Source organism: Aegilops tauschii, chromosome 6, assembly GCF_002575655.3.
Source record: "Aegilops tauschii subsp. strangulata cultivar AL8/78 chromosome 6, Aet v6.0, whole genome shotgun sequence".
In the NCBI taxonomy this organism is placed as follows: domain Eukaryota; kingdom Viridiplantae; phylum Streptophyta; class Magnoliopsida; order Poales; family Poaceae; genus Aegilops; species Aegilops tauschii.
Genome location: NC_053040.3, coordinates 42,739,229 through 42,801,781, shown reverse-complemented (window position 1 = coordinate 42,801,781; position 62,553 = coordinate 42,739,229). Strand labels below are relative to the sequence as shown.

The window sequence follows — 62,553 nt, the reverse complement described above, 5'->3', positions numbered from 1 at the left end:
CAATCGGTACGTTACTTGCCCGAGATTCGATCGTCGGTATCCCAATACCTCGTTCAATCTCGTTACCGGCAAGTCACTTTACTCGTACCGTAATGCATGATCCCGTGACCATACACTTGGTCACATTGAGCTCATTATGATGATGCATTACCGAGTGGGCCCAGAGATACCTCTCCGTCATACGGAGTGACAAATCCCAGTCTTGATCCGTGCCAACCCAACAGACACTTTCGGAGATACTCGTAGTTCACCTTTATAGTCACCCAGTTACGTTGTGACGTTTGGTACACCCAAAGCACTCCTACGGCATCCGTGGGTTGCACGATCTCATGGTCTAAGGAAATGATACTTGACATTGGAAAAGCTCTAGCAAACGAACTACACGATCTTTGTGCTATGCTTAGGATTGGGTCTTTTCCATCACATCATTCTCCTAATGATGTGATCTCGTTATCAATGACATCCAATGTCCATAGTCAGGAAACCATGACTATCTGTTGATCAACGAGCTAGTCAACTAGAGGCTCACTAGGGACATGTTGTGGTCTATGTATTCACACATGTATTACGATTTCCGGATAACACAATTATAGCATGAACAATAGACAATTATCATGAACAAGGAAATATAATAATAACCATTTTATTATTGCCTCTAGGGCATATTTCCAACAATCCTCGCCTGCGTACATGCAATCAAAGCATGAAAAGTTGTCTCCTCCTCTACACCACAGAGAGGGCATAGAGAACGTGTCGCCAAGTGCCTCTGATTTTTGCACTGTTGAGTTGCCAATGTACCGGTTGCCACTCTCCAGGCATTGATTTTCATCTTCTGAGGTACATTAGACAACCAAATACGGTTCCAAACTGAGTGAACCCTCCGGATGTGTACTAGATGATCCATTCGCGAACGTGACGTTATGATCGCATGTGGCCAACTTGTACGCGCTCCTTATCGTGAAAACTCCAGTCTTCTCCGGGAACCATGAGACAAAATCATCGCGGTTGCGGGGAGAAGGCCTAATTTTTAGTATATAATCCACGTCCATAGACCAAAAGAACTCCCGCAGGCGATCAACACGCCAAGCACCGTTGTCATTGATAAAATCCGCCACCCGGTTCAGCCGACAATTCCCCTTAGGTGTGATATGGCGAAACGTCGACGGCCGAGGGATCCAGGGGTCCCTCCATGTGCGAATATCAGCTCCATTGCCAACCCTCCAGATGACACCTCTCTTCAGCAGCTCGAGACCATGTAAGATACCCTTCCACACTGAGGAACCGTTGCCTGAGAACGACGTGTCCAACAGTTGTCCCGAAGGGAAGTATCTGGCTTTCATAAGACGAGCACAGAGGCTGTCCGACGTGTTCAACAGCTCGTCTTGCCTGGCCTTAAGTGTACAACCATATCGAGAAACAATGCAACGAAAAACCGATGTGGTCGTGTGTCTCAGTCTTCCCCGCATCATATACATTTTCCCGTCTCAAGGTAATATTTCCCATAAACATGCATATGTTTCCGTAGGAAAAGGATAAATTATGTGACATGTATGAAATCGACAATTTTAGTGCTTTGGAAATTGTCTTCTTATAGCATTGTTTTCCTCAAGAGCACGTTATGTCATTTCTTCGTGAAACTTTGCACCTAGATGGAAGACACGAGCATGTATGTTGTAAAATAAATAAATGAGATCTTTTAAAAACATATATTCCTTTGATGGTTTTTTCTCATATTAGATGATGTCAGGTATCCTCACTCCCCGAGGCTATGGCTCGCTTTCTATTTGTTTTTACTATTTTCTCTTGGTGATCCAAAAAATAAAAGAAAACATTTTAGATTATGACAATTATATTCTAGCTATTCAAAAAAAAAAAACTCTAGAGATCTCTATCCGCGTCGATTCTGACATCTAGAGAGAACATAGCGATGACGAGACACAATGGGTTGAGGCAAGGAGGGTTTGACGACTACTTCACTTTCCTCTCTTATAGGGGATGAGTCATGACAGAACCACACCGCCTTGCATATACTATGATAAGTCAGGTGCACCAAACCAGAATAAGTTATGAAAGCCATACAAAAAAAATTAACACAAACATAACCGCATCCATTTATTGGATAACATGAAACTTTTTCAAGTAAAGGACTAACTGATACATCCATTCTGCATCACTATTTTTTTATTATAATTTTCTAGTTATTATCGACATGTCCACATTATTTCTCAATTCTAATACTTTTTTCCTTCAATTTGCGTGAAACACATAAAGAGGGGAATTACCTAACAACAGAGAAATAGGGCAAAAATGTTCCAGAAAAACAATTTTCCAGAGCTCCAAAACTACCAAGAAAATTCTAGAAATTCTTTTGAACGAAAAGCCAGGAGCCAGAAGATAGGCCGGAGAGGGGCTACAACGCCTCCACGCGACCTGTCCATGTGGCGCGGGGCCGCTTGAAGCCCCTGGCCACCGCCTCTCGATGCCCTTCGGCCTATATTTTTTCCTTGACCTAAAAACTGCTCAGGGTGTTTATGGGATTTTTTTTCCGCCGCCGCATGCATTTTGCCCTCTAGCTGGTTGATTATGTTAGAGATCCACCCCTCCAGGAGGGGGAATTCGAAGCCATCGTCATCACCAACACTCTGATCATCATTGGGATCATCACCTCCATCAAAATCTTCATCAGCATCGTCATCTCCATCAACTCCCTTAGCCCCTAACTTTCCAATCTATGAACTTTTACCTGATATCCTTTGTTGAATATAGTTTCTAGTGTTGATTACTCCTTGTAGTTCATGATTAGAAGTTTTATTGGTGAAAGATTCGTATGTTCATCTATTCGTATGATGTGTTCTGAGTAGTCTGTTACGTTCTTGAGGACATGTGATAAACCTTGTTGTTATTTGATCTTGTGAAGTTGAATCTAGTTCAATGTTTCGATATTGTGTTTGCGGTGTAATTCCTGATGTGCGAACGTCCATTGCATATACTTCACCTTTATGAGCCTAGAGGAGAGCATTATGTGATTAGTTTGTTCATGACATGTGGTAGGAGTGACATAAATTACCAACCCTTAAGTTTATGAACTATTGCATGAGGGGCTTTGGAACCCAAAGTTTATAGCTATGGTCAGATGTTATCTTAATTATTCTCTTGTATTTGCAGACGCTTGCATAGATAATATAATTATAAGCATGTTCTTTGTTCAAGTAAGAACAACACATTATTATAGGTTCCACTGCACAATAAATTATCAAAACAGTGATTAGTAACTTATTGAAACGTGATGAAAGCAATGTGGTGATGGTCCCGTGTGTCCTCAAGAACGATTCGATCCCTATAAGTAAGACCATTGACTTGCCCTTAGCATAATTAAGGATTGGGCCACTTGCTGCACCGTTGCACTTTTGTTACTTACTTTTTGGTTTTTGCAATTACTCTTGCTTTGAAACAAACCACCAAACGCTCTTTGCAGCTTTATAGTGATGTCTTACTAGTTTCCATCAATAAATTTCTTCCACTCCTTATTAGATTCGACACGCTTATACTTATCAAACAATGATATGATAAATCTCCTACACTTGTGGGTTGTCACTAGCCAAATATATTTTTGTGGCGAAGGCCATATCAAACCCTACCTTTGGATAGCAAAGCACAAGGGTTTCATTAATTGATGGAGCATTGCTATAGTCAAATAAACGTACTTCCACATTAAATATTGGATCCACCTAGACCACGAAGATCGTATCATCTATATGCCAGAAACCCGGCAGGGCCAGACGGACAGGAGGTAGTGGCAAAGAAAATGGGAAAGAATGGATGGAACTCCCGTTTACTTTTTCGAAACTTGTGGTTGTTGACAGCTAGAACTCAGAAACCGGATCTATGCAAATTAGCTCTCAAGAGCAAATGCTCCTAGAGTGAAACGAATGATGTATTGATGTCAAAAGAATACCGGGAAGAAAAAAGTACGCATTCACATCTCCATTTATGTATGCACATGTAAATTTTAAACACCTCCCTGGTGAAATTTTGGATCCACCTACACAACGAAGATGATTTTACCTATGTGTCGAAAATCGGCACAAAGACGAGCTATCAAATGAACTAGTACCTTGGATTTTCTCTCAACGGACAATGCTACTCTTCCCCCGCAAAAAAGAAACAATGTCACTCTTAGTTGAGGTTCAAAGCTCTACACATCGATGAGGTCGATCGGCAATCCGCATCGCATCCTTGCTGCCAACGGTCAACAATTGAGAGATCTTATTTTACGCGCAGTGTACTTCCTCCATCCTATAATATAAAAGCATTTTTAACATTAGTCAGAAATAAAAGAGGGTGTGTAAATGTCCACGGAATGCTTTTTTGTCTTGTGAATACGGTTCCAAAGGGAAACCATGGGCGCTTCCCCGGAAAAGTTCAGGGAAACGGGAAGGGGGGTAAAAGAGGAAAAACGCAGCGCCCCGAGCTCGGTCGCGTCGTTTTTGCTGTGACTGGCGCACGGTCGGGTACGCCGCCCATGGAGGAGGGGGCGGCCGCGGGCGTCGCCGGCAGAGGCGCCCACGAGGGGGAGAGCCTCACCTCCGGGAGGCGGCCCCCGGGCTTCGACGGGGTCCGCATCAAGGCCATGCGGGGCGCCATCCAGGGACATCCTCTCGCCCACGAGTCCCACGTGCAGGTACCCTGCTGCGCTCTCCCTCGCGCGCGCCGCCGTGCTCCTCGTCTCGCCGCTGACTGAGTAGGGCTTTGATCGGGCTGATGCGTGCTTCCCGGCGGCGCCTGCCTGCCTGCCCGCCTGCACAATTGGCTCTCGATTTAGGGGGTGATCCCACGCATTTGGACATTTTACTGCGCCAATTCCGCAGTTAGGGTGACGAATTGTCAGAATGAGTTGCTGAAATAGGAGAATTGGGAAAGAACAAATGTTTTTTAAAAGGGAATAAAGAACAAATAATTTTTGGTTCCCCTGGTTAATTTGGATGTGCATTGATGCTATCACCTACTGTAAATGCCATGTGTATCTCTTTCTCTCACTGGATACAGAAAAACAGAGGTCACACTTGAACTATTCCAGCATACATCCATGGTGCCCTCTGTGTTGTGCAGACACAGTTTTATTGGAAGAGAAGACTAATTTGTTATTTCGCAATGCAGGGTGCCCAAATGGATGGTTACAGGAGCTCGCTGAATCAGGGAAACAACGGCACATTTTGGGACGAGCGTCAAGTCTGTATCCCAGCTGAGGAGCAGCAGTCGCCAGCTGGACGGTCTACTCGGTCCGTGAGATCAAGGGGCAGGAGAACAAAAAATTTCAGCGATAAGGAAGACAACATGCTGGTGTTGGCATGGCTGAATATCGGCATGGAAGTAGCACCAGGGAACGAGCAAGTTCGTTCTTATTGGCAGAGGATATATTGTTACTTCCACCGGAACAGGAACTTTGAGTCGGATCGCAATCAAAATTCCCTCACTCACCGTTGGTCTACCATTCAGGAACACGTTCAGAAATTCTGCTGGTGTTATGACCGGATTGGGTGTAAAAACGGGATCACAGAGGAAGAAAGGGTATGCATCTATCGCTTTAATCTACTTGTAACTTCGCATGTTACATACAATTTTGTTAAGGCATACACATACTTGCGCAGATAGTTCAGGCGTTGGGAGTGTACAAATCAGAAGAGAAGAAAGCGTTTGGTTTCTTGCATTGTTGGAATACCTTACACGCCCATCAAAAGTGGACTGATAGGTTGTCTCAGAAAAAACAGAAGACAACCTCCAATTCAAGCCCGGGTACATTTGCTCTTGGAACCAACTCAATTCGGCTTGACGATGAAGCAGATGCTCGTAGTCCAAAAAACGAGGACTCGGGCTCGGACGATGGAGGGGACTGTGGGCATGAGCAGGTTCAGGCCCTGGAGTGCGCCCTCCAGGAGCAGCCTCTCGACCACAAGTCCCATCTTCAGGTATCCCATCCCCGGTCTCACCATCTCTTGGGCACACTGCCATGCCCTCATCTCACTGAACAGCTAGGGCTTTGACCAGGTTTTCTGATGCACAAGTTGATGTGAGCTTTATGGCGGTGCCTACCTTCACACTGCATTTTTTACTAGGGCGTGCTCTTACACATTTGGACCTTTTCGGTGGTAGTTTTGCCATTAGGGTGATGAATTTCTCTTACTGGTTCATATGGCTTCCTGGAAGGCCTGGAGTAGAGCTCACAGAGAAATAGGAGAATGCAAAATTTGCTTAGTTTTAATTAATTTGGATAAGAGTTAACACTATCACACCAAAACTACGTCTCTCACCCTAACTGGACACAGACAGAGATTATAATTGAACTATTCCAGCAAATATTCATGGTGCCCTCTGTTATGTGGCAGCAAGAGAAGACTAATTTATTATTTTGCAATGCAGGTTGCCACAATGGATGGTTATACCTACAGGAGCTTGTTGAATCAGGGAAACAAGGAACCATTTTGGGATGACCGTCAACTTGGTAGTAGCTCAGCTGAGGAGCAACAATCGCCAATTGAACAAGCTATTCCGTCCATGCCAACAAACATCAAGAGAACAGAAAATTTCAGCGATATGGAAGACTATATGTTGGTGTTGGCATGGCTAAATATCAGTATGGATGCAGCACAAGGGAATGAGCAGACTTGTTCCACTTATTGGCAGAGAATGCATTGTTACTTCCACGAGAACAGGAACTTCGAGTCAGATCGTAGTCAAAATTCTCTCTTGCACCGTTGGTCGACCATTCAAGAACACGTACAGAAGTTCTGTAGATGTTATGACCGTGTTGGGCGTAGAAGCGTGATGACAGAGAAAGATAAGGTATACACCTACTCTTTAATCTGTAGTTACATTTGTTTTATGTATTTTTAACAAGACATACTTGCACAGATTGTTCAGGCATTGGAAGTGTACAAGGCAGAAGAAAAGAAAGCGTTTGGTTTCTTGCATTGTTGGAATACCTTACAGCTCCATAAAAAATGGACTGATATGTTATCTCAGAAAAAACAGAAGACGACACCCAATTCAAGTCCAGACACGTCCAACTCACGTTGGCCTGATGGTGAAGCGGAGGTTCCTACTCCAGAAAATGAGCCTTTGGAAAGACCAATAGGTAGTATGGCGGAGAAAGAACAATTACAACCTTGTAAAAGTTCTGTCTCTCCAAATGATAATATTTACATGGAAGCGGCAGATCATCTGTGGTCAAATAAGAGAGTGGCGGAGAGTGTGAAAGAGCTCAAGGAAGACGAGCACTTTGAACAAGCATGTGCACTAGAAGAAGAGAGGATAGCAAATGGAAAAGACATGATAGCACACAAGAGAAAAAAGCTTGAAGTAAAAGAAAGAGAGTTAGAATTCAAGAGAAAGAAGCTGGAAGTAAGGGAAAGAGAGTTGGAACTTCAGAGAAGGTTGGAAGATGGGAGAATAATGGATATGGATATTAGTGCTATGACTGGGCGACAACAACAGTTCTACATGAGCTTGCAGAGTGAGATCATCGCTCGACGATGCAATAGCTCGAAATGAGCTGCTTCATTGTCTTGACTTCAATGTTATCTCGTTGTACGTAGTATTATCTTGTATGAACTTTTAGGTGGGTAGATGCTTTTGGTTGATAAAATTATTGCCTGACTAGCTTAATGTTGATTGGTCTGATTGGTTGATAAATCTCTTGTATGCTTTTGGTTTTCTGTTGTTCTGTTTTGTGACAGACTGATTGGTCTGAGCTTTGTGGTTGTTATCTGTTAGGAATAAGCAACTTGTATTCCCATGAGGCCATAGGCCGATATATATACATGTACAGGTGTGGAACATATGCAGGAAACCCCTTATACAACGGGATAAATACAAAGGGGTACATGACCTATATTATAACTCTAACACCCCCCCTCAAACTCATGGTGGAGGAACAACACTGAGTTTGGAGAGATAAAAGCCATGTTGTGCTCTAGTCTGGGCCTTCGCCAGGAAATCCGCCAATTGTAACTCGGAAGGCACATACTGAAGAGCAATAACCTGATCCTGCACAGCAGCGCGCACATAGAAAGCATCAACACCAATATGCTTGGTGAGCTCATGCTTCACAGGATCGCGCGCAATGCTAATAGCACCTGTACTGTCAGATAAGAGCAGAGTCGGTGTAGTGACAGAAACACCAAAATCCTGAAGTAACCACCGTAACCAAGTCACCTCTGCCGTCAAAAGAGCCATGGCTCGCAACTCAGCCTCAGCACTCGAACGGGAAACTGCAATCTGTTTCTTCGTCTTCCAGGCAATGAGAGAACCGCCAAGAAAAACACAGTAAGCAGAAAGTGAACGGCGATCAGAAGGATCACTAGCCCACGTAGCATCCGCATAGGCCTGAAGCTGTAAAGAACTGGAGCTAGGAAAGAATAGACGGTGAGAGATCGTGCCCCGAAGATATCGGAGAACACGAAGGAGATGACTATAGTGAACCGATGTGGGAGCAGAGACAAACTGACTCAGAATATGAACCGGATAAGAGATGTCCGGACGAGTGACAGCTAGATAGACAAGACTGCCAACGAGATGACGATAACGCGTCGGGTCAGGGAGAGGATCACCATCAGTAGCACGGAGGTGAACATTGAGCTCCATAGGAGTCTCAACAATGCGCTCGTCAGTAAGAGCAGCACGAGCAAGAAGATCCTGGATATACTTTTCCTGGGATATAAAAAAGCCATCAGAGGTAGAAGAGACTTCAATCCCAAGAAAGTAGCGAAGAGGTCCAAGATCAGACATAAGAAACTGCTCACTAAGACGGGCCTTTACAAAGGCAATATACTCGGGGTCATCCCCAGTGATGACCATATCATCAACATAGAGAAGAAGAAGAGTCCGGCCACGAGGAGAAAGGTGAATAAACAATGCTGGATCATGAGCACTTGCTGAAAAGCCAGCAGTAGTGACCACAGAGGCAAAACGCTCAAACCAGGCGCGAGGGGCTTGCTTAAGGCCATAGAGAGAGCGACGAAGACGATACACCATGCCCTCAGGAACCGAATACCCAGGTGGTGGCTGCATGTACACCTCCTCACGTAGCTCACCATTAAGAAAGGCATTCTTAACATCAAGCTGAGATATAGACCAGTGGCGTGCAGAGGCAACAACAAGAAGTGTACGAATAGTGGTCATATGGGCCACAGGAGCAAAAGTCTCGTCATAATCACGACCATGCTCCTGCTGAAAACCACGAGCCACGAGACGAGCTTTGTGACGCTCAAGAGAACCATCGGAGCGAGTCTTAACCTTGTAGACCCACTTACAAGTGATGGGACGGACTCCGGGAGGAAGAGAAACAAGATCCCAGGTACCAGTGTACCATGTTAGGAATAAGCAACTTGTATTCCCATGAGGCCATAGGCCGATATATATACATGTACAGGTGTGGAACATATGCAGGAAACCCCTTATACAACGGGATAAATACAAAGGGGTACATGGCCTATATTATAACTCTAACATTATCTACGCACTAGTGTTTTCCTTTTCAGTTAGTACAATGTTTGAAAAAAAAATCGGGGGATATCGACAAGGATGAGATATCACTGAGCTTTGGGTTTGTGATTCTTTTCTCTTGAAGCGCTTTCCTGAAATATTTATGTTATCTGCACTAAAACCTTTCTCCTGTCTCTGTTGTTAAAGTCCTGAAAAGCTCCATGAACGTGGAGTGCAAGATTATCTGGTATGCCATACTGTTTTTGTGGAGTTGAGTTTAGATTGTTGAGCATCTGGAGTGAACTTATCTTGTTGATCGCAGCATTGCGGAGCATTAATCTATTTTGCGGGACTACCTTGGTTCTGTTGAGGAGCATGATCAGTCAGTGTCATGATGGTCAAAATCTGGTCTTTCAAAAATGAGGGATTTGTAAGAGTCTGCAGTCGCTGCAGAGGGTCTACATTTGACTAAAAGGCGGCTAACTCTGGGAAGCCTACAGAGAATATGAGACGGCTATTCTGACCATTAGTGATGGTGATGGTGATGATGAGGAGAAAGCAATACAGACGATCCAGATTCCCAAATATTCATTGTGTTCCCCCAAATGTCTGTTTAAAGAATGGCCAGTGACCAAGATGTGCAATGCATGGAAGCGGTACGACTCTATGAGGATCAACTGGGCGACATGGCTGGATCCAATGCTAACAAACTGCAAGGGTTTCTGGTATGTCGAAGTTACTTTATTATCTTCCTAAGCTTAACCTCGGACCTGTTGTATAGTTTCTTTGCCATCCATCAGAGCCCAACTTAATTACTCTCTGAAGCCAGTAGCGTAATAATATAATCACCAGTTCAGAGGGGAAATGACAGCGGGACTACATTTAATAATATAATCACCATAGTCAACAAAACCAAAGTCTTTTCATGCTCCCCTTTGAGCTTTCAAAGTCCAACAAGGTCAAACAGTCATGGTATAAGTGAATGGAGGGAATGTGAGTCTGGTTTTTAGGTTTTCTGGTGATCATTAGAGGGGTGAGTGATTTGAATTCTGAAGTTAATCAATGGATAGCAGGACTAACTCAATGCCCAATCTATTAAATTCAATTAATCGGTTTGTTAAAAACTGTGGGTAACACGGTGGAGCAGAGGTAGGAAAGACTGAAGAACCAGCTCATGCTTTTTGTACCAGTAAAGATGGTAGGTCCTCCGACAATGTGTGTAATCAACCACCCCTAGCTTTGACTGTCAGTATGTCGATGACGAAGGAAACACTAATAAGTAATGAATAAATTGTTTCTTGGTCATCTGTCCCCTTCATTGGACCGAGAATTTTCCGCATTATATGACAGTTTGGTGTGACACATGCAGGCAAATGGTGACAAACTGCTACCAACAGAAAGAAAAGAACAGTCATGCGGGAGCTACTACGTTTGAAGAGTATGAAATGCATGACTTGACTCGAAGCCGGAAAGCAGTCCAGAGAACAGTTCAACCTTTGAAAAGTTCTCTCTGTCCGTTCCAGATGTCTTGCTTGAGGTTCTTCCTAGGTCGTTCGGTAATACCCAGAAGTAAGAAAAGAATGGGATGTGTGCATTTTCGTAGTGACACAAGAAGCATCTTGTGATCACTTGGACAAGGCCTCCAGCAGCAAAGCATGGCGTTCCTGTTCCAGCTACCAGCAAAGAAACCACAATGCTCTGCTTTGGAAACCATCATGCTCTGCTTTGAAGTTCACGAAAATGGGTTGAAAAACAAAACAAAATGATCGGAGCATTTCTGCCGGCTGGTCGAAGTCTAGCACATGTTTCTATATATTGTTGGGCTTAGGTTTGCCATCCGAGAAAAAGCAGCTGAAAATGCCTACAGAAATGCAAGCATAAGCCAAAGACTTCAGGAACCATGCATCTTGACTGCCTGCTGAGTCTATTCACCACAGCCACCGTAATATTTTTCTCACCAAATAGCCTGTCAACCACGGCATGCATGACCCAGACCATGCAAAATGATTCCCACCATCTGCACTTTATAAAGGGAACATACTCCTACTGTCCTACACCATTGGAAGCCGCAAAGCCAGCAGCAAAATGGTGGCTACTCCCATTCTGCACCACCTCCACATCCTCACGCTCCTCCTCATATGCTCCTGTTCCATGCACGCTTCAGCCAACACCACCACCACCGTCACCGTCCCCTGCCTCCCAGACCAAGCCTCAGCCCTCCTCCACCTCAAACATTCCTTCACCCATGCAAACCTACCGTCATGGCGAGACGGAGAGGACTGCTGCCGCTGGGAGGGCGTCGCCTGCGACGCAGCCTCCGGAAGGGTCATCTCCCTGAACCTCAGCAGCATCGACGCGGCGATCCGCCGTGTCGACCCCGCACTCCTCAACCTCACCTCCCTCAAGATCCTGAGCCTCAGCACCACACGCATTTCCGTGGGGCTATCTTCACTGAGCAAGCTCCCATCACTGAGCAGTCTGGAGCTTCACGGGTCGAGCTCCTGGAACCCAGCAGGTCCGGAGCTATCTTCGGTTGGCGATATCAGGCAGCTGACATCTTTGCGCCTCGAGGGCTATGATTTATCTTGGTCACAGACCTCTTGGATCGGCAATCTGACGGGCTTGGTGTACCTGCGCATGAATAGTTGCAGTTTCACCGGGCCCATGCCTGATCAGATTGGAACTCTTGCAAAGCTGACACTGCTGGATTTAGAAAATTGCAACTACACCGGGCAACCGGTTCCTTCATGGATCGGAAATCTTACCAGGTTGACAAAGTTGGGGATCCAAGGTTGCCGGCATCCTGGGTCAATCCCCTCGGCAATCGCAAACTTGACCCGGCTTGAAGTTATACGGCTAGGGAACAACAGCCTTGTCGGTGAGATCCTAACTACAATCTGAGATAATGCTTCTTTTTGTTCCTAGCTAAATGCATATCATGGTTGACACAACTTTCATCTATTTAAATATACAGTACTGCTAAGAAAAGGAAATTACTCATTTTTTCAACCTGAAACAATGAGGTCACCCCATGTATGTACAGAAAGAGTAAAACATTTTTGCAGAAAAAATATATTTTTTTGTACTTGATACTTTCTACTCCCTCCGTTCCTAAATATTTGTCTTTCTAGAGATTTCAACAAGTGACTACATACGGAGCAAAATGAGTGAATCTACACTCTAAAATATGTCTTATATACATCCGTATGTGGTAGTCCATTTGAAATCTCTAAAAAGACAAATATTTAGGAACGGAGGGAGTAGTTGTGTAGTGCTTGCCTAACCACACCTCTAGCGAGTTCACACTTAACATTAAGCTACACTCAAATTGAGACACCTCGTGGTGCTATGACATCGAAATATAGTTTGGTTAGGAAGTTATTTTGTGGACCTTTTTATGACCATAACTCTTTTTCTACTCACAGTGAAACTTTATTTGCAGCTACTATAACCATAGTCTTCAGTAATTTACTTAGCTGAAAACTACCTTTTTTTCGAAAAGGAGGGTTTACCCCCGGCCTCTGCATCAGACGATGCACACAGCCATAGCGGAAAACCACATATTCTATTAAACTATTAATTGTACTATTTATCTGTAAATGTTGGTTAATTAATTTTTTTTGGGGCATTAGTAGTGTTATTTAAGTTTGTTAGAAATATAGGTTGAATTAGCTATAAGAGTATATGAACACAGTATCACACCTAGAAATCATGGATTGTTTCAGAAATTAATGGATAATTTACTTCTTTCTTCAAAAATTCGATTGATATTTTGTCATAGATACATCAAGATATGTGTGTTAATTTTCTTTTAGAAGCACTGGAACATATTTTGACTAGTACTCGCCCTTTTCATGCAGGGAAAATTCCACAATCGTTGTTCGCTTTTCCAGCATTGAAAGTTCTTTCCCTAAAGAACAATCAACTCTCTGGTCATCTTGAAGACATTCCTTTCCCTCTATATTCATCCTTGTCTACTGTTGAGATAAACGACAACCAGTTAACTGGCCATATACCCAAATCAATCCTTCAGCTTAAACATCTTGAATACCTCAACCTTGAATCAAATAGATTGTCAGGCACAATCAAACTAAGCCCTTTCTGGAGGTTGGAGAAACTCTTTTTTCTTAGTCTATCCAATAACAAGATATCAATCGCCGACGAAGAAGGAGGTGATTTTTTAAACTCTCTTCCTAACATCTACCAGATACACCTTGCATCCTGCAATCTCACAAAATTTCCGGGTTCCCTGAGATATCTAGATAAAGTTTCCGTTCTTGACCTTTCAAGTAATCAAATAAATGATGTTATACCAAGTTGGGTATGGGAGAATTGGAAGAACCAGCTTGAGAGTTTGAATCTCTCGCGCAACATGTTCACTGCTTTGGAGAAGTTTCCTTCTCTTGTTCATATGCCAAATCTAACTGTTCTTGATCTCAGTTTTAATAGGCTTCAAGGCAGTATACCAATACCCGTAACTGCAATGCCTGGGAAAGTATTGGATTATTCAAACAATAACTTCTCTTCCATTCTTCCTGACTTTGGAAGATATATTAGAAGCTTCTACCTCAATTTGTCCAAGAATAAATTAAATGGTCATGTACCATCTTCCATCTGCAGTGCAAGCAATCTCAATATCTTGGACCTGTCTTACAACAATTTTAGTGGATCACTCCCATCATGCCTTATAGGAAGTGGGAAACTAGCCGTGTTGAAGTTGAGAGAAAATCAATTCAATGGGACGTTGCCTGAAAATATTAGAGAGGAATGCAAGTTTCGAACAATAGATTTGAACAGAAATCAAATTGAAGGCGAACTACCAAGATCATTGTCAAACTGTCAACAGTTAGAGCTTCTTGATGTTGGTAACAATCAGGTCCGCGGTTCCTTTCCATCTTGGTTGGGAATTCTTCCAAAGCTTAGGGTCCTTGTCTTACGGTCCAACCAGCTCAATGGAACAATAAGGGATCTCGATGGTGACCGTGGAACCATCAACCAGTTCCCAACTTTGCAAATACTCTGTTTGGCTTCCAACAGATTCTATGGACACCTGCCAAAAGGATGGTTCAATAAATTCAAAGCAATGATGGAAAATGTCAATGAGGAGGGACGAGTTTTAGGGTATTACACAAACACGACACATGGATTTTATCAAGACACTGTTACCATCACACTTAAGGGATCCGACCTTATTTTCACCAAGATTCTAACTACTTTCAAAGCAATCGATTTCTCAAATTACTCATTTGATGGTCCTATTCCAGAGTCAATTGGGAATCTTGTTTCGCTCCACGGGGTTAATATGTCATCCAACAATTTCACGGGACAAATGCCATCTAGCCTCAGTAACTTGTCTCAGCTGGAATCGTTGGACCTCTCCTGGAACCGGATTTCAGGGGAAATCCCGCAAGTGCTGACCTCTCTAACCTCTCTTGCTTGGTTGAATCTTTCATACAACAACTTGGTTGGAAGAATACCGCAGGGCAACCAGTTCTTGTCATTTCCCAATAGTTCATTTGAAGGCAACGTGGGGCTATGTGGAGGTCCACTCTCTAAACAATGTGAGACTACAGATTCAACTGCCTCAAGTGCATTGGCCCCTCCTGAACCTTATAATTTGTGGCAGGATAGACTTGATGCCATCCTTCTCTTCGCATTTGTTGGCCTGGGGTTTGGAGTGGGCTTTGCATCGGCAATTACGTTCCGAATGTTTTGCCACATCAAAGGATTGGACTGCAAGCAATGGTAAATCCATGTGCTATGCTGCTAAGCAACAATATGTATTTTATAGTTACATTTCTTGAAAAAGAATATATTGTATGTTCATAGTTTGTACTTGTTAGACGAGGCAACTTATTTAATTCTCTTTGTCTGGTAGAAAGTATTCTTTTTAGATAAACAGTACAAAGTACTTGTATGCTTCATTTCACTGTATGGATTGCAAAATTGATGAATCAAATATGTGATGGCATTACGAATAATATGCATTGCATTTTTATTTCATATGGTAACATATTGTTTTATCATGCTGGAAGGCACTAGTGGTATCGACTAAATATGAGACGAAAAGGGGAGGTGGTGGTGGTGTGGGGTTTGTGTGTGTGTGTGTGTGTGGGGGGGGGGGGGGGGGGTCATCTTAGAAAGCATGAAGGGGTGCACAACGTTGAAGCTGGACGATCAAACTTTATTACATGGCACTAAGGGCACAGAACATAGTACTAGGGTCAGAAACACATATTCCTATTGTGCACTCCAGTAGAATATTTTTTTTAATGAAGTAGCTCTTTGTATGGAGACCAAGAGTGAAATTCAGATCGAACTTCTCAGTTTGTTTACTTCTCAGGAAAAGAAGAAATGATCGAATTATAAATCGTTAGTTTAATATTTTTCTTCATGGCCACCAGGTTAATTTCTTGCATTCTCACTTACCTCCATCTCCAATATATAGCAACAAGGAAGTATGAATAGAAGAAGGTACAAGCTCAGGAATTATTAGAGAACAGTATATGAGTACAACTGGAGTTTATCATCCCCTGATCATCCTACAAGCAGAGTGAAAATAAAGTGAGTATTTTTCTTCTTTTCTCGAAACAAAATATTCCAAGATACATCTACTTGGAGTGATCAACAGTGTAGGTTGCATACAAGATGAGAAATAGGTCAACTCAAACATCATATAAATGTTGAGCACCAGTGCTTGAGCATAAGACTTATGTGCAGTTTTGACAATAAAACAAGTACAGTGTTTGTTTTACGAATCACCAGTACTTCACATCATTTTTTAAGACATGCTTCATGCAATGCACACAACCATATTTTTGCACCATAACAATATGACTAGTAACTACTACATCCATTTCTGCGACAAGTAATTCGGGACAGAGGGAGTAGTAAGTAATCTACGTTCCACAACAGTATGGACTAGAGGTCAGTCAAGTAACAATTTTGCACCACTGTCAATATCCTTTGCTCTGTTGGGTAAGTACTTCATCCCTTCTTCACATTCACCTGTGCCCTCTTCATGCTCCATGCCTTGAGCTGTGACACCATTACCGCGGTCGTGCCATTGTTAAAAGCATACATATGAGCGCCTCTGTCATCGACCAGCGCGACCGGGTAGACCCTAGCCATGATGCAGACCCTGCCACCACCACCAAAGCTCTCCACCGCAGAACGATCGATCTGCACGGGAGATCCATGGCTGTTAGAGCATCTCTGTCTAATTATCACACATGAGTGATACGAGTGCGTGAGAAGAAAAAAGACCCAAGGCCTAACCAATGTTCTCAAAGATATCTTCTTTTCCTTTTCAAGGTCAAATTCGAAGAAGCCTCCATAGGCCGGTGTGTACAGCCCTGATCTCAGGGACGACCTGTATACAAGGAAAAAGGTAACTCTCTTGCTTATCTTGCTTATATTGATGCAGTGTAGAACAGAGAGTGAAAATTTTCTGATATAGTATCAATTTCTGTGAGTATTGTAGAGAACATACAAGAAAGACAAAAAAGTAAATCCATAGGAATTAAATTAACCTTCTTAGGTCAGAGCACATAAGAATCATGTGCTTGTGCTTTGATTTGTAGACTCTGAAGTGCACGGCAGTGTGCTCCTCCATGTCATCAGAGGCTAGAACCACAAGCCCAAATGGCCCCAGGCCACCAGGAGCTGATGCATCTGCTTCCCTGCAATGCTTCTCCGTGTTCAATAGCCAGGAAGGATCAAAAGCATCAGCTTCATCCATGGTTCCCGGCTCAAACTCTATCTCCACATCCGCCTACTCCAACAAAATTATGTCTGGTTAATTATCATAAGACGCAACTGATTTTTAACTGTCATTGCACTTTATTGTTGAAGTAAAACAATATCAAGTAACAAGACTTTGTGTAAAGGAGAAAGGAACTAGCCTGCAAAGTATCAGTCCCCTTGATCTCAAACATGTCACCCTTTTTCAGCTCTATTCCTTGATGATTAGTTTCATTTCTTCGAAGGGACTCGACCTCTTCAACGGGCCATTGCAGCAACTGACTGCCATCACTGTCTAACCATATTGTCCTGGGGAGCGCCTAACAAACGAGGATACACATGTCACGGTGGTATATGTACTCTAAACCACTCAAAATCATTAGTTCCTGAAACTAAACAGTGGCGGTGAACCAGGGGCAGATTTTATTAGTTACCTGGATCCCAGCCCAACCTTTTGCGGCATCATCCGACGAACTATCTGACTCATTAGCCCAGCCCCATATGATCCTCCTTCCCTTTTTTGCGTCGAAGAATGACTTTGACGCATAGTAATTGCCATAGTCGATCCTCAGCCACAGACGCCTATCATCCACGACATTATCCGGCACAAACTTATCGGCCTCCAGATCATATACCCCAACCATGTACTTGTCACAGGAATCTAGGCTCATCTTGAGGACATGCTTGGCGCGATTCGGGATCGCCGCGGAGAGGTCCAGTCCACTGGTGTTGCCAGGCAGTGCCGCGAAGAAGTCGGGGCACTCCCACATGGTGGATGAGTTGGAGGAGTAGAGCGGGTGATCAACCCTGCTCCAACTCACAAAGTCCTCACTCTTGTACAAGAGTGCCGCACTGTAGCCGTCCAGCTCGGCCCCAACTGCTATCCTCCACTGCCCGTCCGGTCCGGTCCAGCCGGTCGTTGGATCCCTGAACTGGTTTGGGGTCAGACCCGGCCCATCCGGCCGGATCACCGGGTTGCTGCTGGGTTTGGTCCATTCCCTGAGGTACGGGTCAGAGCTGTTACTGGGGAAGGCGATGCACTGGGCCTGGTTCTTCACGTCGTCTGCGCCGGTGTAGAGGATGGCTGGCCGGCCATCGGCGAGGACAGTGACCGAGCCGGACCAGCAGCCCTTGGCGTCGTAGGGCTCGGTCCGGTCCAATGCCGACTCGAGCCTGAGCCAGTTGACGAGGTCGGCGGAGACCGAATGGGCCCAGGTCTTGTTGCCCGGGACCACACTGCCTGGGTTGTACTGGTAGAAGAGATGGTACAAGCCCTTGTAGTACAGAGGTCCTGATGATTGCAGCCATCCATTACATTTATCTACTACTCTAGTTATGGTTGATTTTATTGAAGTAATTAACCCAAATGCATACATAGTTACATACCATTTGGATCTGTATGGTCATCGTGGCAAGGATTTCCATGTCGTGTGAAACAATGATGAAGAAATGTTAGATATAGAATTCAGAACCCAAATGCTTGTACAAAATTACATATATGTTTCTAACATTGCAGAGGCCAGAGGGGGGAAACTGAAGACAGGTGAAGAAGCTAGACTATCAGACAAGTAAAACTTCTCCAGACCATACAAGCGAGGCATCATCAGGTACCACTAGCGCATCACGATGACATTCATTCACAATGCAATCAAGTGAAGGTTCAGACTTGCAGTCAAAATGTCTGGCGACACATTTCAGGTCAGCAAATCGAAGGAAAACGGCAGCAGAAATGGGGAAGATAGGACCTGCGCTTACAGATGGGAGAAACAGAAAAGAAGGTGCAGAGATGAGCGCATATGTACCGTTGATCCAGTTCTTGGGTGGCTGGAAATGGAAGGCGGTCCTGTACTTGCTGCTCACGATGGACGAGACCCTCGTGGACTGAGGGTACAGGACGACCCTATGACTATCGGCGGCCGCCGCTTGTCCGCGCAAGAGAGAAGATTCATCAAAGGGGAAAAGCAGGAGGAGGAGGAGGAGAAAGGGCCAGCCACAGCCATGGCGATGGTGGAACATGGGGAACGGGAGACATGGAAGTGCTGATTGCAAATCAGGAGGCGACAACGAAGAAGAGCTGGTCAATGCTAAACCTCGGAGAAATAGTTTATTCCCACTTGATGCTCATTACCCATTCAGCACCCTGCGCTACAGCAGTATGTTGCTAGCTAGACAGACGGTACCATGGCAAAGGATCGTTCATCTACGCGGTGCCTGGTGCCTGGTTTTTTTTATTGTCTCGACAAGTGTAGGTTTCTTCCTCCTTTGGCCACCGTGCACCCGTTTGGCTCCTCTTTGTTAGATCCATTGGATCGGAGTAGGCTAGTAATCCGGTAAACCTACCTTCTCCAGCGGTTGATGAACTCGAGCCGGAGGCCATCGTGGAGAGGGCGATGGTGGCGATGGGGGATGTGTGGGCAGTGGCAGCGGTGGAGCTTCCCACCGCTTCAGTGCCTCCCTCTGGATCGGATAGGGTTAGGAATGGGGAACAGTGGCAGTGACGAACCTCGTACCCCGTGCCCCTGGTCCCCACCTCCTCTTTATAGCACTGTGCGACAGGGGCCCACCAGCCTTACTTGGGCTGGACGCCCCCGATCAGGGCGTGGGTCAAGGGCCCAATGAGCCGTTGGGCCCATTGGTGGAGAGATCAACCTAACATTCTCCCCCTTGATCTCATCATTATACTTTTAACTTTATACATTGAAATAACTCTTTTCAAAGTACTTGTTCCATCACAGATTTGCATGTAGAGCATGTCTCATCATCACAGTTCATTCCCGATAGAATCAACACCTACAACACACTCCTCTGTTTTGAAACAGATTCTTTAACCTTGGGCCCTTTTATTGTCTGGAAATCTTAGACTATACCATAAAACCCATGTCGACTGTGTGTTCTCCGAACACACTGGGCGGCAAGCCTTTAATAAGCAGATCTGCAAACACTTGTCTGTTGCTTTTATGCTTCAAGCATTTCTACATGATTCCGGACTTTCTCCTTTACAACGCATAACTCTGTGTCAGTGTGTTTGGCATCAACACTTGACTCGTTGTCATAGGAGCGAAAAACTTAAAATGGTTATCGCTGTTGTCAACCATTATCAATTCCGGGTACTTGTTTCTTTAACCTTTTTGCCTGTCCCTCAGCCTCATATCATGTTGTACATTATCTTTACATCATATTAATGATAATTGATTCATTCTTTAGAGTTCTTCCACACAAAAACTCCAAGTGTGAAAGTCAGCGACAATTGTGGATTTCGCTGTATATTTCACGAGTCCTGTCTTTGTACTCACAATCTTTTGAGAGCACTTATTTCTTTCAGCATGAGGCCGATATCCTTGACTCCATTCCAGTGATCTATATCTGGACTGGACATTACCAAAACAACCCGGTTACGTGAACTGTGTCACGGTAATGTTATACTTTTGCATTCATTAAGCTTCCAACAGCTGAAGCATATGGTACCATATTCATTTGGTCTATTTCGTATTGACTTTTGGAACACTAAAGTTCCCAAAATCATTACCCTTTACTATAAGAACAGGCGTAGGTTTTCTCGCATGCATACTTTAGAAACTTTCCTTAGCATGCCCATGCGACACACCTAATACCCCTTTTATTCTTTTCTCGGTGAATCTCGATCCTTATAACGAGAGACATTCTTTTAAACTTTGAGGACAAGAACTTCTTTTCCTCCTGCAGTCGAATTAACATCACTACTAACAAGCAGAATGTTATCCGCATGTACAAGATATAGGAAATGAAATTCCCATTCTATAACTTTATACAAACACAATTGTCCTCTCATTTTCTTTAACCCAAAACAACATTTGATTGCTTTAGTCCATAAAAGACTTCTTCAGGCAGTATCCCCTGTGTTCTTTACTTTCATCTGATGTAACTCAGATCATAATATCTTTCATCTGATGTAACTCAGATCATGATGTGCTACCAACACTCATTGTAATCTATTCAGTGTAAAATGCGCAAAAAACCATTCGATTTTAGTCGTGTTTTACACCTTTACATATTTCCTTTGGAGTCACATTGTCCTTGTAGACTCTTTACAGCCTACTGTTTTGGCTCCATTGGAAATTACTCATGAGTCCCGAACATAGTCAGAATTCACCAATTTCATTTCATCTCACATAGTCTCTTATCATTTAGATAAGCAGACACTTCTCAAAACTCGATTGAGCGCTTTAAATGAGGTGGGATCAACCTCCATTTGAATTTCACTAACATAGACTTTATAGTAATCAGAAGTATCTGATTTTCTCATTCCTTGAGACCATCTGTGTCTCAGGTACTGGCACTTCTTTCATATGGGGCTGTTGTTGCTCTGTCATTGCCAAGAGGCAAATTAATTGTAGTCTTTCACTTCCAAGAGGCAATAGGTTTTACAGGGACCTCCTGTTTAATCATTCCTCCTTTATAGAGCTAACAACGAGTGTTGTATAGGTCATACAACATGCTCCCCCAGATACAATCTGTTTGAGTCTTAGGTATCTTCATACCATGCTCCCCCAAATTACTCCATCTTCACTAAGAATGGCGTATCTTTAAACTTTATTATTTGGGTTTATTCTGTTAAATTTTTCTTCTTTATGGCACTTTAAGCACTGTCTTAGTATTCCTTAGTTTTCTTTCCTTGAGGGGTATTATGATGATCATCGTACTCCCCCAGACGATCACATTCTTCATTAATGGATATCTCATATTTCTTTCTCCCCCACGGAATGTGGCAAGAACTTTTCTGCCACTATTTCGAAAAACCATTCACAACTCTTGTGAATTGAGGAAACTTTGAGTATCTACTTCATTTATCTGATTACTTCATATGTAATGAAGTTATCTGTTAACTGGTATGGGAGTACTTTTTCCTTATTCCATTTCAGAAACTCAACAGAGTTCTTTATCATTAGTACTTTTGCAAGTCACACTTGCATATCATTCTTATCTTTAAGTTCGTCTGTAACTTTTATTCTCTTCGGAGTTATTGAGTGCTTAATGACCGTTACACATAAGATGTACGGTCGATACTAGGAAAGCATAATAGCTACTCCATACTTTTCTCCCAGAGTGGGACACATTAAAATCACATGAGTCATCATGTCTTTCTCATGTCATACAGGATAATTCTGAGAAAATTTCTGCCGCCATACGGGTTATGCAGGGATTTTCCCAGACTTTTCCTGCCATGCGGGTTTTATCATAATCATCTTTTCCCGCCATGCGGGTAATTCCCTGTAAGGGACATAAATGCCAGAATTGGCTCATTTGACTGCATATTCAATCATCAAATTTATAAATAAATCCGAATGCTCTTTGACACACATGCTTGATCCGACGTTGGCCAAATTAAACACGCATGTTGCTTGTTTCATCTCAAATCATGTTGACTGAAAAATCTTCATAGAGAGTACATGAAAGACATTCGTCAACCAAGACTCTCAATGATCTATCTCTTTTCTTTTCTTGGATATTAATATCCAAGAATTATTTTCTTTTGAAGCCAATCTTTAGAGAGAACATACTCCCTCACATTATGACCTTTCTTGGTCATCTTTCGGGTCACAAGTACCCAGGCATTTACTTTCACGAATGAAGGCATGGAAAACTTTTAGTCTGAGAAAAATTTAGCCAATAATCAACAATACTGAGCATAAAAATAACCCATGTTGATCTGGTTAAAAAATATGTGTAGGGGAACGCAGCAGAAAACAAAAAAATTTCCGACCTACGCACCAGCCCAGGACCACTATGGAGACTGCATACAAGGTTTGATCTTTTTCGTTACCGACTCGTAGCGCAGCGGGAAGTAGAGTCGATGACGATCGGCGGTGCAGATCCCCGCAGCTAGGATTTACAACCTCCCAACCGTGAGGATGTATTCCCTCATCTGCTCCTCAGACAGCCCTCCGGGAGGCGGTCGAACAGCCCCCCGGACAGTGTCGCGGACAGCCCTTCGGGAGGACCTTCGAAACTCGAACGATCACTCGGACAGCCCTTCGGGAGGACCTTCGAAACTCGGACGGTCACATGGACAGCCCTTCGGGAGGCACTCACGAACTAAGACCGAAACTACGATCTCTCTACAGAGTTGCACACATACGGTGTCATCTATCCGGCAGGGCTTCGCCGTCCAGAACTAGTTCCTGCCGGAACCCAGACAGCCTTTCGGCTCTACGAAACTATTTCGCGGGGAGGGAGAGAGAAGCCAGATCATTGCATGGCACTTGTATGTGAGAAGGGATGAGGTTTGGGCTGCCCACTCCTCCTCTATTTATAGGAAAGCCAAGGGGTAGGGATGGCTCACAAAAACCCAAAATGCCCATGCAAATGTCACACATGAAGGGCATAATGGGAAGTGAAGTGGAGCTCCATGGAGCCCCACACATGTGGCCGGCCAACCCCTTGGGGGACCCCCATGAGGAGCATGCTTGGCCCCCAAGCCCTTCTATAAGCCTTTTGGAGATATCCCAAAAGGTGACTCACCATAAAATATCCCAAAAAGCACTTTCACTATTCACGACGACATTTTTCAGCGTCTGTTCGAACTGAAAATATTTATGTGGGCTTAGAACATTTCCAGTACCCACCAAAATTATTTTCAACGCGTTCAGAAACAATTCCGGTTTAGTGATTTTCATCTGCGAAAAGCATCTAAAGTGGCTCCGGCAGCTCCGGAACATTTCCGGTTTTTATCTCAGAAAATTCCAAAAAGCTTCCAGAATGATTCTGGCATCCTCCAAGAATTATCAGGCATGTGCCGAAACCAATTTGACTTAATGGTGTATCCCGAAACAACTTTTCGGTATCATCGAAACTTATCCGATGACCTCTCTTTGTGGTACGATTCCGCTGTCCGAAACTTTTCGATGTCCGAAACTTTTTCGGTAATTTTCTTTCAGACTCCCTGTCTAGTATTCAGCAGATAGATGACCCTTAAGCGTGTGACCCTATAGGTTCGGTGAAGTATAGACATGACCTGGAACCCCTTCCGATCAATGATCAACATCGGAGCCGTGGACACCCATATTGACCCCTATACCCACACGAATGAATATCCGAGTGAACCTCCAGTTGCAGTGAGCTATTCCTGTTGCTTCGCGATATGTCACAAACACCCGAGGTGAGATTTATTGCATGCCCATGGACGAACAATTTGTCCACCATGCAAGTTACCTCGTTACCGGTTTTGTTCTCTTTTCTCATTTCCGTGTTCCGGCATCCCAGTGATCAAATCACAATGTGTCTGGCCAGACGATGATGGATACCATAATACCGAGAGGGCCCGAGAATATCTCTCCATCGTCGGAGGAGCAAATCCCAATCTTGAGCTATCAAGTTACTTGACACACTTTTCCATGAACCCGTAAGCCGCCGTAATAGCCACCCATTTACGGATGACGTTTAACAAACCCCAAAGTTGATGAAGCAAGCATGAAGAAACTCGATACTCTCATGGTCTAAGGAATCATGCAAACGTTAACCATCTCTGTGTTATGTACCATTAATTTGTGACGAATGAATCTCATAGCATAACATCATGCCGGGTCGATTCAACACAAATGTTCTCTTAACATTGTGCCCTCAAGGTTGCTGACATAGACATGCCCATGATCAGGAAAACATAACCATCATGCAACACTTGAGCTAGTCTTAGAGGCCAGACTAGGAATACATTTTACCGTTTATTATTCCACACGTGCATATGAGTCTTCCTCCGAGCCTCGTGGTTATTGCAGACTCGAGAACCATAGCAGTTATAGCATGGAACATAAACATAATTATGAACTCGGAGATAAATAATATCATTTATTATTGCCTCTAGGGCATATCTCCTACAGACTCCCACTTGCACTAGAGTCAATAATCTAGCTTATGCTAATGCACTTCACATGTGTGGCACACCGGTGTAACTATGCTTCGCTTGTGGTATAGCCTGATGTCCAACGGATCTGACGACTTCAGTTCCGTGTGTATCTTTGCATGTCCTCGCGTTTTCACGTTTTCACAAAATTCATATTTTGTGTGGACTTGGCTTTGTATGTATGTGAATCACAGGTCGAACCTGGATTCCTCAGACTGAGTTTATGGAGCAACTACCTGCAGTAGTGTCCCATTGTCAAAAGCCATCTTGGAACTATACTAAGTTCATGAATGAACTATATGATTCAACATCTTCTTTGTCGCTTCTAAAGCGTCAACATGCTTAGCCCTTGTTATAGAATTCGCCACAGTAACTAGTTTGAACAAATTCCAACTAACTGTGCCACCACATTGTGTGTTACACAAAACCCTTAATTTAAATCGAAAATCGCATGGAGAAAAGATGAAGACTGTATCGATGTAACATTTTACAACGAACTCTTCATGATCTCTGCTTGCGAGAAAACCATGTCATCAGTACTTACTCTAGTACTCTGTGACATCTTTCACTGTTGTCCCATGATCAGTAATTTGATCACTTTGGTATCCATACTCGCAACACCTTGGGAGTATCGGACATATCTGGTTGTTTTACATACCATGGAATACATGATTAATCCAAAAACAAAAGTGTGTGGAATCTACATCATGTATTTTACTCATCAGTGTTTTGGGACACCGAGTCTTGCAAAAACTCTTTCCATGTGACTTTGGCAAGAATCACTCCTTGGCGTTTTAAATGCTAAAAGGTTTTAGCATCTTGTCAATATGTATTCATTGCTTAGCCCCATAAGGTAAATCTATCTCCATAGATCATCATGCCTAATATTGAGGCTATTTAGCCTAAGCACTTCATCGAAAAACTATTTTCAAATGAAGTCCTAATTCGTGTCAAGAAATTTATTTCCAATTACCAATGTGCCAAGCACATAAGGTTTTTAGAAATATTATTACGCTCCCACTTACTTTCTTGAATTACAAGCATCTTCGTTACCCATTGATGAAGTCAAAACCCCTTTGACCATTTCATCAAAACACGAAGATTCCAACTCCATTTTGCTCTCTTCTGTCCATTGCTGGAACTCTGAAGTTTGCATACCTACTAGCATCCTCTGGATCAACAAATTACTTTGGACTGTATTATATACAAGTCCTAGCTTTCATTTCCATCAGATGGAAATCCTTTTATCATCCATGTTTCATATCTCATGATTGAAATATGTATTAATTGCTAGTTCAACCCGAACCGACTTTAAGCATCGCTACGATGAAAACAACCTCATCGTAGTCAACTCTTGAACTTGTTATTTCAACAAGCCGAGCTTTATGGATAAAACATTTTATCCGTATCAGTTTTAAGTTCCATAAATATCCGTTAGACTCTAAGTCTTCCGAAAGGTGTATCAAGGTTTTAATCTTGAATCACTTATATGGAAACTAACTCGGGTTGTATTGGCATTTATCCAATTCCGGAGTCAGGGCCCATCAACGCTTCCTTGTGTATCGTAGGTATAATGTTGTCTAACAACAATATCTCGTTTGCGCACCTGAGAGGTTTGCACGAGCCTTGCCTACGTGGTTCAGCTGCAAGTTCGACCAAAGTTCATACATTTTATTGTAGAGACTTCCGTATCAGTCGCAGTAGGAAACTCTGGAATTACTTCCAAGGTCTCTTTCCTTTGATCTGATGACGTAGATACTGTTTATCTCGTCGAGTTGCACTATTCTCCCACTCACCTTTTTGAAAGAACCATTCTCTTTAAAAGCACACCGTTTCGCGGAAAACTATTTGCCTCGGTATAGTGAGGGAGGAATACCAACATTTTGGTATAACCTACAAAGTAGCACTTGTCTGATTTGGAATAGGTTTGTAACCTTTTACACAAGCCCCATATTCCAAATGTTAAGAAAAGATATAACATGGTTGGGCGTACCATACCATGGCTTCATTTCAACAGACCCGATGTAGCTCTTTTCAGTGTAAAAGCCACAGTCTCTAAAGCATCACTTTAAAAAGGATAATGGCAAATTTATTTATGTCATCTTTGACCTTACCATGTCATAAATGGTTAGATTACATCTCCACGGACTTTTCACTTGCAGTGGTGTTCCGGGAGGTGCAAGTTATGAAACCCCTTTCACAACTCATCAGACATTCGCTAAACATGTAACTCAAATATTCCTTTGTGCAATCAAATTGCAGAAACATAATTTTCTTGTTACAATAACTTCTACTTCATTTTTGAGAACCTTTCGAATGATTTCAAAAGATCCAGACTTACGTCTCATCAAGCAAATATCCATATATCTACTTGAGTCATTTCTGAAGATATATAAATCCACTACTTGCAACAACATTTATTGAACTACACACATCAAAATGTATGATCACCAATAAGTTTGTTGCTCGTTCCTTATGGCCTGTGAACGGTATTTCAGTCACTTCACTTTTCGGAGAAAAGTTGCAAGTGTCAGATGATTCAAAATCAAACGACTTCAAAATCCATCATAATGGAATTTTTCCATGCGGGTTTCTCCAATGTGACCAAATACAGTGCCACACATGTGTGGTATTCTCATAGTCTTGCGACATTTAGCGTCAGTGTTATGGATGTATTATATTACCATCAATATTCATAACATACATCCATCTTGGATGGAAGCATGGCCCTTCATGTTATTCATAATACTTAACAACAATTGTTGTTTTTATGAACAACTCTTTTGCAACAAACATTGTGCAATGGGCTAGAGTTTATGAAACTCTAAAATGAATTATGAAAGTAAACCCAGAGGTATTGTATTATTATCAATATTCATAACATACATCTCATTCATAATGAAAGTATGGCCCTTGTGTTATTCATAACATCGAACATAAGAAGTTCTCTTATGAACAACCTTCTTGCAAGATACCTTATGCAATGGGATAGAGTTTGTAAAACTCTAAATGAATTATGAAAATAAATACAGATGGCAATACACCGATGGAAGGTATAGTAACATTTACTATGTTCCCTGTGTATACCTTAACCTCATTTCTAGCTAGTCTTTCAGGCCATAGTAGTTCTTACATCGAGTTGCAACAGAATGCAATCGAGCGGGCATTTTTGTGATGAACTCACAATACCCAAGAATTAGTGATTAACATGTTTAACCATAATTCGCAAGAACTATATCTTTGACCAGCCTTCTTTACATCAAAAACTTGTATGACATTCATACATGAGCTGGATATTCCAGTCTTCTTTCCTTTAGCCTTTATACTTCTAACAGTTTAACTTTTAGTATTTCTCCTACTCTCAGAAGAAGCACCCAACTTAAGAGTGGCATTAGCCCCGGACTTCCTAGGCGTGTAAGTCATACTAACACCCTTTGGACACTTCCTTTCTCTTTAAGTTGTTGTTTTATTCACCTTTCATTATATGACAGGCGTTCTTCTGGATCCCTTTCCCAACAGTCAAATGCATAGTAAACACTTTTACTAATACTTGCAAACAAACATTGCTTTGTTTGTATCTGAAAATAATTTTCAGTTCCATGAATATCATATAACTATCCCAACTTTCGAAGTTTGGGTTTCATGGAAGCAAACATATTCCACTTGACCGTAATAGAATTCTAGCTTTTGGATCGAAGGACGAGAGTCACATGATCCATAGCATTAGCGGGAGGATACGGAAAGCATGCGATAGGACAAAGTCCTTCTCGGCACTTTTGAGGACAATCCTCATATTACGTTACCAATCGTAAAGTTTTAACCAGATATTTAACAGCTATTCAATTTTAATAGGGAAGGTGGAAATGCGAGCCATTATTCTACAACTATTATGCAAGAAACACTTAGACAGTGTTCATAATTAATTGCACTGAGAATTAAACATGTTAATTCAACAGTGCGCTCCCACTCAATTCAATATCTCTCATAATTGATTTAGAGTGATTCAAGATCCATATTTCTATTCGATGCCATTGACGGGTTCATCACTGATCACACGAATTTCAATCGGTAGGACAACTTGCCGATCACATCTCTATGTGATTCTTGTTCATCTTTCGATGGGCGTGTTCCGAGCTCAGGACTCTCCTGCCTGAACGTCAAAGACAACCAAGTGATCTTGCTGCGAGGTCTGACCTCACCCGCCTCATTCCTCTCGATTCGTTCGTGCTCATGTGTACATGGCGCACCCCGAAAAGATACGAATTTCAGACGGTGCTACACTTGGGTGAACACTAACTACTTTGATATTTTAAGTGAGAGATCACCCTAATAAAAAGCGACTACCGCGCAATCAAGAAGGGTGCATCATAAGGGATAAACATCTCAGGCAATTCATAATAGCATGATATGGTATAGCCCTTTCTGACGGAGAAGTATTTCATTTCTTCGTCTTCGGCATTCGCGTCGGTGTTCACCTTCGCGAAGATTGCCACCACCTTGTCGATGCACCAGATAATATTGCTATCTCTATAGCTAACAAAATAATGCATTACAACAAGGTTGACACGCAGGTCATTAAAGTGCAATCATATGGCTCCAACCATCATGCCGAATCATGACACGCAGGTCATGTTAATCAAATTACATCATATAGTCATCTCATACATAATCGAATTAGTATGAGCACTGCTATACCACATCACATGCACATCCTGCAAAACCAAGTTAGATGCCTCTAATCGGTTTATGCAAAATTTATTTTACGTGGCTTCTAAGGTTTTGACTTAAACCGCAGCTACCAACATTTTATCATCAAGTATGATTATTCAGGTTGCTAGATTAACATCTCGGGGTGTATGAAACACGGGATAATTAAATCTCGAGCCCCATACTAAACTTCGTCATACGCATGACCCCCGTGCAGATCATATCTGCAATGCCCTTTCATCTGCGAATTTCATCTTTCTTTTGACTACGGCAGAACCCAAAGAACTGATAGCACTTCCATGATCAATCAGGATCACGGATTGCCAGAACTTTGTCAAATTCCACCATGCTGTCTCGAGATTGAGCAAACGCAAATTCTAGGGAAGCAACAAGAACCTCAGGTAATAGATTTCATCTGTCACCCGCATAAATAATTTTCAGCAATAGATCTCATCTACTACCTAATTATATTATGCAATACCCATACATCTCCATGTATTCTAGATCGAAACCTGCATCTACGCATAGCACGGCTCTTGATGCCATTGTAGGGGAATGCAGTTGAAAACAAAAAAAATTCCGACCTACGCACCAGCCCAGGACCACTATGGAGACTGCATACAAGGTTTGATCTTTTTCGTTTCCGACTCGTAGCGCAGCGGGAAGTAGAGTCGATGATGATCGGCGGTGCAGATCCCCGCAGCTAGGATTTACAACCTCCCAACCGCGAGGATGTATTCCCTCATCTGCTCCTCAGACAGCCCTCCGGGAGGCGGTCGAACAGCACCCCCGGACGGTGTCGCGGACAGCCCTTCGGGAGGACCTTCGAAACTCGAACGGTCACTCGGACAGCCCTTCGGGAGGACCTTCGAAACTCGGACGGTCACATGGACAGCACTTCGGGAGGCACTCACGAACTAAGACCGAAACTACGATCTCTCTGCAGAGTTGCACACATACGGTGTCATCTATCCGGCAGGGCTTCGCCGTCCAGAACTAGTTCCTGCCGGAACCCAGACAGCCTTTCGGCTCTACGAAACTATTTCGCGGGGAGGGAGAGAGAAGCCAGATCATTGCATGGCACTTGTATGTGAGAAGGGATGAGGTTTGGGCTGCCCACTCCTCCTCTATTTATAGGAAAGCCAAGGGGTAGGGATGGCTCACAAAAACCCAAAATGCCCATGCAAATGTCACACATGAAGGGCATAATGGGGAGTGCAGTGGAGCTCCATGGAGCCCCACACATGTGGCCGGCCAACCCCCTTGGGGGACCCCCATGAGGAGCATGCTTGGCCCCCAAGCCCTTCTAGAAGCCTTTTGGAGATATCCCAAAAGGTGACTCACCATAAAATATCCCAAAAAGCACTTTCACTATTCACGACGACATTTTTCAGCGTCTGTTCGAACTGAAAATATTTATGTGGGCTTAGAACATTTCCAGTACCCACCAAAATTATTTTCAACGCGTTCCGAAACAATTCCGGTTTAGTGATTTTCATCTGCGAAAAGCATCTGAAGTGGCTCCGGCAGCTTCGGAACATTTCCGGTTTTTATCTCAGAAAATTCCAAAAAGCTTCCAGAATGATTCTGGCATCCTCCAAGAATTATCAGGCATGTGCCGAAACCAATTTGACTTAATGGTGTATCCCGAAACAACTTTTTGGTATCATCGAAACTTATCCGATGACCTCTCTTTGCGGTACGATTCCGCTGTCCGAAACTTTTCGGTGTCCAAAACTTTTTCGGTGATTTTCTTTCAGACTCCCTGTCTAGTATTCAGCAGATAGATGACCCTTAAGCGTGTGACCCTATAGGTTCGGTGAAGTATAGACATGACCTGGAACCCCTTCCGATCAATGATCAACATCGGAGCCGTGGACACCCATATTGACCCCTATACCCACACGAATGAATATTCGAGTGAACCTTCAGTTGCAGTGAGCTATTCCTGTTGCTTCGCGATATGTCACAAACACCCGAGGTGAGATTTATTGCATGCCCATGGACGAACAATTTGTCCACCATGCAAGTTACCTCGTTACCGGTTTTGTTCTCTTTTCTCGTTTTCGTGTTCCGGCATCCCAGTGATCAAATCACAATGTGTCTGGCCAGACGATGATGGATACCGTAATACCGAGCGGGCCCGAGAATATCTCTCCATCGTCGGAGGAGCAAATCCCAATCTTGAGCTATCAAGTTACTTGACACACTTTTCCATGAACCCGTAAGCTGCCGTAATAGCCACCCATTTACGGATGACGTTTAACAAACCCCAAAGTTCATGAAGCAAGCATGAAGAAACTTGACACTCTCATGGTCTAAGGAATCATGCAAACGTTAACCATCTCTGTGTTATGTACCATTAATTTGTGACGAATGAATCTCATAGCATAACATCATGCCGGGTCGATTCAACACAAATGTTCTCTTAACATTGTGCCCTCAAGGTTGCTGACATAGACATGCCCATGATCAGGAAAACATAACCATCATGCAACACTTGAGCTAGTCTTAGAGGCCAGACTAGGAATACATTTTACCGTTTATTATTCCACACGTGCATATGAGTCTTCCTCCGAGCCTCGTGGTTATTGCAGACTCGAGAACCATAGCAGTTATAGCATGGAACATAAACATAATTATGAACTCGGAGATAAATAATATCATTTATTATTGCCTCTAGGGCATATCTCCTACAATATGCACATTAAACTTTTAAAACTTTCTTTTATATTCTAAATCACCGTTGGGCAGAATTAGAACAAAACATCATCCTTCTACATTAATTCCATATCACCGTTAAGCAACTTTGCTAAGAAAATAATCATCATTATCAACTTTATTGCAGAGGAAAACTAACAATATACATTTCTCACTCTTTATCAAATGCTTTTGAAAATTTGTCACTTTGATACAAAACTTATCTGAGATTTGAACTTTTAACTATAAGACTCATTGAATTATAATATTGTAATCATCAACGTTGGTCAGAAAATAACAGTACCATAATTAAACTTTAATCAAATATCTTTCTACTGTCATAGCAGAAGCTATCTGAATCTGATTTCACCCACAAGTGAAAAAACTTCTCTCAAAAACTGTTCTTCCAATTAAATTTTCCCGTTGGTTCCAATTTAATTGAAGGATAAAACTTTTACTTTGCAGCGAAACTTTACAATATTCTATTCATAAGAATTATATTTTTCTTTTAAAAGAGCACTTTTCTTTATTTTGCAGCGGAAAACATGAATAAAAAAAATCATGGACTTTATATTCTTTATAGAAACTTTTATTTGACCGAATAAACAAAATCATGAACTTTTTAATTTTCTTTATAAAATTCATGAACTTTTCTTTTTCTGAAAATTTTCTATTTTCATTTTCAGAACCTTTTCTGTTTACTTTTTTCTTTTCAATTTTCTAAAACAAACTTTCTTTGGATTAAATTTGAATAGAAAATACTATCTGAAATTTGCCCAAAACTGGACAAATAACAAAAAAAAAGAAAACTTTCAGCGCAGTGGGGCTAAAAACCGGCCCACGGCATGCCGCGCCGCGCGAGCCGGCCTCAGCCCAGCGCGCAGCAGCGCTCATCTCCTCTTTCGGCCTGAAAAGGCCCGGCGCGGGCGCCAGCCACTCTGGCCTGGTCCACTGGCCCAAAAACGCTTTCGGCCCAAAAGCCCAGGGCGGAGCTAGGGGTTTCTTTCTGGCCGTCGATCTAGATCGGACGGTCCAGAGTGATTTTCGCTTGGACAAAACTGTGGGGAGAGGAAGCCCCGACCGCAACCCTAGCCCATTCTGTTTCCCCTCTCGATCTCTCTTTCGTGACGGCGCGGAGCTCGGGGCTGCGCCCCGGCCGCCGCCGGCGGCTGCGGAAGCCACCGCGCCGGCGACGGCGTCTACTCTCACCATGCCGCGCCGTGGCTACCCTTTTCCTTCCCCTCTTCTTTCCTCTCGCGCGCGCCGTGTTCCCCGTCCGCAGCAGCGCAGGAGCGGGTCGTACCTCGCCGTTCGCCGGCGATGGCGTCGTGCGGCCAGCGCACCGCATCGGGCTGCCGTCTCTTTCTCCTTCTCCATCCCGCCGCATCTGTGTGGGTGAGAGAGAGCCGCGAGCAAATCCCTCCTCTGCTCCCTTGCGCGCGGCGGCGCCGGAGTGAGGGCGGGTTAGGGCGGCGACAGCAACGGCAGGACGTCGATCTGCCACCGCGCAGGAGCCCCTCCCCTATCCTTTCTTTATCCATCCAGTCCGCCACCTTTGACAGAGAGAGAGACGCACATTGCGTCCTTCTCTGCTCCGCTTCGACGACGATGGCATTGTTGCCTTTCCTTCGCCGGTGACGCGTTTCCCTTAGCGGAAGCGCACCGCAGTCGAACGGTGTGGCTGCTGTGCTCTTTGCCCCTTTCGGGGTAAGTTCTTCTTCCCGATCGCCTCGGCTTACCGATGCGCGATGGGATCGAGAGGAACGGCGCGGCCATAACAGCGGCGCAACTTTTCCGATGATGCACTTTGCCCTGTCTAGGGTTCTTAGGGGGGAGGGAGGGATCTTTCTTTCTCTGTGTATTCTTTGTACCGAAAGTCTTAGCCTAGCATGGCTCTGATACCATTGTTAGATCCATTGGATCGGAGTAGGCTAGTAATCCGGTAAACCTACCTTCTCCAGCGGTTGATGAACTCGAGCCGGAGGCCATCGTGGAGAGGGCGATGGTGGCGATGGGGGATGTGTGGGCAGTGGCAGCGGTGGAGCTTCCCATCGCTTCAGTGCCTCCCTCTGGATCAGATAGGGTTAGGAGTGGGGAACAGTGGCGGTGACGAACCTCGTACCCCGTGCCCTTGGTCCCCACCTCCTCTTTATAGCACTGTGCGACAGGGGCCCACCAGCCTTGCTTGGGCTGGACGCCCCCGATCAGGGCGTGGGTCAAGGGCCCAATGAGCCGTTGGGCCCATTGGTGGAGAGATCAACCTAAGACTCTTTTCACTGTTGAAGCTGTGAGTCTTCTCCAACCTCAAGACTTCATGCTTCATCAAGTCGCTTTGCGCGCCTTGCTACAGGTATATAAAAGGAAAAACATGTGAATGACGACTCCCTTTGATTTCTTGGGCATGAATGCATATTTGCATTTCCTAATATCTTTCACCCGTAGTGTCCTTTCTCTTCCTTGTGCTGTTTTGTTTTTCAAAGACTGGCTCCATTATCGTGGCCTGTGTGTTTTACAATGTTTTTAAATTATATCTAGATATTCACATATTTATGCGCCACTAGTAAACATTTTCGGTGCAGCGTCAAATGTTGTGTGCTAAGATGCACTAGGAAACAAATAGCTTTTCACCATTGGCGCGGAGAATGCATCCTAAGATAGCCCGTCTGACAATATAATTTGGTTTTTGTTCACGTGGGAGAAGTTTTAAGCCTTCATGTTAGGCATTTTTTTCTAGTCATATGATCATCAGAAGACTCATGATTTCTTACTTACATTCATATTTTTTTAAAGGCTACTATTTCTATTATTATTTTTTGCGGGAAAAGGCTAGCATTTCTAGGTTGTGAGATGCAGAAATGTATTGCATTCCTAAGCTAAGTTCTTTTTTTCCTTTGTTGTGTAATGCCTAATTAGACATTGATTGTGTTTTCCCCTTGATTTTGTTTGGTTACGAGCTTCTTGGTGTTGGTAATGGCTAATGACAAACAACGTGCTAGCATCCTTATGCAATTCTTCTGTCATGGTGGTCTTTTTTGAGTGCAAAACTTCAATTTGATGAAGATGCCAATTAGAATCACAGGTTTGCACATCCACAACTTGCATGGCAGACCACAAAACAAGAAAGATGAAAATGATGTACTGTTGAGAAACGTTGCATGGAAAACAAAAAAAATTCTATGCACACGCAAGATCTATCAAGGAGATGCATAGCAATGAGGGGAGAGTATGTCTATGTACCCTCGTAGACGGTAAGCGGAAGCGTTTCATAACGCAGTTGATGTAGTCGAATTTCTTCGCGCTTCAACTGATCAAGTACCGAACGCACGGCACCTCCGCGTTCTGCACACGTTCAGCTCGGTGACGTCCCTCGCCTTCTTGATCGAGCAAGACGACGAGGTAGTAGATGAGTTCCATCAGCACGACGGCATGGTGACGGTGATGATGAAGTGATCTTCGCAGAGCTTCGCCTAAGCACTACGAAAATATGACCGGGGGTGTAAACGGTGGAGGGGGCGCCGCACACGGCTAGCACTACCAAAAAAGACACATCCGTGACATTTTGGGCCGAACGAATTTGTTTTCCTGTCATACATATGACACTTCTATGACGATAATTGTGACAAAACCCGGTATCATCATAGATGTGGTGGGCTCCTACTTCTATGACAAAAAATCATGACAGAAAATGGGCTTTTCGTCCTGGGCGGGCCGGAGACGCAGCTGCATGACATTCTTTGGGCCGTCCATGACGGAAAAAACCGTGGTAGAAGCGAGGGGAGGAAAATTTCGGGGAGTTCCCGGTTACGGTGGGAGGTCGGGGGCCGAGCGATGCGCGTTTCTCTCGTACACGTACGCGCGTGTGCGCGAGGCGTTGGCTCTAACTGAACCCGAGCGAGGCGTTGGGCTCTAACTGAACCCGAGCGATTGCACTGCAGACTACGCGTTACTGAACCCGAGCGATCGATCGATGGCTGTTAACTGAACCTGATCGAGCGATTCCTTTGCTACTGCTGCTAACTGAAGCCGATCGATTGGATGAACAGTGAGCGTTGCGGGGGGGGGGGGGGGGTTGGATGAACAGTGAGCGGTGGCGTTGCCTCTGGATGAACAGGACCCCGTGGTGTGGTGGAGGGCTGGATGAACAGTAGACGATGGAGGGGTGCCCGTGGAGGGGTGGTTGAACAGGACCCCGTGGTGTGGAGGGCTGGATGAACAGTAGACGGTGGAGGGGTGCCTGTGGAGGGGTGGTTGAACAGTAGCCGGTGGAGTAGCGCGCGGTGGAGGCTGGATGAACAGGAGCCCGTGGAGGCTGGAGGAGGTCGACGGTGGAGATGAACAGTATCCCGTGGAGTCCCGTTTTGCGGTACGCCACACCCCTCCTGATGAACAGGACCCCCGTTTCGACCGTAGGAGGTCCGTTTCGTCCGTTTTGCGGTACGCCACACCCCTCCCGATCAACAGGACCCCCGTTTCGACCGTAGGAGGTCCGTTTCGTCCGTTTTGCGGTACGCCACACCCCTCCCGATCAACAGGACCCCGTTTCGACCATAGGAGGTCCGTTTCGTCCGTTTTGCGGTACGCCACACCCCTCCCGATCAACAGGACCCCGTTCCGAACGTAGGAGGTCCGTTTCCTCCGTTCTGCGGTACGCCAGGCCTCATTTCCATAGCCTGTTCCGTCCAAGCCCTCCCGATGAACACGACCACGCATTCCGTTCCAACCCAGCCGGTTGGCTCCCACGCGTTCCGTTGCCTCCCGATGAACACGACGCATTCCGTTGCCTCCCGATGAACACGACGCATTCCGTTGCCTCCCCATGAACACAACGCATTCCGTTGCCTCTCCATGAACACGACGCATTCCGTTGCCTCCCCATGAACACGACGACGACGCTGTTCCTCCGTTCCGACCCAGCCATGTACACGAGCCCTGGCCGTACGTATGCGCGAGTAGGCGTTCGAGACCCTGCCCGTATGTACACATACGTGGCCGTATTTTCTTTCTTGCACCCTGGCCGCTGTACGTACGTGTACATGCTACGTGCGCGCCTCTACTACGACACGTGCACGCTTCTACATCGACCCGTATGTACGTACACGTTCGCGACCAGAATGACAACGCTACGTACGCTTCGACCAGGTGGGTCCCGACTGTCAGGCACTTCCTTGCCTGCGAAGATGTAGCTGGTGGGTCCCAGCAGTCAGGGGGGCGGATCATTTTGTTTTTTTGCTCGGACACACTTCCTTGCGTGCGAAGGTGTAGCTGCTGGGTCCCAGCAGTCAGGGGGGCGAATCGTTTTTTTGCCCGGACGCACTTCCTTGCGTGCGAAGGTGTAGCTGGTGGGTCGCAGCAGTCGGGGGGCGAATCGTTTTTTTTCGGACGCACTTCCTTGCGTGCGAAGATGTAGCTGGTGGGTCCTAGCAGTCAGGGGGGCGAATCGTTTTTTTCCCGGACGCACTTCCTTGCGTGCGAAGATGTAGCTCGTGGGTCCCAGCAGTCAGGGGGCGAATCATTTTTTTCGCGAAATACGGTGGCCCGTCCGGTGGGTCCCCGCTGTCAGGTGGAGGAATAATTATTTTGCGCGTAATAAGGAGGCACTTCCTTGCGGCTGCCGTGGACCCAGCTGTCAGCCTCTCCACGTACAGTCCACGTCCGATGGAAGTCGTTCCTTGACCACATTGACCACGCCGCGCCGAGAGCACCAGGGCGGTGGACGACGGCGAGGCCTAGGAAGGGGATGGCACGGAGCCGGGAAAGACGCGGCAGTGGATGCACACGCGGAGAGGAGTACGAGGGTTCACTGGTTCGGCTGTGCTGCCGTCGCCGCAGAATAACAGGGGGTGTGGGTGAGTGGAGGGATGGCCTGGTCAGCGGTGGGAGTAGTAGGGGGCGGTGAGGCCTCCGCGGCAGCACAGCCGGCCACGGGAGGCAGGAGCAGGAGGCACGATCGGCGCTGCATTGGGCGGCTGGAGCAAGAAGACCAGAGGTTGAAGAAGCACGACGGCCGTTGGATGGACATTGTACGGTCACTGCAGCTAGAATCGTTTATATTGACTAAGTTGACAAAGCCCTTGGTACGTCAACTTAGTAGGCCCACAGGTCAGCTTCCGAAACGGTGCGCCCCAGATGTCAGGGGAAGGAATCATTTTTTGGGCGGGTGAAGCTAGAATATCTGAGATTGAAGAAGAAGCACGACATCCGTTGGATGTACATCCAACAGCCACTACTGCTAGAACCGTGTGTTGACTATAATTTGACAAAGCCTTGCATACGCGTCAACTCTATTTTTTTAGGGGACGCGTCAACTTAGTAAGGCCAGAAGTGTGTGGTAGAGAACTTATAGCCCATTTGAGATTTGTAAGAATGTGTAGCCCATTTTTGAATTCTAATGGAATTTACTACAGCCCATTTACAGTTTGTTAAAAGTACAGCCCATTTCAACCAACCGTTCAAAACAGAATTCAATAAAATTTCCCACATTTTGATGGGATCCGAAATATTTTTATCCCGAAATTTCTAGTCAGATTAAATACAATTTCAATATAAATTTATATTACGTAAAAATCCAACGAAACATTGCGCTCGCAACAATTAATGAAATTAAAATTTTCAATATCCAAAAATAATATTTTATAAAGTAATCACATGTTTGGTGCATTTTTTTATAGTTACTGCCCAGTTTTTATAATTACATCCCATTTATTATTTGTTAAAGCCCATTTTCTTGTTAAGCCTAATGCATCCCTCGTAGGAAAGATTTGCAGCCCAGCGGGGCGGAGAATAACAACTTGACCTTGCCTGGGTATTCCTAAAAAAAAGTATAGCTGGGCTAGCCATTTTCAGCTTGAAAAAAAATTAATATCTGGGTCTACTATGAGTTTCATGTTGGGTGGGAAACAAACAGTAAAGAAGCCATTATCTGTATTTTTTAACTGAAGCCATTATCTGCTTGCTATTATTGGTTTTGGGTCTATCCACAGGTTGCTACCATCACTTTGGATTTCTGCATGCACTCCTTACATAATCTCACTATGTTTTATTCCTATGCATGACAGTTATTGTAAACAATGGAACTGAACATGTAGAGCAAAAGAGATGAGCCTTGCGTGGCAATAAAATTTCATGCAGACGTCGCTCCATGGTAGGCGCAAAGGCAGCCCCCCCTCCACGCATTTCGGATTGTAATCGAGAGGAAGATATCTGTTCTGAGGGGGATTCAAAAGGAGAAGACAACTCCTGTTTACCCCCTGAGGTCTTCGCTCTAACTTGGCATGCTGATGTTGGTTATATCATGCATATGGTGTCTTGCATTGCTTACTTTATACATCAAATATGTCATCTGCTTAGTTTAGACATCCTTTGTGCGAATGCCATCTGTTTAGTTTATTCATCGTTTATCTGAATTATGCAACGCCATCTTGTTTAGCCAGGCATCATATATGTGAATTTTGCAATGCCATCCTGCTTAGGCAGTCATCTTATATGTAAATTATATCAGGCCATCTTTTTTCGTTACATATTACATTTGTCAACAATGTTAGTACATTCAACTGCTCTTCGTGTGCATGAGCCATTTGACACGGTGATGGCAAATTCTGGAGTGAAAACAAGGTCTTCAGAACAGACTATGCTATCTGACGAAGCGCATATCTCGCTGGTTACGGATAGCTCCTCAGAGGAGGATTCAGAGATAGATGACCAGTCCTATTCCCCCCCGAGGTGTATGCTCTAACTTGGCAGGGTTATGTTGCTCATATCGTGCGTATGGTGTCTCGCATTGCTATGTCATTTGATTAGTTTAGACATGCTTTGTGTGAATGCCACCTGTTCAGTGTCTAATTACCATATATGTGAATTATGCATTGCCATCTTCTTGCAAGACATTATATATGTGAATTATACAATGTTATCTTGTTGCAAATGCATTATATATGTGAATTATGCAATGCCATCCTATTTAGCCAATCATCATGTATGTGAATTATATCATGCTATCATTTTTTTGTATTACGTGTTCCATTTGTCGACAACGTTTGTATATTCAACTACTCTTCCCGTGCATCAGCCATTTGAAGCGGTGATGGAAGTATCTGGAGTGAAAACAAGGTATTCAGAGCAGACAATGCTACCTGCTAAAGCAGACATCTTGCTGGTTACAGAGAGCTCCTCAGAGGAGGATTCAGAGACTGATGACCAGTCCTATTTCCCCCCTGAGGTCTATGCTCAAACTTGGCAGGGTTATATTACCCATGTCATGCATGTTGTCTTGCATTGCTTAGTTTTTACATCATATATGGATTGCCATCTGCTTACTTGCTTACTATATAAATCATATATTTGAATTATATCATGCCATCATGTTTACATAGTACATACACATCATCTATCTGAATTATGGCATGGCAACCCATTTAATAAAGACATCATATAGTTATATCATCTCATCCTGTTTAGTGTTTACAGTCATCATATTTTGAATCATGGCATTCTATCCGTGAATGTATGTGAATTATGGCATGCCAACCTATTTAATAAACACATTATATAGTTATGTCATGTCATCCTGTTTACATAGTCTCATATTTTGAACTATGTCTTTCCATCTTTTTTAGTTAGCCATCATAATGTGAAATTGTGTCATGCTATCCTGTTTAGTTAGCCATCTATATGTGAAATTGTGTCATGCTATCCTGTTTGGTTAGTCAACATAAATATGAATTATTTCATGCCCTCTTTTATTCCCCACTATCCATTGCACCTGTCTATCATACAATGTCTATACTTTCAATTACTTTTCCTGTTTATCATCCATTTGAATTGGAGAGCGTGATGGCAGTATCTAAGGGAGTAACAACACGGTCTTCAGAAAAGATAGTGCTACCAGTTGATGCAGATAGAACCACGGTTGTACTTGCCCAAGGACCAGATCCACCACACATAACCCAGACTCTCGCAGATTGTACCCCTACCCAGTTGGACAGAGAACCAGCTACACCCCTTCTAACCCCAACCCCGGCAGATAGTAACCCAGTTACAGTTGACACAACACCGTCTCCACCACAGAGCACCCAAACACAAGCAGTTAGTAAGGGAACTGCAGTGCCCAAATCACGAGGACCACCACTCCGAATCCCAACTCAACGCTTAAAGGAGAAGAAGATTTGTTCTCAGGTCAGGTTCTGTAGCTATGGTTCATACTCCTTTGCTCTTGCATTACTGTATTTGCTCATACCAACTATTTTCAAATTTGAAGGAGGGAATTGAAACTCCAATGGCGCAACAGGTATGTTTTAAACCTGTTTCTTTAACTGGTTTGCTGTTGTAACCTGCTCTATGTTGATTTCAGTTTCAATTGAATAAACAGTTATGTTCTCATGTCATGCACATTACAAGTGTTGTTATTGCTCTATAGTTACCCACACTTATATTCTGTCTATTCTGCTTTGTCTTGAACAAATATTATTTGAACTGTGTCTCTATCTTGATTTGGCAACAAAAACTAGAATGATATAGACCATAAAGTGACCATGGTACATAAATATATGTTTGTTTCATACTGTTATCCTGTCCACTTTACTACTGAACTCATTTACCAAAATGAGTTCATATACAACATGGTAAACATGTGATGTGTCTACTTGTTTCTCTTTTAGAATGCGGACAAAATATTGGAGAACAGTACCGCGTTATCCAATGGTAAAGGAATTAATGCAGATAAGGTTCAAGATAGTGAGACATCCCTGTTGGTCTCCAAGAAAGCTGATAAAAACTATCTTGACGAGAGTGAGGGAACCCAAAAGTCCTGTCTTGATGTAGTGTTCGAGTTACTGGCCACTACTGCTGGCACAAGCTCTTCGAACTCGCTGCCTGAATCAGTTCGTCTTCTTGAGTCTCAACTTCAAGTTGAAAGACATCGATTAGATGTGTTGCGACAGGAAGCTGAAAGACCGAGGAAGTCGCTGCAGAATTCAGATGCATATTTTCTGGTGCAACAGCAAGCGCTGGAGGATTTAAGCGCCAAACAAGAGAAAGTTAATAAGCTTGCTAAGCATCTTGCCAGCATTATGGGTACCCAGGATATTGTTTCTTAAGATCTTCTGAAGTGGTTTCAGTTCTAGATTTGTTTTGCTGCGGCGTTTATTTGCGCTGGTCGCCAACTTTGACAACCAGTGTATATGATATGCTACTTTGTTCCCTATATTTGCACTGGTGGCGAACTTTGATGCCCAGTGGATGTAATATGTGTAATAGCCGTGATAGCCTAGCGTTAGTTGCTTGCTTATTTATTTCCTTGTTGTCTTGTTTATTTGTTTGCTTGTAGTCATTGCAGTTCTTTTTCCGCGGTTAGCTAGTGGCTGCAATAACCTATTTTTTAAAACTAGGCCACAATAACCATGGGCTAATATTTACTGTAGTGACACTGGGCCTCCTACTGGCCGTAGAAACAGTGGGCCTTCTACGGGCCGTAGAAACAATGGGCCTTGTACGGGCCATAGAAATAATGGGCCTTCTGCGGGCCGTATCATCAATGGGCCTTATACGGGCCGTATGATCGATTGGCCAAACATGGGCCAAACAAACCGCATTATGGCCGTAAACGGGCTAGAGTTGGAATCGTCCGTTCATGGGCCGACCATAACGGGCCATCGTTAATAGGCCGTATTTGGTGATGCTATGAAAATGGCCCAACAGACTAACGGTCCACAAACGGGCCGACTGTAACGACGGGCTGAATTTGGCCCACAAGCAGAAAATGACAGTAACGGGCCGTAAGTAACCGAATGCTGCAAATGAGCCCAAGAATAAATGGGCCCTCAGAAGGCCGAAAGTTAACTTGGGCTGGAAACGGCCCAACGGAATAACGGGCCGTTAATGGGTATAAAGTGATACACTGTTCATTACGGGCCAGTTTCACCATGGGCCGTTAATGGGTGTAAAGTAATACACTGTTCATTACTGGCCAGTTTCAGCACGGGCCGCTAATGGGCCAAGAGTTACAAAGGGCCTCATATGGGCCGAAAGACGTCATGGGCAATACATGGGCCAGAAGTGAAAACAGGCTGGAATGATATTGGATGGCCCAGATGACGCTACTGGGCCTAATTCGGATAGGGCGTAACGGGCCTTGGGTTAGCGGGCTGTAAATGGGTTATATGCGAACAGGCCGTTAACAGGCTTTCCATGGGCCGGCCCGCCAGCTTTTGACCAAGTCAAACGGGCCGGCCTTTTCACAGAATGGGCCACTGTTGGGCCGTGCCACGTGTCGACGTATCATAGGCGCCTTCTGTCCAATGAGTGGATGACATCTGTCCCAACGATGAGCCGACACGTGTTTCCTCTAGCCAATGATGATTTTACACGTGGAAAATCCCCATTGGTCGGGGCTGTTAACGGGTTATCGGATCCAAAACCCGACCCAATAGCTTAACGGCATTCCGTTACGGTGGATGCCACGTGTCGGTCACCCTTGACGAAAGCACTTCTGTGACGCGCGATTTATCGTCATGGAAGTGGACACTTCCGTAATGATAATTCTGGTAATGTCATGGAACACTTATACGACATCACATGTATGACTATCTTGATTCTGTCGTAAATTTGTCATGGATGTACATGCATGACAAAAAACGCGACTTACTTTGACAAACACGTGTCATCACGGAAGTGTATTTTTTTTGTAGTGTAGGCAATTGTCTGAGGGGTGCTAGGCCCCCCATATATATATAGGAAATATGCCCTAGAGGCAATAATAAAGTTGGTATTTTATATTTCCTTATTGATGATAAAGGTTTATTATTCATGCTAGAATTGTATTGATCGGAAACTTAAATACATGTGTGAATACATAAATAAATACCGTGTCCCTAGTAAGCCTCTACTAGACTAGCTCGTTCATCAAAGATGGTTAAGGGTTCCTAACCATGGACATGTGTTGTCATCTGATAACGGGATCACATCATTAGGAGAATGATGTGATGGACAAAACCCATCCGTTAGCTTAGCATAATGATCATTCAGTTTTATTGCTATTGCTTTCTTCATGTCAAATACATATTCCTTCGACTATGAGATTATGCAACTCCTGGATACCGGAGGAATACCTTGTGTTCTATCAAACATCACAACGTAACTGGGCGATCATAAAGATGCTCTACAGGTATCTCCGAAGGTGTTTGTTGAGTTGGGCATAGATCGAGATTAGGATTTGTCACTCCGAGTATTGGAGAGGCATCTCTGGGCCCTCTCGGTAATACACATCATAAGCTTGCAAGCAAATGACTAAGGAGTTGGTCACGGGGTGATGTATTACGAAACGATTAAAGAGACTTGTCGGTAACGAGATTGAACTAAGTATAGAGATACCGACGATCGAATCTCGAGCAGGTAACATACTGATGGACAAAGGGAATTACGTATGTTGTCATAACGGTTCGACCGATAAAGATCTTCGTAGAATATGTAGGAGCCAATATGGGAATCTAGGTTCCGTTATTGGTTATTGATCGGAGAGGTGTCTTGGTCATGTCTACATAGTTCTCGAACCCGTAGGGTCCGCACGCTTAACGTTCGTTGACGATATAGTATTATATGAGTTACGTGATTTGGTGGCCGAATGTTGTTCGGAGTCCCGGATGAGATCACGGACATGAAAACGAGTCTCGAAATGATCGGGAGGTAATGATTGATATATAGGACGATGGTATTCGGACACCGGAAGTGTTTCAGAGGGTACCAGGTACTTATCGGGTCACCGGAAAGGAGTTTCGGGCACCCCCGGCAAAGATATGGGCCTTATGGGCCAAGTGAGGGAACACACCAGCCCACAAGGGGCTGGTTCGCCCCTATAGTGGTCGGCCCTATGAGGAGGATAAGGAAATAGGGGAGGGAAAGGAAAGTGTCGAGCAGGACTCCCCCATCCTTCCCTCTCCCCCCTCTTTCCTTCCACCTTGTTGATACAAGGAAAGGGGAGGAGGGGGGGCGCAGGGCAAGGCAGGGGTCCTAGGGGCCGGCGACCAGCCCTAGGGCGCGCCTGGCTGCCTCGCCTCCCATGGGGAGGGGGAGCCACACAAGGACACACAATATTGTCTTAGCAGTGTGCGGCGCCCCCGTCCACCGTTTACTCCCTCGGTCATATTTTCGTACTGCTTAGGCCAAGCCCTGCGGAGATCACATCACAGCACTACAAAAAAAGACCGTGACATTTTGGGCCAAACGAATTTTTTTTCTGTCATACATATGATACTTCTATGACGATAATTGTGACAAAACCCGTTATCATCATAGATGTGGTGGGCTCCTACTTCTATGATAAAAAATCATGACAGAAAATGGGCTTTTCGTCCTGGGCGGGCCGGAGACGCAGCTGCATGACATTCTTTGGGACGGAAAAAACCGTGGTAGAAGCGAGGGGGAGGAAAATTTTGGGGAGTTCCCGATTACGGTGGGAGGTCGGGGGCCGAGCGATGCGCGTTTCTCTTGTACACGTACGCGCGTGTGTGCGAGGCGTTGGCTCTAACTGAACCCGAGCGAGGCGTTGGGCTCTAACTGAACCCGAGCGATTGCACTGCAGGCTACGCATTACTGAACCCGAGCGATCGATCGATGGCTGTTAACTGAACCCGATCGAGCGATTCCTTTGCTACTACTGCTAACTGAAGCCGATCGATTGGATGAACAGTGAGCGTTGCGGGGGGGGGGGGGTGGATGAACAGTGAGCGGTGGCGTTGCCTCTGGATGAATAGGACCCTGTGGTGTGGTGGAGGGCTGGATGAACAGTAGATGGTGGAGGGGTGGTTGAACAGGACCCTGTGGTGTGGAGGGCTGGATGAACAGTAGACGGTGGAGGGGTGCCCGTGGAGGGGTGGTTGAACAGTACCGGTGGAGTAGCGCGCGGTAGAGGCTGGATGAACAGGAGCCCGTGGGGGCTGGAGGAGGTCAACGGTAGCCCGTGGAGGCTGGAGGAGGTCGACGGTGGAGATGAACAGTATCCCGTGGAGTCCCGTTTTGCGGTACGCCACACCCCTCCCGATGAACAGGACCCCCGTTTCGACCATAGGAGGTCCGTTTCGTCCGTTTTGTGGTAGGCCACACCCCTCCCGATCAACAGGACCCCCGTTTCGACCGTAGGAGGTTCGTTTCGTCCGTTTTGCGGTACGCCACACCCCTCCCGATCAATAGGACCCCCGTTTCGACCGTAGGAGGTCCGTTTCCTCCGTTTTGCGGTACGCCACACCCCTCCCGATCAACAGGACCCCCGTTTCGACCGTAGGAGGTCCGTTTCCTCCGTTTTGCGGTACGCCACACCCCTCCCGATCAACAGGACCCCGTTTCGAACGTAGGAGGTCCGTTTCCTCCGTTTTGCGGTACGCCAGGCCTCGTTTCCGTCGCCTGTTCCGTCCAAGCCCTCACGATGAACACGACCACGCATTCCGTTCCGACCCAGCCGGTTGGCTCCCACGCGTTCCGTTCCCTCCCGATGAACACGACGCATTCCGTTGCGTCCCCATGAACACGACGACGACGCTGTTTCTCCGTTCCGACCCAGCCATGTACACGAGTCCTGGCCGTGCGTATGCGCGAGTAGGCGTTCGAGACCCCGCCCGTATGTACACATACGTGGCCGTATTTTCTTTCTTGCACCCTGGCCGTTGTACGTACGTGTACATACTACGTGCGCGCCTCTACTACGACACGTACGTGCCTCTACTACGACACGTGCGCGCCTCTACATCCACCAGTATATATGTACGTACACGTTCGCGACCAGAATGACAACGCTACGTACGCTTCGACCAGGTGGGTCCTGACTGTCAGGCACTTCCTTGCGTGCGAAGATGTAGCTGGTGGGTCCCCGCAGTCAGGGGGCGAATCGTTTTTTTTGCCCGGACGCACTTCCTTGCTTGCGAAGATGTAGCTGGTGGGTCCCAGCAGTCAGGGGGGCGAATCGTTTTTTTGCCCGGACGCACTTCCTTGCGTGCGAAGATATAGCTGGTGGGTCCCAGCAGTCAGGGGGAAACATTTTTTTTCGTGAAATATGGTGGCCCGTCCGGTGGGTCCCCGCTGTCAGGTGGAGGAATCATTATTTTGCGTGTAATAAGGAGGCACTTCCTTGCTGCGGCCGTGGACCCAGCTGTCAGCCTCTCCATGTACAGTCCACGTCCGATGGAAGTAGTTCCTTGACCATGTTGACCAGGCCGCGCCAAGAGCACCACGGCGGTGGACGACGGCGAGGACTAGGAAGGGGACGACTCGGAGCCGGGGAAGACGCAGCAGTGGATGCCCACGCGAAGAGGAGTACGAGGGTTCATTGGTTCGGCTGCGGTGTGAGGCTGCTGTCGCCGCAGAATAACAGGGGGTGTGGGTGAGTAGAGGGATGGCCTGGCCAGCGGTGGGAGTAGTAGGGGGCGGTGAGGCCTTCGCGGCATCACAGCCGGCCACGGGAGGCAGGAGCACGCGGCACGACCGGCGCTGGTTTGGGCGGCTGGAGCAAGAAGACCAGAGGTTGAAGAAGCACTACGGCCGTTGGATGAACATCGTACGATAACAGGAGCTAGAATCGTTCATATTGACTAAGTTGACAAAGCCCTCCGTCCCCGTCAACTTGGTAGGCCCACAAGTCAGCCTCCCACTATGCTGGGTTCCAGCTGGCAGGGGGAGTATTCATTTTTTTGTGCGTAATAAGGAGGCACTTCCTTGCGTGCGAAGATAGCTGGTGGGTCCGACATGTCAGCGGGGGGCACGTTATTTTCGCGAAATACAGAGGCCCTTACGGTGGGTCCCAGATGTCAGGTGGAGGAATAATTATTTTGCGCGTAATAAGGAGGCATTTCCTTGTGTGCGGCCGTGGACCCAGCTGTCAGCCTCTCCACGCACAGTCTACTTCCGATGGTGTCGTTCGTTGACCACGCCGCGCCGAGCGCATCCAAGGTGGTGGACGACGGCGAGGCCCCGGACAGCAACGAGCCAGAGATGGGAAGACGCGGGAGTAGAGTCGCAGACGGAGAGGTGTACGAGGGTTAACTGGTTCTAGTGCGGTGTGGTTCGGCAGTCGGTGGAGAAGAACAGGAGGTGTGGAGGGGTGGAGGGATGGCCTGGCCAACGTGGAGTAGCGCTTCATAGCGAAGCGTGCTAAGCAGAGCTGCTAGCAGCAGGAGGCGGGAGGTGGTCCCGGCGGCGCTGGAGGAAGAAGACGAGAGATTGAAGATGGATGCCGGTCGTTGGATGTAAATACAATGGCTAACATGTCAGAATCATTTGTTGGCTAAATTGACAATGACTTGCGTTGGCTTCGACCTATTGGCCCACATTTCAGCCTCGAAAAATGTGGCACGTATTGAAGCCATTTTTTTCAGAATTTACAGTCTTTTTTTTGCGCGGTAGAATTTACAGTCAATTTGATCTTTTTTTTTGAATTACAGCCATTAGCTGGGCTGGGTGAACAAATAATATAGCGTCCATGCGGCCCATTTATTTTATTTCCTAAAAAATTACAGGCCATTTGCACTTTCTCGAAATACATGATTTTGCTGGGCTGATTCTAATTATAATGTTGGGTTGGGCCAGCAATGTTATCAAAAAATAAAAAGGGGCTGAGCATTTTGTTATAAATATATTTAAATAATATGTGATATTATTTCATTCGTCCTTAAATCTTACCAAGCTTTTGTACACAATCACTAGGATTTTCGTGCCAAAACAATCCAGGATTTTATTTGTTAAGAAGTTATTTTTATAAGTTAATAAGATGTGGGATATTGTTTTCTTACATATGTAAGTATCTGTTAAATATATGATGACAATAAAAATAATATATAATAACATATAAAATAATTTAAATATATATAATATAGTTAGAAGGGAAACATAAGTTGGACCTGGCGTTCCTATTCTTATATAGAAAAATAGAACAGACCTCTGCGTTTTCTTCAAAAAAATACATAAATTGGGCTGCCAAAAATAAAACCTCGGATGGGAGGTCCATAGGCCGGTCGATACATGACGGCCCTATGAAAATACAAACAGGCCTATGGACCTCCCATCCGAGGTCGTGGGCTGCGTATGTTAAAAATGAAAGCCTAGACGGGGCAGCCCAAAACCACGTCCAACACTTGCCAAAACTTCGTCCCTCGTTTTCTTTGTGTTTCGCACACTCGACATTGTGTGGGCATTTTGACTGTGCATCATATGAAGATGTGCTATGCATGAATGTTGATCAGCATGATGTTAACTGGCTGGTAGTTCCATTTTCGACCATGAATACAACTTCCAACATGATGTTAACCCTGTTTGAAAAGGCCGTGTTAATATAAATGCTCTGCCTCTGAAAGTTGCAGTTTCTTATCTGAAACTGAACTTGCAGTTTCTTCTCTGAGAATCACATTGTCTACACTTTTATACTCCTATGAAACTACATTTTTTTAAGTGCTAAAAATAGATCTCTAGAATTCATAAAATACTTCATATGCTCAATACTGCAAATCTGAAATTCAAAAGACATACATATCTGAAAGTACTCTCAAAATACACAACACAAAACACAATTCACAACCTGCAAATACTTACAACCCTAAGCTCCTCTTGACAATTCACAACCTGCTCGACTATTGGGCTGGGGGGGGGGGGGCAGCCCCCTCCTATTCCTCGGCGGCAGACAGCCGCCCCGTGAGACGATGTGAACGGCGAGGCAGACGATGGCGGGGAAGCGTCGTCGGGCCAACTACTTTTCTCCTCTCGCAGTTGGGTTCGGTCGACGAAGACTCCACCGGCTCGCTCTGGCAGGACACCCTCACAAACGGCACCCTGTAGATGCTCGATCCTTCAATCTCTGGTGGATGCTCCATCTGGGATCGATACTCCCACCACCGCTCCCTCACGATCGGATTCGGTGAATCTGTTTGCTCCATGGCCCAGAGGAGCAGCTCTATGTACTCTGGTGCGACTCCCTCCGGGAGTATCGCCGCCTTTTCGCTCTGTTGCAGATATTTGGCCATGGATGTCGCCGTCGCCGCTAGTTGGTCCTTGTTGTCAAACCAAGACTGTATCTCCAACATCCTAGCTAGCTTCACAGGGTCGCCGTCTGCGATCCTCACGTATCAGTTGTACTCCTCCATCAATCTACTTCTCCACAGCACCTTCACTCGCCGGCGGTGGTTTTTGAATGGAAGAGGAGAGGAGCTGCGCTGGTTTTGGATTAGAACGGGAGAGGAGCGACGCTGGTTTTGGACTGGAACAGGAGAGGAGGGGCGGTGGTTTTGAAATGGAAGAGGAGAGGAGCGGCGCTGCATTTAGATTGGAACAGGAGAGGAGCGGCGGTGGTTTAAGAGGAGAAGAGCGGAAGAGCGGCGCTGGTCTTGGAAGTATTTTTTTGTTGTTTTGCGTATTTTGGGTCAAAGTTTGACCACGTACTGTATTTGACAAGCAAAATGTGAATGCATGTCACCAAAAATTGTATCGTTTGGTTCGTATCTGAATGTACTTTCAAATTATATTATTTTTGCAACGTATAACATATATTTTATGTGCGAAAATCCTGGTCAATTATGACCCAGAATAAAAGGGAGACTAGTTAATGTGGGGTGGCTTTCTTAATTGAAGGGTAAATTTATTTTGATTTTGATCCAGTCACAGCGCGCCGGCCCTCTCGTCCAATCCTAAATCGCTACCGCACGCTCCTCTCCCTCTTCTCCATTGCAAAACCACCTCCTCTCCTCTCCATCATCTCCATTCCAAAACCACCGTCTCGCCTCTCCCTCTTCTGATCTTCTCCATTGCAAAACCACCTCCTCTCCTCTCCATCATCTCCATTCCAAAACCACCGTCTCGCCGCTCCCTCTTCTGATCTTCTCCATTGCAAAACCACCTCCTCTCCTCTCCATCATCTCCATTCCAAAACCACTGTCTCGCCTCTCCCTCTTCTCTATTGCAAGACCACCGTCTCTCCTCCCATCTTCCAAAGCTAGCACCGGACCACTCAGAAGGACATCTATGGAGAGGATGCAGCAGCGAATCAGGCAGATCGCCGGCGGTGACCAGGCAAAGTTAGCCAGGTTGAAGGGGATCCTTAGTTGGTTTGACAATGAGTGGGAGATTTCGAGGACGGTGCGGGCCATGTGGCAATGTATGCGAAAGAGCGAGACGGCGGCGATGAGGGCGGTTGGGGCAACAATCAGTACTATCTGTGTACTATCTGGTTAATCTCCGGTGTCTACTATGAGTTTCATGTTGGGTGCAAACAAACATTAAAGGAGCCATTATCTGTATTTTTTAACTAAAGCTATTATCTGCCTGCTATCATTGGTTTTGGGTCTATCCACAAATTGCTACCATCACTCTGGATTTGTGCATGCACTCCTTACATAATCTCACTATGTTTTATTCCTATGCATGCCAGTTATTGTACACAATGGAACTGATCATGTAGAGCAAAAGAGACGAGCCTTGCGTGGCAATAAAATTTCATGCAGACGTCGTTCCATGGTGGGCGCAAAGGCAGCCCCCTCCACCCATTTCGGATCGTAATCAAGAGGAAGATAACTGTTCTGAGGGGGATTCAGAAGGAGAAGACCACTCCTATTTACCCCATGAGGTCTTCGCTGTAACTTGGCATGCTGATGTTGGTAATATCATGCATAAGGTGCCTTGCATTGCTTACTGTATACATTAAAGATGTCATCTGCTTAGTTTAGACATGCTTTGTGTCAATGCCATCTGTTTAGTTTCTTTATCGTATATGTGAATCATGCAATGCCATCTTGTCTAGCCAGGCATCATATATGTGAATTTTGCAATGCCACCCTGGTTAGCCAGTCATCTTATATGTGAATTATATCATGCCATCATTTTTTTTATTACGTGTTAAATTTGTCAACAATTTTAGTACATTCAATTACTCTTCCTGTGCATCATCCATTCGACACGGTCATGGGAAAATCTGGAGTGGAAACAAGGTCTTCAGAGCAGACAATGCTATCTGATGAAGCGCATGTCTTGCTAGTTACCGATAGCTCCTCAGAGGAGGATTCAGAGACAGATAACCAGTCATATTTCCCCCCCGAGGTGCATGCCCTAACTTGGCAGGGTTATGTTGCTCATATCATGCGTATGATATCTTGCATTGGTATGCCATTTGCTTAGTTTAGACATGCTTTGTGTGAATGCCACCTGTTTAGTGTCTAATTACCATATATGTGAATTATGCAATGCCATCTTGTTGCAAGACATTATATATGTGAATTATGCAATGTTATCTTGTTGCAAGGCTTTATGTATGTGAATTATGCAATGCCATGCTGTTTAGGCAAGCGTCATATATGTGAATTATATGATGCCGTACTTTTTTTTTGTATTTCTCATTGCTTTTGTCGACAATGTTTGTATATTCAACTGCTCTTCTTGTGCATCAGCCATTTGAATTGGTGATGGAGAAATATGGAGTGAAAACAAGGTCTTCAGAGCAGACAATGCTACCTGCTGAAGCAGATATCTTGCTGGTTACAGATAGCTCTTCAGAGGAGGATTCAGAGGCAGATGACCAGTCCTATTATCCCCCTGAGGTGTATGCTCAAACTTGGCAGGGTGATATTACTCATATCATGCATATGTTGTATTGCAATGCTTAGTTTTTACATCATATACACGATATTGATTGCCCTCTGCTCACTTCCTTAGTATATAAATCATATATTTGAATTATATCATGCCATGATGTTTACATAGACAGCATGTATCTGAATTATGGCATGCCAACCCATTTTCTAAAGACATAATATAGTTATATCATCTCATCATGTTTACATAGTCATCATATTTTGAATTATGTCATTCTATCCGTGAATTATATCATGCCATCATGTTTCCATCGACGGCATGTTTGTGATTTATGGCATGCCAACCACTTTAATAAACACATCGTATAGTTATATCATGTCATCCTGTTTACATAGTCATCATATTTTGAAGTATGACATTCTATCCTGTTTATTTAGCCATCATACATGTGAAATTGTGTCATGCTATCCTGTTTAATTAGCCATCATATATTTGAAATTATGTCCTGCTATTCTGTTTGGTTAGACAACCTAAATGTGAATTATTTCATGCCCTGTTTTCTTCCCTACTATCCGATGCACCTGTCTATCTTACAATGTCTGTACATTCAATTACATTTCTTGTTTATCAGCCATTTCAATTGGAGGGGGTGATGGCAGTATCTGTGGGAGTAAAAACACGGTCTTCAGAAAAGATCGTGCTACCTGTCGATGGAGATAGAACCATGGTTGTACTTGCCCAAGAACCAGCCCCACCACACATACCCCAGACTCACGCAGATTGTACCCCTACCCAGTTGGACAGAGAACCAGCTACACCCCTTCTAATCCCAACCCCAGCAGATAGTAACCCAGTTCCCGTTGACACAGCACCGTCTCCACCATAGAGCACCCAAACACGATCAGTTAGTAAGGCAACTACAGTGCCCAAAGCACGAGGACCACCGCTCCGAACCCCAAGTCAACGCTTAAAGCAGAAGAATAATTGTTCTCAGGTCAGGTTCCGTAGCTATGGTTCATACTACTTTGCTCTTGCATCACTGTATTTACTCATACCAACTAATTTCAAATTTGAAGGATGCAATTGAAACTCCAATGGCGCAACAGGTATGTTTTAAACCTGTTTCTTTAACATGTTTTTTGTTGTAACTTGCTCTATGTTGATTTCAGTTTCAATTGAATAAACAGTTATGTTCTCATGCCATGCACATTACAAGTGTTGTTATTGCTATGTAGTTTCCCACACTTATATTTTGTCTATGCTGCTTTGTCTTAAATAGATATGATTCGAACTGTATCTATCTTGATTTGGCAACATAAACTAGAATGATATAGACCATACAGTGACCATACTACATAGATATATGTTTGTTTCATGCTGTTATCCTGTCCTCCTTACTACTGAACCGGTTTACCAAAATGAGTTTCATATACTACATTGTAAACCTGAGATGTGTTTGTTTGTTTCTCTTTTAGAACGCGGATAACATATTGGAGAAGAGTACCCTGTTATGCAATGGTAAAGGAAGTAATGCAGATAAGGTTCAAGATAGTGAGACATCCCTGTTGGTCTCCAAGAAAGCTGATAAAAACTATATTGAAGACACTGAGACAAACCCAAAGTCCTATCTTGATGTAGTGTTCGAGTTACTGGCTACCACTGCTGGCACCAGCTCTTCGAACTCGTTGCCTAAATCAGTTCGGCTTCTTGAGTCTCAACTTCAAGTTGAAAGACATCGATCAGATGTTATGCGACAGGAAGCCGAAGGACTGAGGAAGTCCCTGCAGAATTCAGATGCATACTTTCTGGTGCAACAGCAAGCGCTGGAGGACTTAAGCGCCAAACAAGAGAAAGTTAATAAGCTTGCTAAGCATCTTGCCAGCATTATGGGTACCCAGGATATTGTTTCTTGAGCTCTTCTGAAGTGGTTTCAGTTCTGGGCTTGTTTTGCTGCGGCGTTTATATGCTGCTATGTTCCCTATATTTGCACTGGTGGCGAACTTTGATGCCCAGTGGATGTAATATGTGTAATATCCGTGATATCCTAGTGTAAGTTGCTTGCTTATTTATTTCCTTGTTGTCTTGTTTATTTGTTTGCTTGTAGTCAGTGCAGTTCTTTTTCTGCGGTTTGCTAGTGGCTGCAATAACCTATTTTTTTAAACTAGGCCACAATAACCATGGGCTAATATTTACTGTAGTGACAGGGCCTCCTACGGGCCGTAGAAACAGTGGGCCTTCTACGGGCCGTATAAACAGTGGGCCTTCTACGGAACAGTGGGCCTTCTATGGGCCGTAGAAACAACGGGCCTTCTACGGGCCGTAGAAACAAGGGGCCTTCTACGGGCCGTATCATCAATAGGCCTTATACGGGCCGTATGATCGATTGGCCAAACATGGGCCAAACAGACCGCATTCTGGCCGTAAACGGGCTAGAGTTGGAACCGTCCGTTCATGGGCCGACCATAACGGGCCATCATTAATAGGCCGTATTTGATGACGCTATGAAAACGGTCCAACGTATTAACAGACCACAAACGGGCCGACTGTAACGACGGGCTGAATTTGGCCCACAAGCAGAAAAGGACAGTAACGGGCCGTAAGTAACCGAATGCTGGAAAATAGCCCAAGAATAAATGGGCTCTGAGAAGGCCGAAAGATAACATGGGCTGGAAACGGCCCAACGGAATAACGGGCCGTTAATGGGTATAAAGTGATACACTGTTCATTACGGGAAAGTTTCACCACGGGCCGTTAATGGGTGTAAAGTAATACACTGTTCATTACGGGCCAGTTTCAGCACGGGCCGTTAATAGGCCAAGAGTTACATAGGGCCTCATATGGGACGAAATACATCATGGGCCATACATGGGCCAGAAGTGAAAACGGGCTGGAATCATATTGGATGGCCCAGATGACACTACTGGGCCTAATTCGAATAGGGCGTAACGGGCCTTGGGTTAGCGGGCTGTAAATGGGCTATATGCGAACAGGCCGTTAACAAGCTTTCCATGAGCCGGCCAGCCAGCTTTTGACCAAGTCAAACGGGCCGGCCTTTTCACAGGAATGGGCCACTGTTGGGCCGTGCCACATGTCGACGTATCATAGGCGCCTTCTGTCCAATGAGTGGATGACATCTGTCCCAGCGATGAGCCGACACGTGTTTCCTCCAGCCAATGATGATTTTACACGTGGAAAATCCCCATTGGTCGGGGCTGTTAACGGGTTATCGGAGCCAAAACCCGACCCGATAGCTTAACGGCGTTCCGTTACGGTGGATGCCACGTGTCGGTCACCCTTGACGAAAGCACTTCTGTGACGCGCGATTTATCGTCATGGAAGTGGACACTTCCGTGATGATAATTTTGGTAATGTCATGGAACACTTCTACGACAGCACAGGTATGACTATCTTGATTCTGTCATAAATTTTCATGGATGTACATGCATGAAAAAAAACGCGACCTACTGTGACAAACACGTATCATCACGGAAGTGTATTTTTTTTGTAGTGCAATCACCGTCACCATGCTGTTGTGCTGTCGGAACTCATCTACTACCTCGCCATCTTGCTGGATCAAGAAGGCGGAGGACGTCACCGAGCTGAACGTGTGTAGAACGCGGAGGTGTCGTCCGTTCGGTACTAGATCGGTTGGAGCGCGAAGAAAGTTCAACTACATCAACCGCATTGTGAAACGCCTCCGCTTACGGTCTACGAGGGTACATAGACATACTCTCCCCCTCGTTGCTATGCATCTCCATGGATAGATCATTGCATGTGCGTAGAAATTTCTTGTTTTCCATTCAATGATTCCCAACAGTGGCATCCGAGCCAGGTCTATGCGTAGATGATATGCACGAGTAGAACACAAAGAGTTGTGGGCGGTGATGTTCATACTGCTTACCACCAACATCTTATTTTGATTCGGCGGCATTGTGGGATGAAGCAGCCCGGACCAACCTTACATGTCCACGCACATGAGACCGGTTCCACCAACTGACATGCAACTAGTTTTGCATAAAGGTGGCTGGCGGGTGTCTGTTTCTCCTACTTTAGTTGAATCGAATTTGACTACGGCCAGTCCTTGAAGAAGGTTAAAATAGCAAACTTGACGAATCACCATTGTCGTTTTTGCCGTAGGTAAGAACGGTTCTTGCTAGAAACCCGTAACAGCCACGTAAAACTTGCAACTACAAAGTAGAGGACGTCTAACTTGTTTTTGCAGGGTAGTTGTGATGTGATATGGTGAAGACATGATGTGATATACGTTATTGTATGAGATGATCATGTTTTGTAAGATATCAGGCAACCGGCAGGAGCCTTATGGTTGTCTCTTTATTGTATGAAATGAAAACGCCATGTAATTGCTTTACTTTACCGCTATGAGTTAGCAATAGTTGTAGAAGCAATTGTTGGCGCGACGGCCACGACGCAGCGATGGAGATCAAGGTGTCGAGCCGGTGACGATGGAGATCATGACTATGCTTCGGAGATGGAGATCAAAAGCACGAGATGATGATGGCCATATCATGTCACATATTTTGATTGCATGTGATGTTTATCCTTTATGCATCTTATTTTTCTTAGAACGGCGGTAGCATTATAAGATGATCCCTTCACTTAATTTCAAGATAAAAGTGTTCTCCCTGAGTATGCACCGTTGCTACAGTTCGTTGTTTCGAGACACCACGTGATGATCGGGTGTGATAGACTCTACGTTCACATACAACGGGTGTAAGACAGTTTTGCACATGCAGAATACTTGGTTAAACTTGATGAGCCTAGCATGTACAGACATGGTCTCGGAACACTGGAGACCGAAAGCTCGAACATGAGTCATATAGTAGATATGATCAACATAGAGATGTTCACCATTGATGACTACCCCATCTCACGTGATGTTCGGACATGGGTTAGTTGATTTGGATCATGTATCACTTAAATAACTTGAGGGATGTTAATTAAGTGGGAGTTCATTAGTAATTTGATTAACTGAGCTTAAATTTATCATGAACTTAGTCTTAATAGTTTTTGCATATCTATGTTGTAGATCAGTAGCTCACAATATAGCTCCCCTATTTTTTGATATGTTCCTAGAGAAAAATAAGTTGAAAGATGATAGTAGCAATGATATGGACTGGGTTCGTGATCTGAGGATTATCCTCATTGCTGCATAGAAGAATTATGTCCTTGATGCACCGCTAGGTGACATACCAATTGCAGGAGCAGATGAAGATGTTATGAATGTTTGGCAAGCTTGATATGATGACTACTTAATAGTTTAGTGCACCATGCTTTACAGCTTAAAACCGGGACTTCAAAAACATTTTGAACGCCACGGAGCATATGAGATGTTCCAAGAGCTGAAATTGGTATTTCAGACTCATGCCCGTGTCAAGAGGTATGAGTGAAGGAAATATGCCCTAGAGGCAATAATAAAGTTATTATTTATTTCCTTATTTCATGATAAATGTTTATTATTCATGCTAGAATTGTATTAACCAGAAACTTAGTACATGTGTGAATACATAGACAAAACAAAGTGTCCCTAGTATGCCTCCACTTGACTAGCTCATTTATCAAAGATGGTTATGATTCATAAACCATAGACATGTGTTGTCATTTGATGAATGGGATCACATCATTAGGAGAATGATGTGATGGACAAGACTCATTTGTTAGCTTAGCATTATGATCGTTACAGCTTCATTGCTACAGCTTTCTTCATGACTTATACATGTTCCTCAGACTATGAGATTATGCAACTCCCGAATACCGGAGGAACACCTTGTGTGCTATGAAACGTCACAATGTAACTAGGTGATTATAAAGATGCTCTACAGGTGTCTCTGATGGTACTTGTTGAGTTGGCATAGATCGAGATTAGGATTTGTCACTCCGATTGTCGGAGAGGTATCTTTGGGCCCTCTCGGTAATGCACATCACTATAAGCCTTGCAAGCAATGTGACTAATGTGTTAGTTGCGGGATGATGCATTACGGAACGAGTAAAGTGACTTGCCGGTAATGAGATTGAACTAGGTATTGAGATACCGACGATCGAATCTCGGGCAAGTAACATACCGATGACAAAGGGAACAAAGTATGTTGTTATGCGGTTTGACCGATAAAGATCTTCGTAGAATATGTAGGAACCAATATGAGCATCCAGGTTCCGTTATTGGTTATTGACCGGAGATGAGTCTTGGTCATGTCTACATAGTTCTCGAACCCGTAGGGTCCACATGCTTAACGTTTGGTGACGATCGGTATTATGAGTTTATATGATTTGATGTACCGAAGGTTGTTCGGAGTCCCAGATGAGATCACGAACATGACGAGGAGTCTCGAAATGGTCGAGACGTAAAGATCGACATATTGGAAGGCTATGTTTGGACATTGGAATGGTTCCGGGTGAGTTCGGGCATTTACCGGAGTACCGGGAGGTTACCGGAACCCCCCTGGAGAAGTTATGGGCCTTATGGGCCATAAGAAGGAAGCACACCAGCCCACAAGGGGCTGGTGCGCCCCCCTTGGGTAGGAGGCCGAATTGGAATATGTTTGGGGGAGGCGGCCCCCCTTCCCTTCTCTCCTACTCCTCCTTCCCTTCCTCTCCTACTCCAACTAGGGAAGGAGGGGGGGGGGGAATCCTACTCCCGGTGCGAGTAGGACTCCCCTAGGGCGCGCCATAGAGAGGGCCGGCCCCTCCCCTCCTCCACTCCTTTATATATGGGGGAAGGGGGCACCCCATGGAGACACACAAGTTGATCATTGATCTCTTAGCCATGTGCGGTGCCCCCCTCCACCATAATCTACCTCGGTCATATCGTTGCAGTGCTTAGGCGAAGCCCTGCGCCGGTAGCTTCAACATCACCGTCATCACGCCGTCGTGCTGACGTAGCTCTCCCTCAACACTCTGCTGGATCGTGAGTTCGTGGGACGTCACCGAGCCGAACGTGTGCAGATCGCGGAGGTGCCGTACTTTCGGTACTAGGATCGGTCGATCGTGAAGACGTACGACTACATCAACCGCGTTGTCATAACGCTTCCGCTTTCGGTCTACAAGGGTACGTAGACACACTCTCTCTCCTCTCATTGCTATGCATCACCATGATCTTGCGTGTGCGTAGGAATTTTTTTGAAATTACTGCGTTCCCCAACAGTGGCATCCGAACCAGGTTTATGCGTAGATGTTATATGCACGAGTAGAACACAAGTGAGTTGTGGACGATGATAGTAATACTGCTTACCAGCATGTCATACTTTGATTCGGCAGTATTGTTGGATGAAACGGCCCGGACCGACATTACGCGTACGCTTACGCGAGACTGGTTCTACCGACGTGCTTCGCACACAGGTGGTTGGCGGGTGTCAGTTTCTCCAACTTTAGCTGAATTGAGTGTGACTACGCCCGGTCCTTGTTGAAGGTTAAAACAACACATACTTGACAAAAAATCGTTGTGGTTTTGATGCGTAGGTAAGAACGGTTCTTGCTCAACCCGTAGCAGCCACGTAAAACTTGCAACAACAAAGTAGAGGACGTCTAACTTGTTTTTGCAGGGCATGTTGTGATGTGATATGGTCAAGACGTGATGAGATATAAATTGTTGTATGAGATGATCACGTTTTGTTAAAGTTATCGGCAACTGGCAGGAGCCTTATGGTTGTCTCTTTATTGCATAAGATGCAAGTGCCATGTAATTGCTTTACTTTATCGCTATGCGATAGCAATAGTTGCAAAAAGCAATAGCTGGTGAGACGACCATGTGACGACACGTTGATAAAGATCAAGATAATGGAGATCATGGTGTCATGCCGGTAACAATGGAGATCATGACAGTACTTTGGAGATGGAGATCAAAAGCACAAGATGATGATGGCCATATGATGTCACATATTTTGATTACATGTGATGTTTATCTTTTATACATGTTATTTTGCTTAGTTCGGCGGTAGCTTTATAAGATGATCCCTTACTAAAATTTCAAGGTATAAGTGTTCTCCCTGAGTATGCACTGTTGCGACGGTTCTTCGTGCCGAGACACCACGTGATGATCGGGTGTGATAAGCTCTACGTTCACATACAATGGGTGCAAGCCAGTTGTTTGGGAATGTAGTAGTTTCAAAAAATTTCCTACGCACACGCAAGATCATGGTGATGCATAGCAACAAGAGGGGAGACTGTCGTCCACGTACCCTCATAGACCGTAGGCGGAAGCATTATGACAACGCGGTTGATGTAGTCGTACGTCTTCACGATCGACCGATCCTCAGTACCGAACGTACGACACCTCCGCGTTCAGCACATGTTCAGCTCGGTGACGTCCCGCGAACTCATGATCCAGTAGAGCTTGAGGGAGAGTTTCGTCAGGACGACAGTGTGGTGACGATGTTGATGAAGCTGCCGACGCAGGGCTTCGCCTAAGCATCGCTACGATATGACCGAGGTGGATTATGGTGGAGGGGGCACCGCACACGGCAGGGAGAGATCAATGATCAACTTGTGTGTCCTAGGGTGCCCCCCTGCGCCCGTATATAAAGGAGCAAGGGGGGAGGCCGGCCGGCCCAGTAGGGCGCGCCAGGAGGAGGAGTCCTCCTCCTAGTAGGAGTAGGACTCCCTTCTTTCCTACTCCTACTAGGAGGGGGAAAGGAAGGGGGAGAAGGAGAAGGAAAGGGGGCGCCGCCCCCCTTCCTAGTCCAATTCGGACCAAAGGGGGAGGGGGCGCGCTGCCTGCCTTGGCCGGCCCCCCTCTCTCTCTCCACTAGGGCCCAACAAGGCCCATTAACCCTCGTGGGGTTCCAGTAACCCCTCCGGCACTCCGGTAAAATCCTGATTTCACCCAGAACTCTTCCGATGTCCAAATATAGGCTTCCAATATATCAATCTTTATGTCTCGACCATTTCGAGACTCCTCGTCATGTCCGTGATTATATCCGGGACTCCGAACTACCTTCGGTACATCAAAACATATAAACTCATAATACTGATCGTCACAGAACTTTAAGCGTGCGGACCCTACGGGTTCGAGAACTATGTAGACATGATCGAGACACGTCTCTGGTCAATAACCAATAGCAGAACCTGGATGCTCATATTGGTTCCTACATATTCTACGAAGATCTTTATCGGTCAAACCACATAACAACATATGTTGTTCCCTTTCTCATCGGTATGTTACTTGCCCGAGATTTGATCGTCGGTATCTCAGTACCTAGCTCAATCTCGTTACCGGCAAGTCTCTTTACTCGTTCCGTAATGCATCATCCCGCAACTAACTCATTAGTCACATTGCTTGCAAGGCTTATAGTGATGTGCATTACCGAGAGGGCCCAGAGATACCTCTCCGACAATCGGAGTGACAAATCCTAATCTCGATTTATGTCAACTCAACAAGTACCATCGGAGACACCTGTGGAGCACCTTTATAATCACCCAGTTATGTTGTGACGTTTGGTAGCACACAAAGTGTTCCTCCGGTAATCGGGAGTTGCATAATCTCATAG

The 62,553-nt window shown here is 45.0% G+C and overlaps 3 protein-coding genes across 7 annotated transcripts; 2 read left to right on the top strand and 1 right to left on the bottom strand.

The window, feature by feature from the left end:
• Positions 1–4,403: 4,403 nt before the first annotated feature.
• LOC109745596 (uncharacterized) lies at positions 4,404–7,689 on the top strand. The gene is made up of 5 exons (XM_020304717.4): positions 4,404–4,681; positions 5,158–5,568; positions 5,649–5,966; positions 6,418–6,840; positions 6,910–7,689. The coding sequence occupies exons 1-5, from the start codon at positions 4,523–4,525 to the stop codon at positions 7,546–7,548; spliced, it is 1,950 nt and encodes a 649-aa protein (XP_020160306.1). The 5' UTR covers positions 4,404–4,522; the 3' UTR covers positions 7,549–7,689.
• Positions 7,690–9,125: 1,436 nt separating this feature from the next.
• LOC109745599 (receptor like protein 22) lies at positions 9,126–18,798 on the top strand. Of its 5 annotated transcripts, none has more exons than XM_045229650.2 (7): positions 9,126–10,205; positions 10,850–12,358; positions 13,341–15,041; positions 15,112–15,225; positions 15,929–16,044; positions 16,795–16,870; positions 18,740–18,798. In XM_045229650.2, the coding sequence occupies exons 2-5, from the start codon at positions 11,566–11,568 to the stop codon at positions 15,946–15,948; spliced, it is 2,628 nt and encodes an 875-aa protein (XP_045085585.2). In that variant the 5' UTR covers positions 9,126–10,205; positions 10,850–11,565; the 3' UTR covers positions 15,949–16,044; positions 16,795–16,870; positions 18,740–18,798. The 5 variants fall into 5 exon arrangements, with proteins under 5 accessions (XP_045085585.2, XP_073357080.1, XP_073357079.1 ...); XM_073500979.1 differs by having other exon boundaries at positions 15,885–16,044; XM_073500978.1 differs by having other exon boundaries at positions 13,341–15,225.
• LOC109745598 (beta-fructofuranosidase, insoluble isoenzyme 4) lies at positions 16,201–19,239 on the bottom strand. The gene is made up of 7 exons (XM_020304718.4): positions 19,026–19,239; positions 18,610–18,618; positions 17,658–18,514; positions 17,385–17,543; positions 17,013–17,254; positions 16,759–16,852; positions 16,201–16,662 (listed from the first exon to the last, which is right to left on the bottom strand). The coding sequence occupies exons 1-7, from the start codon at positions 19,237–19,239 to the stop codon at positions 16,468–16,470; spliced, it is 1,770 nt and encodes a 589-aa protein (XP_020160307.1). The 3' UTR covers positions 16,201–16,467.
• Between the last annotated feature and the right edge of the window lie 43,314 nt (positions 19,240–62,553).

Excerpts from the sequence above, each read along its gene's own strand:
- LOC109745599 (XM_073500976.1), top strand. The coding sequence starts at position 11,566 with ATGGTGGCTACTCCCATTCTGCACCACCTCCACATCCTCACGCTCCTC. Across the intron at positions 12,359-13,340 it reads AGGGAACAACAGCCTTGTCG|GGAAAATTCCACAATCGTTG; the intron begins GTGAGATCCTAA and ends CTTTTCATGCAG. Across the intron at positions 15,226-15,884 it reads GGATTGGACTGCAAGCAATG|GTTAATTTCTTGCATTCTCA; the intron begins GTAAATCCATGT and ends CATGGCCACCAG.
- LOC109745596 (XM_020304717.4), top strand. The coding sequence starts at position 4,523 with ATGGAGGAGGGGGCGGCCGCGGGCGTCGCCGGCAGAGGCGCCCACGAG. Across the intron at positions 4,682-5,157 it reads CCCACGAGTCCCACGTGCAG|GGTGCCCAAATGGATGGTTA; the intron begins GTACCCTGCTGC and ends TTCGCAATGCAG. Across the intron at positions 5,967-6,417 it reads ACCACAAGTCCCATCTTCAG|GTTGCCACAATGGATGGTTA; the intron begins GTATCCCATCCC and ends TTTGCAATGCAG.
- LOC109745598 (XM_020304718.4), bottom strand. The coding sequence starts at position 19,239 with ATGTTCCACCATCGCCATGGCTGTGGCTGGCCCTTTCTCCTCCTCCTC. Across the intron at positions 17,544-17,657 it reads AAGGTTGGGCTGGGATCCAG|GCGCTCCCCAGGACAATATG; the intron begins GTAACTAATAAA and ends CTCGTTTGTTAG. Across the intron at positions 16,663-16,758 it reads AGATATCTTTGAGAACATTG|ATCGATCGTTCTGCGGTGGA; the intron begins GTTAGGCCTTGG and ends TCTCCCGTGCAG.